The sequence below is a fragment of the Lycium barbarum genome, chromosome 8, assembly GCF_019175385.1.
Source record: "Lycium barbarum isolate Lr01 chromosome 8, ASM1917538v2, whole genome shotgun sequence".
Classification (NCBI taxonomy): Eukaryota; Viridiplantae; Streptophyta; class Magnoliopsida; order Solanales; family Solanaceae; genus Lycium; species Lycium barbarum.
The window spans coordinates 127790562-127862650 of NC_083344.1; the positions used below are offsets into that span (position 1 = coordinate 127790562).

The window sequence follows — 72089 nt, forward strand, 5'->3', positions numbered from 1 at the left end:
TGAAGATATTTGTGTGATTGATAGTGGAACAACACATGCCATATTCAAAGATGAGAAATACTTTTCTCACTTGCGTAGAAAAAGGGGAAATATTAATACAATTTCTGGCAATTCGAAATTGATTGAAGGCTCCCGAAGAGCTACTATATTTCTGACTAAGGGGACGAAACTTGTTATAGAAGATGCATTATTCTCTTCTAAATTCCCAAGAAACTTGTTAAGTTTCAAAGATATCCGCCGTAATGGATATCACGCTGAGACATTAAACGAAATAAATGATGAATATCTTGCCATTACAAAGAATGTCTCCGGCCAGAAATATGTTTTGGAGAAATTGCCAACTTTGTCTTCTGGTCTGTATTATGCAAAAATTAGTACAATTGAAGCACACTCGATCGTAAAGCAGAAGTTTAATGATTCAAGTACTTTTGTGCTTTGGCATGACCGAATAGGTCACCCTGGATCAATAATGATGAGACGAATTATTGAAAACTCAAATGGGCATCCACTTAAGAACCTGAAGATTCTTGAAAGTGGTGAATTTTCATGTGCTGCTTGTTATCAGGGTAAGTTGATAGCTAAGCCATCACCAATGAAAGTTGACATTGAATCCCCTGCTTTTCTAGAACGTATACATTGGGATATATGTGGACCTATTCATCCACCTTGTGGATCATTCAGATATTTTATGGTCCTAATAGACGCATCTTCAAGATGGTCTCATGTGTGCCTCCTATCGTCTCGAAACCTGACGTTTGCGAAATTATTGGCACAAATAATACGCTTAAGGGCACAGTGTCCAGATTATCCCATTAAGGCTATACGCCTCGATAATGCCGGAGAATTTACGTCTCAATCTTTTGATGATTATTGTTTATCAGTTGGGATAAAAGTTGAACATCCTGTAGCACATGTTCATACCCAAAATAGCCTTGCTGAGTCATTTATTAAACGACTACAATTGATAGCAAGACCACTACTTATGAAAACACGGTTGTCCACTACCGTCTGGGGACATGCTATCTTACATGCAGCATCTCTTATTCGACTCAGACCGACTCATTATAATAAATACTCCCCGTCACAATTAGTATTTGGTCATGAACCAAATATTGCTCATCTCCGAATCTTTGGTTGTGCTGTATATGTGCCTGTAGCACCACCACAGCGTTCTAAGATGGGCCCCCAAAGAAGGTTAGGTATATATGTTGGGTTTGAATCACCCTCTATTATTCGCTATCTTGAGCCATTGACGGGAGATTTATTCACTGCCCGATTTGCAGATTGTCGATTTGATGAAACAAATTTTCCACAATTAGGGGGAGAGAGAAAAGAAATCAAAAGAGAAATTGTGTGGAAAGTTTCATCACTATCTCATTTTGATCCACGTGCCCCCATATGTGAACAGGAGATCTAGAAGATCATTCACTTGCAAAAAATAGCAAATCAAATGCCAGACGTCTTTACTGATTTGAAAAGGATAACTAAGTCACATATCCCTGTAGAGAATGTGCCTATCCGATTTGATGTCCCAAAAGGAAAATCTACTAGTGTCATAGCCTCTGAATCTCATGCACGCCTGAAGCGTGGTAGGCCATTGGGTTCTAAGGATAAAAATCCTAGAAAAGGAAACACGAAAAATGATCAAAATGACACTATGGAAGAATATCATGAAGATATTCAAGATCTGACTAATCCCGATACTCCTGAAGATATTAGGGAACCCGAGACTCAAGTAAATAAAGAACTATCATTGAGTTCTTCTGGTGATGGGATAAATTTGAATCGATCGAAGATTATGGTAGATAATGTTTTTGCATATAATGTTGCACTAAATATTATGAAAGACATTGACGATCAGGAACCCCAATCTGTCGAAGAATGTCGACGAAGATATGATTGGCCAAAATGGCAAGAGGCAGTTCAATCAGAATTGAATTCACTTGCCAAACGTGAGGTTTTTGGACCTGTAGTCCAAACGCCTAATGGTGTAAAACCAATTGGCCATAAATGGGTTTTTGTGCGAAAAAGGAATGAGAGAAATGAAATTGTGAGATACAAGGCACGCCTTGTTGCACAAGGATTCTCTCAACGACCCGGTATCGACTATGAAGAAACATATTCACCCGTTATGGATGGCATAACATTTCGATATCTCATCAGTTTAGCTGTACATGAAAACCTTGAAATACATTTGATGGATGTGGTTACAGCTTACCTTTATGGCTCACTTGATCATGAAGTCTATATGAAAATTCCTGAAGGATTTAAAATGCCTGAAGCAATTAACTCAAAGTCTCGGGAGATGTATTCAATCAGATTACAAAGATCGTTGTATGGTCTAAAACAATCAGGGCGCATGTGGTACAATCGCCTCCGTGAATACTTGGTAAAAGAAGGTTATATAAATGATGTCATTTGTCCATGTGTTTTTATTAAGAAAACAAAATCAGAGTTCGTTATAATCGCTGTTTATGTTGATGACATAAACCTAATTGGAACTCCAGAAGAGCTCCAAAAGGCGATTGAATATTTAAAGAAAGAATTTGAGATGAAAGATCTGGGAAAAGCAAAAGTTTGTCTTGGTTTGCAGATTGAACATTTGACAGATGGGATCTTTGGTTTGCAGATTGAACATTTGACAGATGGGATCTTTATCCATCAATCTGCTTATACCGAAAAGGTTTTAAAACGATTTTACATGGACAATGCGCATCCTTTAAGTACTCTAATGATTGTTCGCTCACTTGAAGTGAGTAAAGATCCGTTCCGACCTCAAGAAGAAAATGAAGAGCTTCTTGGTCCTGAAGTACCACATCTTAGTGCAATTGGTGCACTTATGTATCTTGCTAACGCTACAAGACCTGACATAGCGTTCTCTGTTAATTTGCTAGCAAGATATAGCTCTTCTCCTACACGAAGACATTGGAACGGAGTTAAGCATATATTGTGATATCTGAAGGGAACTAGCGATATGGGTCTGTTTTATACTAACAAAGGTAGTACAGATCTTGTTGGTTATGCAGATGCAGGTTATTTATCTGATCCATGTAAAGCTCGATCTCAAACAGGCTATCTGTTTACATGCGGAGGTACTGCTATATCATGGCGATCCACAAAGCAGTCCATTGTTGCTACTTCTTCGAATCATGCTGAGATAATAGCTATTCATGAAGCAAGTAGAGAATGTGTGTGGTTGAGATCAGTGATACATTTCATCAGAGAAATATGTGGCTTGAAGTGTGATACAAAATTACCCACAGTATTATATGAAGATAATGCTGCATGCATAGCTCAATTAAAAGGAGGATTTATAAAAGGAGATAGAACGAAGCACATTTCACCAAAGTTATTTTTCACACATGATCTCCAGAAGAAAGGTGATATTGATGTGCAACAAATTCGTTCAAGTGACAATCCTGCAGATTTGTTCACCAAATCTTTGCCAACTTCAACTCTTGAGAAGATGATATTCAAGATTGGAATGCGAAGACTCCGACATCTGAATATTGGTCTTCGTCAGGGGGAGTGAAATACGCGTTGTACTGTTTTTTCCTTAACCAAGTGTTGTCCCATTGGGTTTTCTTGGTAAGGTTTTTAATGAGGCAACTCTCAAAGCGTATTACTAGATATGTGTACTCTTTTTCCTTCATTGAGGCTTTTTCCCACAGGGTTTTTCCTAATAAGGTTTTTAACGATACACATCATCTATGGACATCCAAGGGGGAGTGTTATGAAATATAGAATGGATGTCCACTACACAAATATAATGCCTCTTCCATTATCTTCCACCATATTAATGGTTCTTCCATTATCTTCCACCATATTAATGATTCTTCCATTATCTCATATATTGAATGCATATGTAGTACTATAAATAGAGGCATAAGTTTTCATATGTAATGTACTTGAAACACATTTTGGAAGAATAATAAAATCTCTCCTCTTTGTCACTCTATGTTTATAGTTTTCATCCTTTAATATTATTACTCTTTTAGCTTCATTTTATAACAAGAATGAAGTATTATGAAGTATTATTCTTAGCATGGCGTGGCAAAAATTTGGGTTCGTTTTCATGAAAGCTTCATCCTAAGATGACTGAAGAAGAGCAAGAACATCGGGCATTCGAGTAGTGCGGGATAGGCTAATCACCAGACTGCTCTGGAATTGGTTAATCGCTGGAGACAAGAACGAGTAAATCTAGTTTCGAGAGCATGCCTTACTCTAAGAGGGGGCCTAGAGTTTCTAAGTGAAGGCAAGCGCAACTGTATATGTAATATCCTAGCTGTCAGCAAAGCAGGTCCGCTATAAAGCCTACCGACCAAAAAGTCCTTAAGAACGAGAAAGCCGACTAAAAGGCTATTCCGTTCACGTCAGGAATAGAGGCCGTTAAGGATGTACCTGCTTTTCCCGAAATATTTTTAAAAGGCATCTCGGCGAAAGAGGACTGAGAACCATAAGGCATTCTTCTCATGACAATCACAAGTTAGTAAATACATATTTCTTTTCTCTAGATTCTAATTCTACATTATTATGTGTCAATATATATTGCTATAATACTATCCTTATGTTTCTCTGCATGTTCATTGAATGTTGAATTTTCACCTTATACTATTCAAAATTTAATTTTGATGGTGAACTATTTCAGTCAATGTGTCGATGAGGCAAGTGCTGGCGGCAAAAGATGATCTTGAGCTCTCGGGACTCGAGACAAGACTACTCCCACAAGTTAAGGATTTTATGACTTGTGATAGAAACTGTTGGTCCGACACTGATTGCAATGATGGCTGGATTTGCAGGCGTTGTATCACCGCTTATGCATGGTCTCTTATGGTTTGTAGGACATTACTAGGATAGCATGCAGATCAAGACCAATTCTATTATAAAGCTTTGTTATGCATTTGTGTTACTATGTGATTTGCAGTAGTATTTTGTTTAGTTGGTCTTTTCTTCTATTATGTCTTTCATAGTTTGTATCATTGTATGAATAATGAAGAAAATCAAGTGAATGTCATTTGTCTCATATCAATTGAGGACTGAATGTCAATTGTACCATCCTATACCTATGTCAATTTATTTAAAAGAATAACAAGAAGGCCAAATTAGAAATATTGTGGAGTCAGAATTTTCATTAAGGGGATTTAAAATATAAAAAAGTAAACACACTAAAAAGCTAAGGGAATTCAACATGTACTATATATACATAAGAAATAGTTTTGACCTTGTATATCCAGTATAATTACCTTCGTCCTTAAGTCCAATATAGAGTTGTCCTTTCTTTCCAGTATAATTTTTCTGTGAAGAGGATTCGGATAAACCCCTTGCGCCCCCAGCTTCGTCCATGAGTCCAATATAGAGTTGTCCTTTCTTCATAGAGTTGATTCAAATGTAGTTATTTCTTCCTCTGTTATGTTAAAGGGAATTCATGTTGTAAATTTTGAACTTCACAGCTTCAGAGGTAAGAATATAAGTTTTATTTAAATATTCAACATCAAAACTCCAATATGAAATCGAGTTGGCAGAAAGTACCGAAAGTCGGTTGCCCGCCCTATCATCATGTGTCTCCACCAACTTTTTTCTTGTCTCCATATCTTTCTTTTGGCTTTTGAAACTTCTATTCATGATAGCTACTCATACGTGCCACAGAGACTTCCTTTCCTTACCTATACATCAGGTGTCTACATTTGCCAGCTACTTCTATAAGACTGTGAATTTGTTGAAATCTTCTTCCTAATAAGGATTTTTCAGCCTATCATGTGAAGACCTCGTAGGCGAATAATTGAGATATCTTCCTTAAACGGAGGGGGAGGAAGGATATGACCATTACTTTAGCTGATCTCTTATCTATTTAAAAAATTGATATAAGGATGCCCATTGAATTCTTTATTCTAACATTGGATGCTAACAAGGTTATAGTGCACATTATGCAACTAAAGATAAAGTTAGTAAAGGAAATAGGGGACAGAAACTGGGGAAAAGAAAAGTTTAAGTTGGTCATTTATTGATCAAAGATCTGAGCACCAGACAGCAAGTAGAAAAAGCAAACTTACAAAACATTTATTGACAAACCAGAGGAAATTATTTCCACACAAACACAGAAAACAAACTTGAGCACAACAAAATAAGAAATAAGATAACATTTCTCAGAAAATGACTAAGCATATGCATCAGGATTCTGAAGGAGATAGGCTTCTACTGCTTTGTACATTCCCAATACTTTTTCCTTGCCTGCTTTGATTTCTTCTTCCTTCAGCTTGAAATCGCCCTCTGTATAGTACGTGCTCGTCACCTTAGAGATGGAACCACCATCAGGTGACTGCTCGAACTTCACCTCATAAGTTATTTTTTCTAGTTTTTCTACCAAGGCGTCGCCTTCAATCAACGCGTATTTGTAAATAAATTTCTCCTCATTAAGCTCATCAATCCTATACTTAATGGACTTAAAGTTGCCACCTGCAGAAAAGAAACGGTCAGAATATACAAGTGATTATAAAAAAGAAGAATTGACCTAAATAGCCGCCCACCCAACTTCTTAAACCAAAAATAGCAGGTGGATGTTTAATATATGTATAATCCATGTATAACATGTATAATTAGTGTATACTCGATCTATATCGGATAGAAAAAATAAACAGTGAATCTATCCGGCTATCAAAATTTGAAGAGAGTTAATTAGGATGAATTAACCTTCAGGAAAGTTGATTTGCTTAATGCTTCCAGCACCTCCATTTCCCTGGACAAATTCAATACTTTTTATAGCTTGTGGCATCAGCTTTGGCATCAAATTGTGAGAATCAACAATTGAGGCCTTAAAGATTCTTGATGGAGGAACAGGAGAAGTGTACTCATCAGTGAAGGATGTGATGGCCATGTTAACTGATCTGTAGAAGAAATTTAAAGAACTATCGGAAAGATAACTAGTGGATGAAGAACTGTTTTTTGATACAAAAAAGTTGGATGTCATAGGTATTTATAGGTCGCGACCATGATTTCTTTATTGGGAATTTTACACTATATGCCAATTATGGCAAAATATTTACCCGTTTTAGCCCATCTTTTTTTAATTACCCGCCATAGCCATTTTTTCCTCTTCAGTTTTTTACTAGTCTTATACATTATTATACAAGGTTTATACATTGTCTACAGTAGATGTATCAAGTTATATATTGTTGTATAATATTGTATACTAGTCTTATACATTATTATATACTTATATACAAGGTGTATACATTGTCTATAGTAGGTGTATAAAGTTGTATATTGTTGTATAAAGGTGAATATTCAAGTTGGGCCACGTAATGTTGGGCTGTAGGTTTGTACTTTAAAATATGGGCTATGAATATGTTATTTTGACCCATAAATTGTTTATAAGTGAAATTTTCCCTTTTTTATTCTTGAGATAGATAACTAATGTGAGACAAATATTCTATTTCTTGTCGAGAATGTAAAAACCAAATCAATGCAATAGTTTCCACTGTTTATAAAATTGCTCCTTTTAAAAGATCTTTTCAAGAGACGCACTTATACTTTAATGTGTCCTTGCATATCTGGAGTTTTCTTAGTAAAAGCTTTCATTTGGATAAAGGTATAAGGTATCTTATTAATCTATTGTGACAGTTCAAAATTTTGTTTGAGACTGTATAATACCTAGGAATATAGTTATCATCCTATTATATTGCAACTGTACCTTGGTAATTGAAGAACTAGTCATAATGAACACTACTTTACAAAGAGCCATAACATTGATATCTTTTATGTTCTGAGAATCCTAGAGAGACTAAAGACATGAAAACCAGACAACAGATGGAATAAATTTTGGTGAATTCTTCAACATTAATAACTACCAACACACATAATATCCGTCGGCATAAGATATGCTTAAGTTATTTTCTCTAGTTTGTCCACCAATATATCACCTCTTATCAACGTCTATTTTCTCTTCATTAAGCTCATGAACACGATCCTTAATGAACTTAAAATTGGTATCAGCATCATTTTGAAGAAAAACAATAAAAGCTGCTAAAGTTATCACTTCCATATTTTGAAAAATAATTGGAGGACTTAAAGATTCACTTATTGCTTCCAACACCTCCATTACCTTTGACAAATTCAGTCCTTTCGATAGCTTCTGGCATCAGCTTTGGTATCAATTTATGAGAATATACGATTGAGGCCTTAAAGATTCTTGAATAAGGAATTGGAAGAAGCATCCCGTATGCGAAAATGGTGACAACTGATGATTGCTTGGAGGAAAAAGTTAGTTACACAGTTAGATGAAAAAGTTTTGATGGGTGAGGATCTCTTCTCTGAAGCAAAAATTAAAATCCTAATGGCATAGTAGTTACAGCTTTACAGGTGATAGTCCGTGTTCATAATTTTCATAGTTCAAGGAATTTCTCCTTCCAAACGAATCTGTTTTTATTCACTACAGTGATGTATTTGGACTTGAAAATGTAGCTTTTCACTTTTCTATAAAAACCAAAATATGGTGTTAGTATTGTATGGTTACAGATACTCTAGTTTGATAGTTTTGGTATCGTTTCGCATCATGCATTACAGTCAAATCGTAGGAGCATCTTGATAACTGACGAACAAGGGCACGGTCTTAGAGTTGCTGTAACTTAGCCATTTTTCTTCAATCCAAGAATTCCAGACCAGCAATGACTAAAGCCAAGGGAAATCAGAAAAGTAATTTAACACATTTGCTGAATTGTATTAGCCATTAAGACATCTCAGCCAAATCATAAGCAGGCCTATCCTTGAGATTATCACCAAAAATTTGTAATTTTAGCTTCCATTGACGGAGATATTGACAGCCTATCTGAAATATGTATGCTAGCTGATAATACGACTCCTGAAGATCTGTTAAATAGAACTTGCAAAGTTGGAAAGAAACGCTGCAACTAACGAGACCTTACAGAATTCGTAAACATAGTCCAAAGGGATCACTCCAATTGCTCTTTCTTTTTAAAGTGAGGCTTTTCAATCAATGATTTAGTACATTGCAGTATAGTTTTTTTCACTCTGTCATGTTAAAAGTGCATCCACATTGAATTTGTACTCCGAGTAGAATTAAGCAACAACATAAGCTTTTATGTTATTGATTATTATGACTCCATCATGGTTAGTCCACATTGTGCAAGAGAGTAAAACCTAGTGTGATCACAAAGGAATAGGACACAGAAAAAGGATTTGAAAGATGCCGAATCAGATTCATCTTCAATTGTTAAATGCACTTCCCTAGAATAACGGATCTGAAATCAGGTCAATGCAGTATTTTAGTTGGGACGTAAGAACCTTAATATACTGTGTATTACCTCTTGGTCAACATTTTTTATTCAAAATATATAAATGCACTTTTTTTTAGTTGGAAGTTACTGCTAAGAAAGTGGCTTTAAATTATAGATTAAATAGATTTTCATAGTTTAGACACAGGGGCCTACAGGACGTGAACAAAAAAATAAGTTGACAATTAAGAAAGAAAAAGCTAAATGAAACAACCGTACCATAGATAACTAGTTCATAACAAGGGGGTCTATAAATTATGGCCTTTTGAGAGCAATAAAATGCGCACATAAAAACTTCATAAAGTGTGAAGTATTATTCTTAGCATGGCGGGGCTCAAATTTGGTTTCGTTTTCAGCATTCTTCTCATGGCAGCCACAAGTTAGTTTACATATTTCTTTTCTCTAGATTCTAATTCCACATTATTATGTGTCAATATATGTTTCTCCATATGTGACAACGTACATATTTCTTATGTATTCGTTGATATCGTGTGTTTCCATATGCGTATCTTTTGAATGTTCAGTTTTCACTATACCAGTCATAATTTAATTTTGATAATTCTGATGGTGAAATGTTTCAGTAAATATGTCGTCGTTCTCCAAGAGGCAAGTGTTGGCGGCACGAGATGTTGATTTTGAGCTTTCGGGACTCGAGAAGAGACTACTCCCACAAGTTGAGGATATTTTTACTTGTAATAGCCGTTGTGCTACCGACAGTGATTGCAGTGATGGCTGGATTTGCTGGAAATGTAAATTCTATAGTCCTACTATTAATCTTTGTAAGGGGCAATTATAGAACTTTGTTGGGCATTTGGGTTTTGTTTTCTTCTATTGTGTCTTTCTTTCATACATTGTACGAGTAGGGGTGACAAAACTAGCTCAAACCCATTTGATCCGCTCAAGCTTTAATGGGTTTGGGCTAGAGTAATTTTGAAAATGGGCTGATTTGCCCAAGTTATCCCATCGCAAATCATTAGCCCAAATTAACCCATCAAACGTCCTCCATTTATAAGATAAAAGCTACAAAACATGATTAACTTCTTTTTTAATTATTATTTAAATTTATTTTTGTAATTATTTTTATTTTAAATGTTTTTAGAATATTTTTTTATTTTTTATTTCCTTATTAAATTTTTTTTACTAGTAACTTTTTATTTTAAGTTTTTAATTTTTTTTCCTGAGGGTCTATGCTTATCCGTTTTTGTGTAACCTATTTTCGACCCACCCATATCGACATACGTTTGCCACTCTTAGTTATGCACAAGACAACCTTAAAAAATATATAAATAAGACAAAAGGGTAAAAGAGAGGAATCTGACAAAATAACTATTTATTACGTCAATTAACATTTAATTTTCTTTTGATTTATTTTTGGAATAATTTCGAATATAATTTATGTACTAGCTAGGATAACTTATGAGGAAATATTTACAGTGAATATCTTTATTATTTTGAGTAAAAGCATATGTTAGAGTTTTTTTCATGTCCAAAAAATATATTTAAATTTGATTTTCAAAACGCTGTTTATTTAGAAAAGCATGAGCGAGAGAATACAAAACATAGCAATAGATTTCTTACAAAATATATGCGAAATTTTCGCTCAAGTTTTTTTTAAAAAATAAAATGTTAAAAATATTATTTTTTAAAAAACATTTTTTATTTTTTAAAAAAAAAAAATTTTTTTTTTGCTCAAGGCTTAAAAAAATAGCTCAAAATTTCGTGTATGAAATGTGTATATCTCGCTCAAAGCTTAAAAAGTTCGCTCAGAAGTTAATGTATGTAAACTATATGAAATGTGTATATCTGGTTCAAGGCTTAAAGCTTTTGCTCCTTTTGTGTATAAAAACAGTATGAATTATGTATATCTCGCTCTAGGCTTAGAATTTCGCTCACATTTTTTGTATATAACATTCATGTTAGGTTTTCGAAAAATTAGTACAAATACAACAACATTCATACTGTCACGACCCAGCCCCGTGGGCCGCGACTGGTGCCCTACTTGGACACCCAAACAGACAAACATATCAAATCGTAACATACTTATCCAAATCTAATCACATACAGATAACGTATATAGGCACAAATATCACACGCTGCCTCAAATTATATCAAACTGTCTTAGACATATTTCAAACGCAACCATATGCATATACATATATCAAAAAGCCGGCAAGGCTATCGAATGGCACAACAGCCCAAAACACATATACGAATGCACGCCGACAAGGCTGCCATAACGAATAGAATCATATAAACACAACTGTACAGAAGTAGGCACACACACACCCACAAATACGTCTACAGACCTCTAAACAGACCAAACGGATCATATGGCGGAACAGGGCCCCGCCGTACCCCTGAACAAATATATACATATGCATCAAACAAGTATATATACCAAAATGTAGGCTCCGGAATAAGAGGAGCACTCCAAACAGCAGAAGAGGGTGTCCTAAACTGGTGGATCACCAAACTGTGCGTCTGTACCTACGGGCATGAAACGCAGCCCCCCGAAGAAAGGGGGTCAGTACGAAATATGTACTGAGTATGCAAAGCAGAAAATACAGAAACAAATCTGAGGCATAAACGAAATAGTAGTACAGAACATAAGTATAAATTCAACATATCAAAATGTTTATTTTAAAACATAAGTCATGCGTAGGGTACAGAAGAATATGGTCGCCCGCCCGTCGATGGCGCCATAACACAGCATAACACCAGAAAGTTTCAAATCTCCGTATCCCCGTCACATATCACATCACAACATAACGCCATACACAGCATAACACCAAATATATGTGGAACCCCCGACCCTCTTTTGCGAGTAGCTCGGTGAACCATAAACACAGCATAACTCCGGAGTATATCAAAGTGCGCACGATAACAGAACCGGCGAAAGATATAACAGAACGCACGAGTAGAGTCGTGAGTAGTCATATGCATAAAATCATTATCATGAACTCAAACATAAGTAAACTGATCATACTTGAAAAATCGAAATAATAGTCATAACGAATTCTTTCAAAAGTTCCCGAATTACATAAAGGAACGTCGCGGGACCCACGGACGGGTATTTATCCAAGTCAGGCCCGCTTATGGAAAACATACTCATTATACATAATGCAAACTCTTATGAAAATGCTGGAACAATCCGAGCCTTTATGCGAAAGATATGCATTCAAAAATTACGAAATTCATTAAAGTGAAACCTTTTTGTACAAAGTTTGGAAATCACTTCTTTCAAAAACATAATGGTTCATATTTCATCAAATCATACATAAGAGTGCCAAGGAATATATATATATATATATATATATCATATCATGCTCGGATTTCGGATTTGGAATTTCCTTAAGGCTCTAATTTAGCCTATGTAAAACTAAGACATGCCAAAAAGAAAGGAAGTTGCCTTACATACCGTTTGTCGTCTGTACCAATTCAATAATTTAAACTCGTCTCGATTGGCACTTCAACCTATAACAATGGTAGCATGTCCGTCAAATTGGTGGTTGCTAGTAAACGATAAGTCGTTCTTGTATAAAAACAAGTGGGCAGCACTTCCACTACTACTTCACACATCCACAACTCACATACGAGGTCAACAACATCAATAACAAGACACAACTCAAGGACATAACAAAATCAGCCCCATATGCACTACATACACCATTGCTATCATTCTTTCTCTTTACATCCATGGAGTACAACAACCACAACAACAAAGTGATTAATACACTAATTCCTTATGTTTATCCATCCCCTTTAACAATGTTAGACCAGCCATCAAGAACAACCCATACTCCAGCAAATATACTACATATATTGTACATAATCATAACTATAATCCCTGCATTTCGACTCAACAAGAGCAGCCACGAAAATTACAACAAACAGCCCCCAAAATGTCACCACAAAACAGCCACGAAATTTATAACAAGCAGCCCCAAAACAGCCCCAAAATTCATCACAAAACAGCCATGAAATTCATCACAAAACAGCCACGAAATTCATTACAAAACAGCCCCAAAACAGCCCTTAGTTACCACATAACAATGACCGATAATCTCATGAACATCTAAGAATATACCAAGCAGATCGCACACACTTCGCATACGATATTTTATACGCTTCTTTCCTCCAAGTTTGATGATTCACATCAGCAACAACATCAACCTTTATATGCAAGAAAACTATCGTAACACTACAACAAGTTCTAAAACAGCCCCATCCATTATAACGTCACAATACAATCTTAACTATCCTTAGTTCTCCAATTCCTCAAGAACAGCCCCTAACTACAATTTAACCATAACAATGACAACCTCAAATAGCCATATAATCACATGAGATTTTCCACCAAAAACCTTATCAAAACAGCCCACAACAACAACAACATCAACTATTATATGCAAGGAAACTGCTCTAATTTCACAACAAGTTCTAACATGATTTAAACTTTCCTTTCACCTTTTTCACATAATCCATAACATTAATAACAACAACCATCCATGTACAAGAATTACTTCAATTTTGTTCCAATAGGAAACCCAAAACAGTCCATCAACACTACAACATCGAAATACAATTTTCGACCTTTATTCCACAAAATCACAAACACATGGAATCAAGTATAATTTTTACCATTGACAACAGCCCCTATACATGTCAATAACCATATTTTCAGCCCTTCAACATAAACAATTATCTACAAATATCATACCATAATAGTGACAACACTAATCAAACTCAACCCAATTAAAACAACTCCAAATCTGCCCACTTTTAATGCCAACTTTAATCAAACAATTTTCTTACTTCCAACTTCACATAATACAACTTAATAGATCCATTACAACATCATTAACTCCAATCTTATAACGAAAAAAAAACGAAATCTTACCTTAACAAGTTGGCTTCTTAATTTGGCTAGAAGTTGTGAAATGAACTAATACTTGTTCTTGTTGCTCCAAATGACTAATCCACGTTATTATAGCCTTCCTAACTGGTTGGAATACTTTGAAAATCTGATCTTTTTGATCAAGGAATTCGAGCTCCAATTTTGCTAGCCATGGCCAAATGCCATGGCTTATGCTCTCTCTCTCTCTCTAGCTAGGTTTTCTTGTAATGTTGAAGGTGGAAAATGAGCTCTTGCTCATCAGATTTGTTTCCTTATATAGGCAACCCTTAAGAGTGACAAGTGTCCCACTCAAGGCTTGAACCAATTAAATTTGGCCACATGTCTTGGTGGGGCCCACTTAGTGCACTAATGACTTGTTTAGTGAAAATTAAATTTTTAACCCCCACTTAATAATCTAATCATGGTAAATTAATCCCAACTTTCCACTAATATTTTTTACACTAAGTAAAATTCATAAGACATTCATTTTCTAATAGAGACCGGAAATTAAAGATTTCTGTTTCGTGCCCGAAAATGATCCCGTCTTTAACTTGAGTCGATTCTCTTGCGAATAACTCGACGTATAAAATTACGGGATATAACATCCTCCTCCCCTTTAGAACATTCGTCCTCGAATGTTAAACTTGTCCCATAGGGTCTTACAAAAATTTCGGGGGAATCTCTTTTATTGCTATCACATGTAGTCTCTTTCTTAGCATACCAATATTGTTGTACAACTTGTATAAAATATATCCAATCTTAGTCGTAGTCTTTCCTTCTCTTGGTTCATTCTGCTTTTCATATCTCATCCTTCTTTTATTTCTAGGAAAATTTTGGCAAAGTTTCCTCTGTATTTTTTACTATCCCAAAACCTGCACGCAGGAAATATCAGCAATGCCTCACAGGGCCAACATATATATGTATACATTATATCGTATCATAGCCGCACAGGGCTCCCAATTTCAAGTAAAAGTATAAAGATGTCGAAACTTACCTCACATATCACACCCCGAGACGTACCTGATCCTTAACGAATACCTTCCTATCTACCTTTCCTTTAATTCCTCAACTTTACATTTCAATCATACTTCAATATTCTTACCTGACATACACCTTTCATACCATTGCTTACCTGTGTACTGTGTAGCTTCCAATATCATCAGTCACTATCTTACGTCGATACCGTTCTCCAGCTGAAATCAAGGGTTAGTAAAAAGGAATTTCATTTCTTATGGCTGGCTCTATCGCACGATCTAAGATCCAAAGAAAGGTAACATCCTAAATGCCCTGTAGCCTCCTGTTTATAGATGTGGTGCACAACACACCGATAAACAAGACTCTACTAGACACGGCCTGCAGACATTCCGAGGACAAACCGCTCTGATACCACTTCTGTCACGACCCAGCCCCGTGGGCCGCGACTGGTGCCCTACTTGGACACCCAAACAGACAAACATATCAAATCGTAACATACTTATCCAAATCTAATCACATACAGATAACGTATATAGGCACAAATATCACACGCTGCCTCAAATTATATCAAACTGTCTTAGACATATTTCAAACACAACCATATGCATATACATATATCAAAAAGCCGGCAAGGCTATCGAATGGCACAACAGCCCAAAACACATATACGAATGCACGCCGACAAGGCTGCCATAACGAATAGAATCATATAAACACAACTGTACAGAAGTAGGCACACACACCCACAAATACGTCTACAGACCTCTAAACAGACCAAACGGATCATATGGCGGAACAGGGCCCCGCCGTACCCCTGAACAAATATATACATATGCATCAAACAAGTATATATACCAAAATGTAGGCTCCGGAATAAGAGGAGCACTCCAAACAGCAGAAGAGGGTGTCCTAAACTGGTGGATCACCAAACTGTGCGTCTGTACCTACGGGCATGAAACGCAGCCCCCCGAAGAAAGGGGGTCAGTACGAAATATGTACTGAGTATGCAAAGCAGAAAATACAGAAACAAATCTGAGGCATAAACGAAATAGTAGTACAGAACATAAGTATAAATTCAACATATCAAAATGTTTATTTTAAAACATAAGTCATGCGTAGGGTACAGAAGAATATGGTCGCCCGCCCGTCGATGGCGCCATAACACAGCATAACACCAGAAAGTTTCAAATCTCCGTATCCCCGTCACATATCACATCACAACATAACGCCATACACAGCATAACACCAAATATATGTGGAACCCCCGACCCTCTTTTGCGAGTAGCTCGGTGAACCATAAACACAGCATAACTCCGGAGTATATCAAAGTGCGCACGATAACAGAACCGGCGAAAGATATAACAGAACGCACGAGTAGAGTCGTGAGTAGTCATATGCATAAAATCATTATCATGAACTCAAACATAAGTAAACTGATCATACTTGAAAAATCGAAATAATAGTCATAACGAATTCTTTCAAAAGTTCCCGAATTACATAAAGGAACGTCGCGGGACCCACGGACGGGTATTTATCCAAGTCAGGCCCGCTTATGGAAAACATACTCATTATACATAATGCAAACTCTTATGAAAATGCTGGAACAATCCGAGCCTTTATGCGAAAGATATGCATTCAAAAATTACGAAATTCATTAAAGTGAAACCTTTTTGTACAAAGTTTGGAAATCACTTCTTTCAAAAACATAATGGTTCATATTTCATCAAATCATACATAAGAGTGCCAAGGAATATATATATATATATATATATATCATATCATGCTCGGATTTCGGATTTGGAATTTCCTTAAGGCTCTAATTTAGCCTATGTAAAACTAAGACATGCCAAAAAGAAAGGAAGTTGCCTTACATACCGTTTGTCGTCTGTACCAATTCAATAATTTAAACTCGTCTCGATTGGCACTTCAACCTATAACAATGGTAGCATGTCCGTCAAATTGGTGGTTGCTAGTAAACGATAAGTCGTTCTTGTATAAAAACAAGTGGGCAGCACTTCCACTACTACTTCACACATCCACAACTCACATACGAGGTCAACAACATCAATAACAAGACACAACTCAAGGACATAACAAAATCAGCCCCATATGCACTACATACACCATTGCTATCATTCTTTCTCTTTACATCCATGGAGTACAACAACCACAACAACAAAGTGATTAATACACTAATTCCTTATGTTTATCCATCCCCTTTAACAATGTTAGACCAGCCATCAAGAACAACCCATACTCCAGCAAATATACTACATATATTGTACATAATCATAACTATAATCCCTGCATTTCGACTCAACAAGAGCAGCCACGAAAATTACAACAAACAGCCCCCAAAATGTCACCACAAAACAGCCACGAAATTTATAACAAGCAGCCCCAAAACAGCCCCAAAATTCATCACAAAACAGCCATGAAATTCATCACAAAACAGCCACGAAATTCATTACAAAACAGCCCCAAAACAGCCCTTAGTTACCACATAACAATGACCGATAATCTCATGAACATCTAAGAATATACCAAGCAGATCGCACACACTTCGCATACGATATTTTATACGCTTCTTTCCTCCAAGTTTGATGATTCACATCAGCAACAACATCAACCTTTATATGCAAGAAAACTATCGTAACACTACAACAAGTTCTAAAACAGCCCCATCCATTATAACGTCACAATACAATCTTAACTATCCTTAGTTCTCCAATTCCTCAAGAACAGCCCCTAACTACAATTTAACCATAACAATGACAACCTCAAATAGCCATATAATCACATGAGATTTTCCACCAAAAACCTTATCAAAACAGCCCACAACAACAACAACATCAACTATTATATGCAAGGAAACTGCTCTAATTTCACAACAAGTTCTAACATGATTTAAACTTTCCTTTCACCTTTTTCACATAATCCATAACATTAATAACAACAACCATCCATGTACAAGAATTACTTCAATTTTGTTCCAATAGGAAACCCAAAACAGTCCATCAACACTACAACATCGAAATACAATTTTCGACCTTTATTCCACAAAATCACAAACACATGGAATCAAGTATAATTTTTACCATTGACAACAGCCCCTATACATGTCAATAACCATATTTTCAGCCCTTCAACATAAACAATTATCTACAAATATCATACCATAATAGTGACAACACTAATCAAACTCAACCCAATTAAAACAACTCCAAATCTGCCCACTTTTAATGCCAACTTTAATCAAACAATTTTCTTACTTCCAACTTCACATAATACAACTTAATAGATCCATTACAACATCATTAACTCCAATCTTATAACGAAAAAAAAACGAAATCTTACCTTAACAAGTTGGCTTCTTAATTTGGCTAGAAGTTGTGAAATGAACTAATACTTGTTCTTGTTGCTCCAAATGACTAATCCACGTTATTATAGCCTTCCTAACTGGTTGGAATACTTTGAAAATCTGATCTTTTTGATCAAGGAATTCGAGCTCCAATTTTGCTAGCCATGGCCAAATGCCATGGCTTATGCTCTCTCTCTCTCTCTAGCTAGGTTTTCTTGTAATGTTGAAGGTGGAAAATGAGCTCTTGCTCATCAGATTTTTTTCCTTATATAGGCAGCCCTTAAGAGTGACAAGTGTCCCACTCAAGGCTTGAACCAATTAAATTTGGCCACATGTCTTGGTGGGGCCCACTTAGTGCACTAATGACTTGTTTAGTGAAAATTAAATTTTTAACCCCCACTTAATAATCTAATCATGGTAAATTAATCCCAACTTTCCATTAATATTTTTTACACTAAGTAAAATTCATAAGACATTCATTTTCTAATAGAGACCGGAAATTAAAGATTTCTGTTTCGTGCCCGAAAATGATCCCGTCTTTAACTTGAGTCGATTCTCTTGCGAAAAACTCGACGTATAAAATTACGGGATATAACACATACAATATTTAAGGCTTAAAAAAATCGTTCAAAATTTTGTGTATGAAAAATGTATAAAAAGTTTGCACACATATACCACATTTCATACATGTTTTATGCACAGAAAATTGACTGAATTTTTTAAGCATTGAGCGAATTTAAAAAAAATTTTTTTTTTTTTTTTTTTAAAAAGTATTAGAAATGAAGATCCTTAATATTTTGTAAATAAGGAAAAGCATAGTTATGTTTTGTAATAAAGAGTCTTTCAGTAGGTAGCCTATGTCATTTTTTCTTTCTCAAAATGTTGAAAAGGTGGGTTAAGTTGGGCGGGTTGAGTTATGATCCTTCATTTAGCCCATCTTAACCCAGCCCGTCTTAGCCCAAACAAGCTTTGGGCGGGATTGGGCTTTGGCTCATCTACAAGCTTAGCCCATCTTGACCCGCCCAACTTTAGCCTAAATGGCCCATTTGCCACTCCTATGTACGAGTAATGAAGAAAATCAAGTGAATGTTGTTTGTCTCATAAACAATAATTTGTACTCCAGCATTAAGCAAAGTGGAGCATTGAGTATTACTTATTAAGTAGCATTAAGTCGTGTTAAGTAAAATTACTCGTTATTGGAAATTTATGCCGCCCGCCTATCTCATTTCATGCTTCTTCTTTCTCTGAATCGATTTCTTGTGTCAATCAATCAAGATTCGCCAACAAAAAAGGGAAGAGCCTTAATTCTAGGTTAAGTTGATCTCATCATTCACGCAATTTCTCCCTCCATCAATTGATCACGCGAGTAAGCATTCAATCTAAGTAGCACTGAGTACCATTAAGTAAGAAGTAAAAGAAAATAATACTCCCTACATCCTAAAATAAGTGTCGTTTTAGCTCATTTCACGCTCATTAAGAATTTTTTAAAATATGAGGTATAAATTACTAAGTTACCCTTATTTATTACTCCCTCCGTTCCTTAATAAGGAAAAATAAATTATTTTTCTTTTGATATGCGAATGTGAATAAGTAAAAGTAAAAATTTATTTTTAAAATAGTGAATAAATAAAAGTGAAGGAGGGTGAGTAATTAATCATAATGGTAAAAAATGTATGAATGATAAATTATCTCATGGTTTACCAAATTTGATAAATAAAAATGAATAATTATTTTTAGTATACGGGCCGGAAAAAAAAAGGAAAAAAAGAGGCTATACATACCTAGAATTTGCTGAAAACACAGTTCACAAAACAAAACCCTAGGAGAAAGGAACCACAAGGGTTTATCACTTGTACTCAGCTAAGCACCAATTTTGCTTCAATGGGCACTAAGCGAAAATCATCATCATCATCATCATCTTCAACCCCAAAATTCCCACCTGAAGAACAAAAGCATAAACTTGAACTAAGCGAAGAAGAAGAAGAATTTGAAGAAGTAGAAGAAGTAATCGAAGTAATAGAAGTAGAAGAATCCGAACCCGAGCCCGAACCCGAACCCGACAGTGAAGACGAATCAACAAAGCGAGATAACATCCATAAACTTCTTTCACCATTCACTAAAGACCAAATAATCAATCTATTCAAAACCGGATCATCAAACGACCCGTCAATTCTTTCTCGGGTCAAAACCCTAGCTGATTCCGACCCGACCCACCGCAAAATCTTCGTACACGGGCTGGGCTACGACGCAACATCCGAACTGCTCCTAGACGCCTTTAAACCCTATGGAGAAATCGAAGAATGCAAAGTAATTACCGATAAAGTTACTGGAAGAGCTAAGGGTTACGGGTTTGTGTTGTTTAAAACTCGGGTCGGGTCAAAAAGAGCTTTAAAGGAGCCCCAGAAGAAGATTGGGAACCGAACTACCTCGTGCCAGCTGGCGGCTGCGGGGCCCGTTGGGACGGGGAATCAAGATTTTGGTGGTAGGAAAATTTATGTTGGGAATGTGGGGCCTGATGTAGATAGCGAAAAGTTACATGCTTTTTTCGCGAAATTTGGGGAGATTGAGGAAGGGCCATCGGGTATTGATGGTGTTAGTAGGAGATTTAAGGGGTTTGCGATATTCGTGTATAAGAATGTTGAAGGGGCGAATAAGGCGTTAGAGGAACCGTTGAAATCGTTCGATGGGTGTCAATTGTTTTGCAAGAAATTCGTTGAGAATTTGAATAATAATGCTAGTAAGAGTAATAATGAAAATCAAGGTGTGCAGCAAAATGAGATGAGTTATGGGTATGGGCCTGCGGGTATCAATGCGATGCCTATGCCTATGCCTCTTGTGATGGGGCAAAACATGGGATTTGGAGTGAATCCTTTGTTGGGATTTAATCCTTCGATTGGAGGGATCGGTGCTGGTTATGGTATAAATGGAATTAGTCCGGTTGTTGTAGGTAGTTATGGTGACCCGGCTTTGCAGGGATTAGGAACTTACCAGGGTGCACAAATATGGCAGCCTTCTTATGGAGGAACGGCAGCAATGGCAACAGTAACTACACCTGCAAAGGATACCTATCCCTCGTCTTTGGGCCGATAGGTAATCCATTTTGAGCTTTTACTTGGAGTTGAGCCCCTGTAACATGATTTATTTCCTGTTGTCTTAAATGTAATGCATTATGATATCGGAATCTTTTTTTATTTGACATGCCATGGTTGTCAAGTTTTATCTTTGAATACTATAGGTTTAGATGGTTGAGATACCTTAAATATTGACTTTTGTCATGCTTCAAATTATTTGTCAAGCTTGACTATGGTAAGAGTTTAGTTCGGGTATTTGATTAACTGAAGTTTGTTTGCCTATTCTATTCTTAGTTTACTTGTGGTCTGCAAAATGTAGCTGCAACAGAATGTGTCCTCTGGTTATATAGACTTTTTGTAGATGGTATATAGATTGACTGGTTGATTGCTTCTATTTTTTAATTCACTTTATTGAGGATTTATGCCTTGTTGCATTTTATGATTCTTGTTAAAGCATTCTCTTTTCTTGTTTTGTATGTTCTATTCAATCCCTAATAAAATGTTCCATCCCATCCTGTTTGGTTGACCTTGTAAGTACCAAAGGGATAGTCTATTATGTTAGAGCTGACTTGACTAATGTTTATAATGATATCGATAGAATGAATCAATGTTTTTTTTTTTTTTTTTGAAATTTACAAAAAAATTATGTAAATCATAGCAAAACATTGACTACTTCTTCCCCACTAAGTAGTATGGGTAAATCGGTTCCCTTTGCTTTATGTTGTAAATTTTTATAGGGCGGTATCCCAGTGGTGCCCGTATCAATGGAACTCCGTACCTCAATGCAAGAATTCTGTCCAAGGAAAAAAGTATGTTTACAGGGTGGCACCCTGATCCATGACGAGGAATCTTTCAATTTGTTTTTCAGTAAAAATGCATAATCATATTTGAAATCAGTTAGAGCATGATGAACAAGTTTTTTAAGTCAGTTTCCATTTGGTTCACTAGTTAATTAATCATCTGTGCTTTTAGTAGTGGGCTGGTCCTGGACAGTTGACAGCTGGAATAGGCAGGGGTGGCTCTGGCAAAAACCCTTTTTGTGTTAAAAATTCACTTAATATGTATAAATAATTTATCCGCGATCCAGTAAGCTACCTTTTCTACAATTTAGAGCTCATAAACTCAAAAATCTTAGCTTTGCCTCTAGGAACAAGAGTTTTGTGATGGTTATCAAACACATGTGCGCTTGTCTTGGCACCCTGTTATTCATGTTATTGAACGTAAAATTCTGTGATATATGGCTTAAATTCAAATGAAAGAAACTTTTTCTTAAAATAACTCATAATTGGAGCAGTTTGGTGGCCATTATAGGATTTTATGGGTCTTGATGCAAATCTTAGCCTAAATTTCCTTTCTGTCTGATTACTGGAGTAAGTGGATCTCAAGGTGTTGAGATCCTAATTATGGCATATCTCGGCGTATAATCTTAAATAATTGTCAGCTAATGGTTGGGGAAGTCATTGCCAAATCAGAATCTTAAATTTCAGACAGTATCATTCATCTGAGTGCCTTGCGATACTTTTAATCGTAAAACACCATAATCATCTGATGAGTTATCAATTCAGGCTTTACTGCTTCTGTTTCTTATTAGTAATCATCATGTTCAACTGGTCATCATGTGCTTCTCTTCTCCTGCACAGATTACCAATAGTGGTTGAGTGTGTGTGAGAGTTGGTGAAGTATGCATTCTGATTTGCATCATTCTAGACTGTTTCCACATCGAGACAATACATTCAGTAGGCGTTTGGCCATCAATTTTGAAACCATGGTTTCAAACCAGCGTTTGGCCATCAATTTTCAGTCGTGGTTTGAAACCTGGTTTGAAACCATGGTTGGAATCCAAATCATCCAAAAAAGCATGGTTTGGGTTTGAAACCATGGTTTCAACTTTTTTAAATACAAAATTTAACCCATAAGTTAATATTTTGTAAAAAAAAAAACCCCATAAGTTGGTAAATATTTTTAACAATTACCCCCATCAATCATTTACCAATCTCATTAACTTCCACCAACCTTTATTTATGTCTACCAACCTTTAATTTATGTGGGAAGATTATATTAAATAGTAGTTACATTACTATTCACGTTAAATTTTCGATTTTATTGAAGTAATGTTTGATTAATTGATGTTGTATTTTTTAGAAAAGCCTTCTAGTAGTGTACTAATTTTGTTATAAACTATGATTTGCTCATTTGGTAAGATTGTATAAGAATTGAGAATGTTTTGATAGTTTTCACAATTTGTGGGGTTTTTATGTCTATAAGAGAAAATACAACTTAAAATATTCAAATTGTATGTCCAAACATGGTTTGAAACCAGGTTTCAAACCATGTCCAAACAGGGCCTCAGTGTCTACATTGTCTTCTTGCAAGGCCAAAGTCGTGTATCCTGCCCAAAATGCTCATGTCTTAGCGTTTGGTTGAGTATTTCACCATTTGATTGTATAAGGTCCATTGCAGCTCACCGAACAGTTTAGCCTGTTTAAAGATGGTTTTGTTATGGTAATATACTTTTGTCGGAGTAGGCTTTTGTTCTATATTTCGTTCTAGTTTCTTCTGCTGTTGTATATCTTCCTATTATTGTCTGAGACATTTGTTGCTGATAATGCTTTTTAATTTCCCTTTTGAATTTGTGATTTGTGAATAGTCCAATGATTAAGAGTGGAATTTTGATAGATTCTTTCTTATGCAGGTGCTATCTCGACGGCCCCGACGTACTAATACTACGGCTGCCTCTAGCTGTTGAGCAGGTGGGAAACGGCCTGCCCTCACGGAGACGCCATCCAGGAATGACACGGTGTCCGAGGATTATTTCAATGATGAGCCTCGGTTTGGCATCGAGGTAGTAGAACAATATGGTCTAAATTGGTATCATAAGTTCCAACTGTCGGTAAACCCCACTCCGGAAGTGCCTATTGACCACCAGGTTCTGATGAACTAATCAATGACATTCAAGTGAGCATCCTTTCGATGGGGCTGCAATCGTTGACTAATGCACTAGGCTCTGCCAACCTCGACATGGTCAGAAAATTTTATGCAAATTGGATACCCAGACTTGACATGGATCAAGAGTATATTGTCCAGTGCGGGACAAGAGGGTTAAGTTCTAATACGAGTTAATCAACAAGTTGATGCGCTTCCCGGAGGTATCACCTGCCAGATTTGATGTTCTTTTGCAAAGGCCGAACATCCCCCTTGTTCATTGGCACCGAAACAGCACGCAACAGGTTGGAAATTATACTAGGGTAGAGCAATCTCCCCTTTCCCTCATTCCGAACCCGTGCTATCTCAGACAACATAATTTTCCCATATTCAATGGCATACGGGTTAATAGGGCATAAATCAGACAAACTTCGGGTTTCGACACTTCGGAGTCATTCTGAGTTGGCAAAATCTTGCAATTCACAAAACGCAGCATTACCTTAGCCTCAAGGTTGAAATTTACACGCTTCATGTGCTTGTGTCGCCCATCCGCATCACCGGACCAAGGCGACCGTGGAATTGTGCCCATAAAGTCTGTGACAAATGGCCATATAATTCGGCTTTCGCAAAAAAGCATCAAATCTAGCCGGTGACCCATCAGGAAATGTATAAACTGGTTGATTGCCTTGTGTAAGAACTTACCCTCTTGCCGGGGCGCTGGACAATATACTCTTGATCCATTACAAATCCGTGTATCCAATTCGCATAGAATTCTCTCACCATGTTGATGTTTGCCGAGCCTAGTGCATTAGTCAATGATTGCAGCCCCATCGAATGGATGCTCACATGAATGCTATTGATCGGACTTGGTAGTCAATAGACACTTCCGGAGTGTGGTGGTTTACTGATGGTTGGAACTTATCATACCATATTGTTCTATTTCGTTGATGCCAAGCCAAGGCTCATCATCGAAATAATCCTCAGACACCGTGTCATGCCTGGATGGTGCCTCCGTGAGGGCAGGCCGTTTCCCAGCTGCTCGACATCGGGGTTTTCGAGACATAGCACCACCTACATAAGAAAGAACTCACTGGCATGTCCACATTCAGACGACCCCTCATAACACACAATACATGCCATCACAGTATTATAACAATGCCTCCGCCCTTTATCATTTGCTGATAATGCTTTTCTTTCAATGCAGACGCGATATGTTGCTGATAATGCTTTTCTCCATGATAGTTTTCCTTCTGTTGCGCAGTGACTGGTTAATTTTTCTTGCGCTAGACTTACGAGTTGTCACATGGCTTTTGAAAATATAAGCTATTTTTGTTTTTCGTACAAATAGCATCCACTTTTCGGCTTTGTACTTGAAAAATAGCCAGGGTCTTGGGAGTTTCGTTTACGTGGGGCTGAAAAATGGCTATTTGTGCGTTTTACCTTTTCCCCCTCATTGTACACTTGCGATTTGGGTGTGTATTTAAAATGGTTCATCCCAAATTATTTGCAGCCTGGGCGGACTTATGCTGTCCGTTTTAATTCAAAATCATTTTGACCTTACCTCAATTCCAACAGAAACCGCCCAATTGCTATCTACAAGGTCAATTTGGTTAACTTAAGAATAGGTTTGATGTTTGCTTAGCATGTCCAAGTCGACTCATTTAAAAGCTATGCTGATTATGTAGCACGAACGGGTCGTAAGAATTTGTTGTTTTTGTTTTTATTGGTTATGCTAGATACAACCATAATAAAGTAAAGTAAAGAAACCTTTATTTGGTAATCAAACAATAAGAAAATAAACAAAGAAGTTAAAATTTGGGTATAATTGAGCCGGGTGGGCTAGATTGTTTTGTTCATCTTGGACTAACTTATTTCAACTCAAGTAATCTTTGGGTTAGATAATTATCTGTTTAAATTCAACTGAACTTGCTCTCTCAATTTATGTGGCAATTTTAGCTTTTCAAGAGTTAATTTGGTTAGCATTTAAAGCTAAATTGAATTAGATTAATTTAATATTTTAAAATTAAAATTTTGATATTCAAAGTCTATATAAAAAGTGTTTTAAATAGTAATTTTTTTCATATCAATATTATTTAAAATTTATACAGTTTAAATTTCAAAAAACAAAAAGTGTCACATAAATTATCATGAACGTCTCAAAAGTTGCATATGTTGGTAAGACTTCAACACCCATCAATTAAAAGGAAATTCCACTAGCTAGGTCAGCTAGTTTTGGTACTTCACGGATTCAACTGTTAGAACCTGTAGATATATCAGTGTGTTTGGTCAAATAGAGGTCATTTTGCATGAGAACTAAAATAAATTTCTGTATATGTTTCCGTGGTATATATGGCGTGTGAAAAATATGTTTCAAGAAAATACATATATTAACAATAATATACATTAGCTAGCAAATTAGAGAGTGTTCTGATAAAAACTTTTAAGTTTTGAAAATCAATAATAATGTGTAAGTATTAATTGAAACAAATAATATGAAATTTAAAATTAAGATCGTTATAAGAAAAATGACTTTATAACTAGCTAAGGGAAGATATTTCTCTCTTGATGAAAAATATTTCCCTAGAAAAATACCTTTTATCGTACCAAATATCAGAAAATGAGGAGCTTCCTGATGAAAACATTTTCCTGAAAATAATTTTAATCCAATCAAACACACCCTATAATCTTGGTCCTTGGATGAAGTTCTTCTTTCCTTGTGTGAAGACTGAAGACAATGATATGGGTAACACACCCTTGCAGTTTTTCCTTCAGCTAAGGAAGTGATTGGTGAAACATTCTCTAGAATCTTTGAACTTATCAATGCCTTATGGTTTCAGATATGAGTTCTTTCTACAGGATATTTATTTTATATTAACTGGATGTGAAAACTTTGCAGTGTTAGTAGTGTCAGCTCTCAGACACCTTATAGAATAGAATCACACCTTTTAATCTCTTCACGTACGTGTTTATAGAGGCGAAGCGAGGTGGATGACACCTTTTGGCCCCTATATTGCTCTAGCAAATTTAGAGCAACATTAAAGTTGTTTTTGTACGGGGCACGAGCTTAAGTCGTGAAATTTCTTACTAATATTTGTGTTAAAGATATATTGTTTTAAGCGCTAACTTATGTCTGCTGGGCGCGGGCGTATATAGCTGGACATTGGCCATGTGTCGCTGGCATTGATCTTTTCCCTCTTCGGCCTTCAAAATTTTTATTTGAATATTTGTTACTACCTCCAAGATCAGGATCGACGTCCGCTCCTCCTAAGCTCACTTTCCAAGACATGAAATAACCTTAAAGGACATAACTTAGTACACACTTGTACAAATAATGTAATGTAAAAAATATTTTTTTTTAAAAAAAAATACGTAAAATAAATTAAAATTTTTGAAAATATTACACTCACTTGAAATTTTATATTTCTTTTTTCCGAAATGACTCCTTGTGTGCATCTGACAAAAGGAGCAATAAATGCCATAAAGTAATACAATAATTGAAGTACAAGAACAATATATAGTAGCAGAAATCAATTGACAAGATAAATACTATACTACGACTACTAGTACAACAACCCAGTGAAATGCCACACCGTGGGGTCTGGGGAAGGTAGAGTGTACGCAGACCTGACTCCTATCAAGGTAGGACGGCTGTTTCCGAAAGACACTCGGCTCAATAGAAAGCATAAAAGAGGTCAGACAAGGCTAAGAAAATTCAAAGCGATATGGAAATGAAAATAACGAAAGCGACTAAGCCATGATGAAGCAGTTTGCAAAGGGGCAGTGGCTATCACAGATAAAATAAGATAATCAAAGTACAGAATTACAGATAGTAGCAGAAATCAAAACATAAGAACTTATTTCGCGATAATGTGACTACTAATATGAAAGGATAAACGATACTATCTACTAACTTTCTACCCTAATCTGAGTCCTTCATATCCTCCTATCTAAGGTCATGTCCTTGGTAAGCTGTAACTGCGCCATGTCCTGTCTAATCACCTCTCCCCAATACTTCTTCGGCCTACCCCTACCTCTTCTGAAACCATCTATGGCCAATCTCTCACACCTCCGCACTGGGGCATCCGTGTCTCTCCTCTTCACATATCCAAACTATCTCAGTCTCGCTTCCCGCATCTTGTCTTCTACCGAGATCACTCCCACCTTGTCCCGAAATACTATGACTACTAGTACGAAAGGATAAACTAGAAAACGCTTAACTACTTACTAACCTTCTAAATTCTTTATTTTATTATTAATCAAATAATTTATATTCACATAAATTTTTATAATTTATTTTAATCTAAATCTTTTAAATTTCATGCCAATTAAATACTTTACCTAAATTGTGATGGAGGGACACTATCCCATTTTAGCTTTCCTAGGGGGGTAGTACGTGTTATTTTTTTCTTCCTATAAGTGATTAGGTTCACTTAATGCAATCAGAATAGTAAGCTAGAGGAGTAATTATTTCATGCAAAATTAAAAGCATGTCAGAAATATTATATTTGTTGTGAACTTGTTGTTTGAGAATCCTATACTCATATGCTTGTTGTAGCATAATGTAAGTGTAGTTCCACCTAGTCTCAATTTCTACTTGAATTTTCCTAGGTCTAAGGTTATTTTCCACACAAGCATTCTTAAAATCTCTAATTCTTCCCCTATTAGCATTACAAAAAAGAAAACGCAACCGCATCTCTAACTTTTTGAACAAAATCTTCAAAATGCATAAAACCATCTTTAACAATTAAGTTTAAAATGTGACAATATATAATAGCAGAAATCAATTGACAAGAAATTACAAGAGTAATACTATATTACAACTACTAGTACGAAAGGATAAACAAGAAAACGCTCAATTACTTACTAACCTTCTAAATTCTTTATTTTATTATTAATTAAATAATTTACAATGACATAAATTTCTATAATTTATTTTAAATTTAAATTTTTTAAATTTCATGTCAATCAAATACTTTACCTAAATTGGGATGGGGGCCCATGTCCCATTTTAGCTTTCCTAGGGGGGTAGTACGTGTTATTTTTTTCTTCCTTTAAGTGATTAGGTTCACTTAATGCAATCAGAATAGTAAGCTAGAGGAGTAATTATTTCATGCACAATTAAAAGCATGTCAGAAAGATGCCATCATAAGCACACGTGTTAAAAGTAAGAAAACATGCAAAAAATTGTCATCCTCAAATCAAATCACTATCACACCGCAGTCAACAAAGGTATACCAAATACCAAATAAAAAAGTCAGAAAAGATAGGCAGACACTCATTGATTACATCAGTCGGTCTAGTAGTTAAAAACCCTTTTTCTTTTGTTTTCCTTGATAGGCCAAAACTGCAATTAGTGCTTGATCTAGCAGACAATATCATTCAAAATTTCAAACTAAAATAGACTTCCCTTTGAATTATTTTGACACCTGTATAAGGTTAAGAACTTCCCCTTAGTGAATCCCCACTCAAATATCGTATGTAATGTAAGGAAATTCTTTCTGTCAAAAGCGAATCTTTCTGAATGACTTTCTGAAACATAGACTAGAAATCGAAAGAGAGAGAGAAGACAGTCAGTCCAGCTAGCAACTGAATTTCATGCCTTCAAGCTTAATGCGTTCATTCCCTCTAGTATAGGATGATGCGTTCCAGTGATAAATTGGTTTAGAAAGATCGTATCGAGATCGCCTTTTCTAAATCTAATAAGAGGGGTTAGTTAAAAGAGATGGATTCCTTTCTTCAATGCATTCTACCGGGGCGACTAGGGTACCCTTTTTGTAAGATACGCTTAGTACTTCCTTATTAAAGTTTATAATCTATATATAATATAAAGTTAGGCATAGAAAAGGTGATGTGACACCTCTCTATGGCCTAGAAGCACAATTATCTTTTTTCTGCTTTTTTTGGATTTTTCTCTATATTTTTCACATTTATGTGCTGTGATTAAAAAAAGCTCAAAAATCACTCATTTAACTCTCTTAATTATATATATTTGTAAATTGTAAATATGCTATGTCAAAAAACTAAAGAAGCAACTCTTTAAACTTTTAATTACGGTGAAAAACTCAAATTAAACTCCCGCATCTAATTCTCCTTCCTATGATTAATGCCTATTATTATTTTGTGTAAATGTGCACGTACTATTACTCCTATTACGTTACTGGCAAGTCCAATAGCCACTTTTTTAATTATCCCCTTAATTACTCTTACACGATACACCCTTTTCCCACTCCACTTCTTATGTTGAGGTGAGTTCTTGTATATGATCACACCATTAAGAAGATTAATTAACTTTTGTTCTTAATTTTCAATGTGATGTTCCACGATCTTAAATATAATGCAAAAGTTAATTTTAGGGATTTTATGAATTTTTATTTCATCATTTGCATGCTGTCTTATACATTACCATTACATGTTGACTTTTTTTTTTCATTCATTCTTTTGATTTGTCAAGTTTTTGGACTAATGATGCCTCTTTTAACAGGGATCAATGACAAACTTCAAGACTCTGCGATTGAGAAGAGACGGCATTACATGCACTGCTACTTTTACTTAACAGTTAGCGGTAATGTATTCCATCATAGCAATTTTTGTCACCAAAAAATTGCACCACTTTAAATACTATTTCTCCAAGCTTAATTAAATGGAATATATAGCATAGACGCATATGAATGTTTGGAATATCTAACATTGGACTCCTAGTATTTGGTGACAACAATCCAAGAAAAGAGGTTTTGAAGTATAAAATTACATCATGGAATTCAATTTCTTCAATTTGCGTTCCCCTATGCAGGAATAAAACTATATGTTTTGATTATCTTCTAGCTTATTGTGATGCTCATGGAAGACGGGAAAAAGAGAAGGACTAGCAGACTTCTAGGCTGAAGCCTCTGAAGAAGAAGTGAACATTATTTACTCGCGCTTTTAGCTCGATGAAAACGTAGTCCAAGGGACAAATCCAAGATTTTGTGACGTCTGTTGGATCAAAGTGAACAGTACATGACACTTATCCACGTAAAGAAATATTAGGTAGTCATAGTATGGGCATTAGCAAAAGTAAATGTTAAAGATATTTCGGAATTTAGTCTAAATTAATTTCTATCCAAACAGATCTTAACTGTATAATTAAAAGAAGGTAAAATGAACTATATAATATGTTATATTCTAATATTTTCAACAAGTGCTTTCAATAATTGGTCGTGATATACGATGGAAGTTAGGCATAGGAGAGGTGATGTGACACCCCTAGATGATCAAGAAAGTTATTTATTTTTTTTCTCCTTTTTTTTTTGGACTTTTCTCTCATTTTCCACAATCTTTCTTGTAAAATACTTTGATGAACGTGAACAAGTCAAACTAATGAACGTGTGCTCGGTGGTTACAATGTTTAATTGACATTATGATGGGCCATTAAATTGCATAAATGCCTTTTCTATTGCATAAGTTCATTTTCCATTGTAGAATGGAGTCTTTTCATATTCCAATCTTAAGTTTTCTAAGTTTAACATTCCCAAAACTTCCTTTTAGTAACATATACGGTAAATTGATTGCAATTTTAGGAAATACGTTTGTGATAATTAATGCACCTAATACTCTTTCTGTTGTATTACCTCACACTTTACAAATTATATTGCCTACTATAAATAGTAGAGCACATTTTTTCATCGCATACAAAGTTACTTTTCCTCTTTCTCATTTTAAAATCTTTGCACAGAAAGATTTTTCTTCTTATTGTGTCTGCCCTTTTCCCCGTTATTGGATTTTTTGCCATAGTACGCCTTCTTCTTTTTTGTAGATCTATCTTCAATTCTTCTAAACCGATTATAGTTAGATTTTCCATGTACTAATTGATTTCGTTTTTGAAAATCCCAAATTTATGTACTTTTTTATGTGAATGAAAATGATTGTAGGTTGAGCCGGAGGGTAAATCACACGAGATAGTAAAAAATTGCAAAAAGGAAATAAGAATCTCTCGGTATTTTGTTTGAGGCATATTGTGGTAGAGTTTCTTTTATTTCCTTATTGTGTTTTTTATTTTAAAATAACTATGAGTTTCTGATAGGTGGTGGCAATATCCGGAAAGGAATTAACTTAGAAAGAGCTCGAAAATAAAAAAAGTTATATGTATTTTTTCATTAGTCGATAGATGTATATATTTTTATTCTTTTAATTTGTTGTAGGCTTGTAATTACAATGCTAATTTAAATATAATACTTTGCCTTTTGTTAGGCGTCAAATGCCTATCTTGAATTGTAGGAGTAATTATACTAAATTTACATTAGATTTTAGTTATTCATTGTTTTTACATTAAAAAGAGTGAGAGAATTGAGAAAGGATAATTATGTCTACATGCTCTCAAACAAAACAATTGACATTGCTTCAACTTTTCCTATCCCTTAGTATAACCCCATTATTATCGTTACTAAATTTCTTTAATGATACTTATCTGCATCATTATATTTTTACATCAAACATATGTATACATAGGAAACTAAAGTTATAAATTTGTTGTTCAAGTATATCATGTGTTAAGAAGGTATTGTACTAATGTTTCTACAATATACGAGAGCTACTAAAACACTTTCAAAATTTAAAGGCTACTAAATTTTTATTTTTAGATATGCCTATACTTTATTGAAATTTAATAAGATAATGTTAGAAAATTCATATATAAAGTGATGTTTTACAACTGCGCGCGAAGAGCAGGTAAGTTTTTTAGTGAACTATAACCTGTTATATTCTAATTTTTTCAACAAGTGCTTTCAATAATTGGTCGTGATATACGATGGATTAACAAAACTATATGAGAAACCCAAAGCAACAACGAAATTATTGCAGTTAACAAAGGTTTAAAAAAATTCTTCAATGTTCAGTTGTATTCTAATAATAATTCATCTATGTTCTAATTCTAATTAAAGTATTTATATACGTGTATATTATCAAGTTTATATATATATATATATAATATTTTATAGTTATATACTTAGTAAAATTTCATCTCGTTTTATCTTGACTAAAGTTATAAGAATAATATTTCTAAATTCACTTTATATATTATTTATTATAAACGCGCGAAGCGCGGACAAATTAACTAATATATATATTAAAGCTGGGAATAACACGATGACATGGCACCTCTCATTAATCAGAAATTGTATTTATCTTTTTTGTGTTTTTTTTTTTTTTGCCTTTTTCTCCTAAAATTTCTGTTCTACAACATATTCTTAAAAAAATGTAAAAGTGGCTAAATAACGAGTAGAATTAGTAACGTTAAAAGATGACTACAATGAGTGTTAAAAGCATTAGTATTGAAGATGACTATAATGAGTTTTAAAAAGTGAGTAACGCTTTTGAGGCATTTTAGTGATAAATGTCCCTAATCACAATTAATCATTTTTAACGTAAATTGCTAAAACGTGGTGTAGCACAAGCATATATATATATATATATATATTTGATTGACTACCCCATCTTCTTATTTTGGTGATAAATTTCCGATTACTAAGCTATCTGTTGGTGAGTACTTTCTTTTGTTTTTATTTGTATCATTATATATATATATATATATATATATTTTAATTTATTATTACTATTTTGTTTATTATATATATATATATATATTATTTTGTTTATTTCTCTTTCATTTCCTCTAAACAAGCATGAATTAAAGTTATTAGTTCATTGAATTTTATAGAGGGACACGTGACAATTTTCTTATGGGATCATATAAAATGATAATCTGGAGGAGATTCAGATGATTTTTTAATTTGATGAAGTGTTTCCTCTTATTCATGTCCTTGAGATTTTTTTATTATTTTACTGAATTTGTAATAGGCTTTCTGTCTAAGTGATTATCATCAGAAGGTTTTATCTATTATTTGATGTCCTTGATGTTAATTAGAAATAATTTGCGTCATACCTATGTAGCATAATACCGAAAATTATTAATATTGTGTTTTCTTTCATATACTGATTGAGTCCAGTAGATTACAGGGACTATGAAGAAAGATTATGATTGAACTGAAGAGTTGAGGGGAAGTAGAGTGGAAGATGATGATCTAAAAGGGTAAAAAGAGTAGACACAGAAGGGTTTTATCCATGGTTCAGTTGAGCATTTTGTATGGAGCTCTCTTAATTGACATGCTAAGTATGTGACATAAATAAAGTAGAAAAACAATATAGCTGATGTTGAGGCCAACAATGATCTATTTTTGCACAAATTTTTATCTTGCACTCTTTATTGAAATCTATAAGTAATATGGTCAACACCTATTCATCTCTTCCCCCCTCATTTTTTATATTTAATATGAAGAATATTTAAATATCCTTGTATTTCTACGTTTACTATTGGGAATTGGTGGAAGAAAAGGGAAATTTTATTTTTGGAAAATGAAAAGGCAGGGAAGTAAGAAAGTTTTTTAAAAAAAAAAAAAAACAAAGAAGAAAGAAAAGTCAAAGACATGGAGTAAAGGAAAAAGTTAAGACATAAATTACGGAAGAAATTTTTGCAGTTTTATTTTATGGATTCGATTTCGCTTCCCCCCCCCCCCCCACCCTCTTTTCATGTTTCTTAATTTTTTTTCTTATTTTTTAAATTCAATCTGCGCAAAGCGCGAATGCGTACACTAATTTTTTTATAAAGATCTCAAAATTAGGAGTATATAATAATAATAATAATAATAGTTCACTATTAAATTTTTTGTTATGGGCTAAACGATTAATACAGAAATTAAGAAGATTTGTGGGATAATTTTCTGGTATATATATGAACTCAACGAAAATCAATCATATACCATATAAAAGCAGGTCAAAGGCGGCACAACTAAATTTCAGTATGGGTATTTATCTATTTTTACTATTAATCCCAATTTAAATTGCCAAATTAACAATAAAAAACGACGCTTGGCTTCTGGCGCAGCAGGTTGGACTATAAACGACGATCTCCCTCCCTCTTCTTCCCAACATCAACATCTCCTTGTTTGCAAGAGAAATTTGAACTTCTTCTTCGCGTCCCCCAAAATTACTCCGAACGGCCAGGTATGATGAGGCTTTCCCTTTCTTAACCTAGTTCTTTCACTTCCTTATGTTTTATATGAGAATGGTTTTTGGATTATCCATCTCAACAATAATTTTTTTTTTTTAAATTCAGTTAACTAGATATCCTAACTCCATATAAAGCAGCTTGAATATTAGTGCAGAAATGGTGGCTTTGCCATAAGTTGATATAAAAAGGTGCTATTTAGTCTTTATATTTATATAATTCTGGTCTTAGGAGAGTGATATGGCACTCTCTAAGACCAGAAAACATAGTCATCTATATTTTGGTCGTATTTTTGCTTTTTTCTCTTATTACATGAGCTATTGGAGCAGTGTCTACTTCTACAGATCCTTCATAGAAAGAGGCACATACATGGGCTAAGGAGAGTACAGAAGGCAAAGGGAGTAGTGTAGACAAGGGAAAGGTGCTTAAGGTATCTTGGGAGAAGATTATACGGCCCAAAGACCGAAAGTTATTTAGCGAGTTTGGTGAGGTTGAAGATGTAGTAATCAAGAGTTCTAAGAAGAACGACTTTGCTCTTACTGTCATGCATCCAAGGGCGCTACTGTCAGTACTTTAATTTATAAGGTAACAATTTTTTTGTCTTTTCAGAAAGCCTCCTGTGGAAATATCTTGGGGGATCTATAAAATCCTCTCTTAATTGTGCCTCTTCAGTGAGTCCAACCTCCGATGCCATTTCCATTTTTTAATGCTATAAAAAGGGACAACCTGAGGGCCTAATTTTGAGTAATCTTGTATGTGCTGGATATCAGAAATTCGAAGACCCGAAAAAATAAGAAAGTTATGAACTGCTTTAAAATGTTATTTTACAATCTGATATGTCCTTTAATATAGTGCCAAAATTTGTAATGAATTAGCAAATAGGAATATTCTATCTGACTTTGTTATCTTAAATTAATATCCTTCTGAATATGCATGCATCTTAGGCTGAAAAATTACCCAGTCATTTTAATTAACAGTGGTAATTGCATATGTAACTATAAGGGATACCTTTTTATGGCTTTCAATTTGTATAATATTTTCGAAGATTATGCGTTTGAGCTTCGAGCAAAAGTAGTTTTCCCAGACTGTTGCTTGAAATTTTAGGGAAGTTTTCTGGCTCAGTTAGGTATCTAAGTAAAAAAGTATTCGGTCAAGTTTTTCTTACATTGAACCGTTCCTATATTATATATATATGTGTGTAAAGACAGGTACCATATATATATATATATATATATATATATATATATATATATATATATATATATATATATATATTGTATATCTATATATGGATTCATTTGGTTCTTTTTAATCTTGCTCGAGCTGGATGATTAAAAATTGTTCTGTTAGAAACTTAGTATGAAATGAATGTTTTCTGCTGAGGAAATCTAATAGGGCTCGACTTTGCTGAGTGACGGAAGGAAGTATTTATTCCAGTAGGTTTGTTTTAGTTGTTCAGTAACTGCATAAATGCCAGTTTAGACTGATCTGCTACTCTGTTACACCTATCTCTTCCCTGCCCCATCACTTAACCATTACTATTAATATGTACTAATGCTGCACCGTTTGGATTCAGTTCCCGAGTCCAAGAAGGGGACTGGATAAAAGAGTATCTTCACAGACACCACTGAGTTCTTTCTTTGAAGTATTTGTTTCTGAGATTGTTCATTTTTTTCTATTCCTAATTTTGTTTGGATTTTTAACTTATGTACTTAACCATGGATGCTTTAAACGCTTCTTTTTAGTGGTACATAATTCCAAAGGCTCCAAGGTAGAGAAGAGATCAACAGAGGTGAAAGTCCGGAAATTAACGTATGGAAAGATAACTTCCGGTTCTTAACACTCGTACGCATGTTGCCTTTCATTGTCATATCAATTGTTGAGATAGGTGATTGAGATTTAGAAGCATCTTCGGTATTCCATTATTTCTAACTTTTTCTTTCTTTTCTTTTTGTAGTATTTTGTTTAATATAAGATCTTTTTGAAGTTTTGAGAAACTGACGGATTCTAATGTATACAACATGCCTTTTCATTTAATACTCTGCGTTTAGTATTCCTTTAAGCTTTCAGAAATATGAATATGCTTTTCATATGATATGATTGAATTAGTCTTTTTCTTCCTTTAAAGACGGGTAGCCATGTGTTGAGAAGATGTACATATAAATAACGGGGATGTAATATTAAACCAAGTTACTTATTATATTGCTTTTAAGTTATGTAAATATTCACCATGATGATCAGCAAAGTGAAACTGTCATTTTGAGTGTTTTTACTGATTTGGTCTCTTCCCATCGCCAATTTTATAGAGTAACTTTCAATATGGAACTTGGAGTAGTAGGGCAGAGGCCTCAGTGCACTGGGAAGAAGGTTGATGTCTCCGTCTCATCTTCTAGCCATTTGCATAGCTACTTCATGAAGTAGCTCTAGCAATCTTGCAGTTATGTACTTATGTTTCCTAACATATATATCTAAATTGGTTCATATAGTTTGGTTACTGCCTAAATTTTTTAGTCTCTTTTTTTAACCCCTCTCCCAGGAGCTCCCTTTTGCTCCCTTGGTGACTCGAACTCGCAACCTTCGGGTTGAAAGTTGAGGGCGCTTATCATCTGAGCAACCCCATCTCTCCAAGGAAACTGGACCTGTGGCGCCATGACCTTCACGATCTACATGTATAGTCGTTCATTAAAGGCTTCATATAAGAGTTAAGTAGAATTAGTGTGGCTTCCATCTTGAAGGTTTTCGAGCCAGAGAGAGGGCGCTTATGCCTGAGAGAGACATGATTTATGTTGAACGAGTTCAATTATAATACTAATCAATTGCAATAGTTCATGGTAGAAAAATGAAGAAATTTATAATTGGTAAAGAATAGTTTTCTTTTATCAAGTGATAATATAAATTATTTTTCTTTTTCTAAATCGCGCGAAGCGCGGGCTAATTTACTAGTATATATTATAAAGCTAGGTATAAATAAGGTGATGTGGCACCTCTCTATGGCCTCCATTCACATTTATCTTTTTTCTCCTTTTTTTTCTTTTTAAAATCATTTTTCAGTCACAATAGAATTTTAAGACAAATAAATACCACTCTTAATAAAACTTTAAGACAAATAAATAGCACTCTTAATTAATAGAACTTTAAGACCAATGCACGACTACAATTTTCAATGCTGAATGGACACGCAGAGTTGATAGGAATGAATGCAAATAGTGCGTTTCAAAACAAAACCCCCCAAAAAAAAAAAGTATGTAACTTAAAGCAGAAAATTTCAATAGAAAAGTATAAAATATGTGATGTGACATATCTCTATGTCCAAGAAGCACAATTATCCTTTTTCTCTATATTTTTTTAGCATTTTCCCTACTATTTCCCATTTATGGATGTGTTAATTCAAAAGATATTTTTAAAATTAATTTACTTAACTTTTCCTCTTCCTCTCTAATTACTTATCTGTTAATGTGAAATAGTGGATAGAAAAAGCTTGAAACGGTAGAACATGATCTTGCACATTTATAATCTCTCTTAATTCTCATTAAAAATATTAGTCTACCTTCCCTATAAATTTATGCACACATAGCCAAACATCTTTAAGCTTTGTTGATATATCCCTTCGTTTTTCTATTGGTTTTAATTTTTTTTGCACATTTTTGTTTATTGCTTTTGCTTCAAACTTGTATATTTCCCTTTACACATGTAATTTTGCTTTGGATATTTTGTAAAGATTCTTACATGTACTCAAATTCTTCTTTGACTTTTCTTTATTTTAATATTCAAAAGAATGACAGTTCGGTTCAGCTTGATTTGATAAGGAAGTTCATCTCTTAACTTGATGATGATATCCGGCAAACATGTTGAGTACAGATTCTGCACTGTTTTTTTTTTTTTAATCATAATTGGGTGTTGAATTTGAGTATTTTTCGTAGATATTAAATTTATTAGGCAAGATTTTCTCTTCATACAGTGATTGTTAGTTTTGCTTGTGGTCTCAGAACATGTATTAACTAACAAGTGACAAAATAAAACAATATCTTCAAATGTTGAAAGTGTACATAAAATATTTTTGAACATTTTATTACGATTTTTGGGAAAAAGTTTGTACCATAAGTTTATTTTCTTCTGTTATTGTTTGGCCATCCATGATACCAGATAGTTTTTGCTAATTTCATGCGTGCTTGAGGCTTATGTATCTTTAATTTAAAGTGAAAGCTTTATTTGAATTTTTTTTTCCTCTCTCCGTATGACTTTAAGCTACTTGCTTAGACAAAAAACATATGTTAATACATCTGCAAGATGTTGGAAATTAAGTTAACTTTAGTTTTGATAGAATATATTTTATATTTTGTTAATATTAGAGTATCAAGAAACTATTAAATATAGATTTGAAGATTTTTATAACCGCGCTAAGCGCAGATAAATTCACTAGTTACAAATAAGAAATGAAAGAGAAACGAACAAGATAATAAGATAGCCAAGCTCCAAGCTCGATAGTTCACTTGTAATGAAAGAAGAATTTGAATTAAGGGAGAGAAGAGAAGAGAAAGAAATAATATGAAATTTAAAGTTAAGATGGTTACAAGGAAAATGACTATTTGGTATAACTAAGGGAAGATATTCTCTCTTGATGAAAAATATTTCCCTGAAAAAATATCTTTTATCGTACCAAACGTGAGAAAATGAGGAGCTTCCTAGTGAAAACATTTTTCTGAAAAATAATTTTAGTCCAATCAAACACGCCCTATAATCTTGGTCCTTGGATGTTCTTTCCTTGTGTGAAGACTGAAGACAATGGTAAGGGTAACACAGCCTTGCAGTTTTTCCTGCAGCTAAGGAAGTGATTGGTGAAACATTCTCTTGAATGTTTGAACTTATCAATGCCTTATGGTTTCAGATATGAATTCTTTATACAGGAAACTCACTTTATGTTAACTGGATGTGAAAACTTTTCATTGTTGGTGTCAGCTGTCAACTTTGCAGTGTTAGTGTCAGCTGTCAGACACCTTATAGAATAGAAGAATCACCATACCTTTTAATCTCTTCACGTACGTGTTTATAGAGGCCAAGGGAGGTGGATGACACCTTTTGCCTCCTATATTGCTCTTGCAAATTTAGAACAACATTAACGTTGTTTTTGTGCAGGGCATGAGCTCGTGCCCTGAAATTTTTTACTAATATTTGTGTTAAGTATGCCCGTTAACCGGTTTAACCGGAACCGGATCGGTAACCGATTAGAAAACCGGCCAGTTTCCAGTTAAAAAACCGGAACCGTTTAATCGGTTCCGGTTTACCGATTTGAAACCTCAAATCGGAACCGGTCCCGTTTAAAGTCTCCAAAACCTTTTTATTTTTTGTATTATATATATATATATATATATATATATATATATATATATATATATATATATATATATATATTATTGTATTTATTAGTATATTGTAGGTATATTTACATATGTTATACAAGTTTATAAGTAAAGTTTAAATATTTACTGACTAACAGGCTAACAGCAAGTCAGTAATACAGAATATACGTGTATACATATATATATTAAGTTATATGCTTAAGTTATAGTGTTATACTATATATACCTAAAATATAATAAGAATATACGTATATATATCAATATACTTAGGTTATATAACTTATATATATATATATATATATATATATATATATATATATATATATATATGTTTAAGTATACTATATATACTTATAACTTATATATTATAACTTATGTTATTTATAGCTTAATTTTTTTCTAAGTTTATAAATTCGTATATACGTATACATATATATACCTAAAATAGTAAGAATATACTTATATATATATCAATATATGTATCAATATACTTAGGTTATATAACTTAATATATATATATATATGTGTGTGTGTGTGTGTGTGTGTGTGTTTAAGTTATATATAACATTATAACTTATATATATGTATAACTTACATATATATATGTATATATATATAACTAAAATAACTAAAATATATTAAGAATATACTTATAATGTATTGTATACTATAAGTATAACTTAAACATATATATATATATATATATATATATATATATATATATATATTCTTAATATATTTTAGTTATTTTTCAAGTATATAACTTTCTAGTTTTTATTTTTAATATGAACACGAGTAAATAGAAGAAAGCTTAATGAGCCATATATTTTATTCATTCTTGGATAACATTTATTTGCAAGTTGTAGTTTTTTTTAACTTGCAAATAATACATGAGTTGTACAGAAATAGTAGAATAATAAAATCACCAATTTTGAATCATTTCGTTAATTTCCCCCATATCATATTCGGTCATGGAAATATCTTCAAAGTCTTCCATTTGGTCCGGTCCACTAGCTATCAAATCTTCAGTTTCTTCCTCTTCGCCTTCCTCCGCTTCTAAGTTTTGGTTGCGTCGCTCCGATCTTATCCAATCGCGAATGCACACTAGTACTTGCAACCTAAAGCCGGATAATGAATGTCTATGGTCTCCAATTTGTTGTCTTCCTTGGCTAAATGCGCTCTCCGAAGCCACGGTTGATACTTGAACCGTAAGGATATCTCGAGCCATTCTTGAAAGTATCGGATAACTTGCCTTGTACTTCTTCCACCATGCTAAGACGTCCAAGTCATCCAGTTTCTTGATATCCACATTTTGCTGCATCAAATAAAAGTTATATTCATCAAAGTTTGCAGTACAAGAAGAAGTTGACTGTGAATGTAAAACTCTTAAACCCGACAAACCCTTTTTGCTACTCTGAGAAGTAGTAGGCGTGCAGCAACGGGTGTAACACGTTCTTCCAAACTAGAATAATGAGTAAAAACTTTTCTAAACTCATCATCAATAGCGAGTTCGGCTTCAGCTAAAGATGGTTGAATTCCCTCTTCAATTTCTAAAAATGTATAAATTTGACTAACCAAATTTTTAGTATAAGACACTTTTAAACGAGGATTTAAAAGAGAACCCAATATAAATAAAGTTGGGATGGGAAAAAAATACTTCTTAAATTTGATTATCATTTCAAAAATAGCCACTTGATAACCGGGTTTATATTTATACTCTTGTAAAACTCTAGCTATTTCCGCTAAGTAGGCTAAAATTCCGGTTACCGTGGGATAGAATTATCTAGGAAAAGCAAGAGTTGCATTATAAAAAAATTTTAAGAGTTCAACACATTCTTTAACATCTTCCCAATGTGAAAAATTTAACCAATCATCACTATCAATATTATATTTGTTGTGAACTTGTTGTATGAGAATCCTATACTCATATGCTTGTTGTAGCATAATGTAAGTGTAGTTCCACCTAGTCTCAATTTCTACTTGAATTTTCCTAGGTCTAAGGTTATTTTCCACACAAGCATTCTTAAAATCTCTAATTCTTCCCCTATTAGCATTACAAAAAAGAAAACGCAACCGCATCTCTAACTTTTTGAACAAAATCTTCAAAATGCATAAAACCATCTTTAACAATTAAGTTTAAAATGTGACAATATATAATAGCAGAAATCAATTGACAAGAAATTACAAGAGTAATACTATATTACAACTACTAGTACGAAAGGATAAACAAGAAAACGCTCAATTACTTACTAACCTTCTAAATTCTTTATTTTATTATTAATTAAATAATTTACAATGACATAAATTTCTATAATTTATTTTAAATTTAAATTTTTTAAATTTCATGTCAATCAAATACTTTACCTAAATTGGGATGGGGGCCCATGTCCCATTTTAGCTTTCCTAGGGGGGTAGTACGTGTTATTTTTTTCTTCCTTTAAGTGATTAGGTTCACTTAATGCAATCAGAATAGTAAGCTAGAGGAGTAATTATTTCATGCACAATTAAAAGCATGTCAGAAAGATGCCATCATAAGCACACGTGTTAAAAGTAAAAGAAAACATGCAAAAAATTGTCATCCTCAAATCAAATCACTATCACACTGCAGTCAACAAAAGTATACCAAACACCAAACAAAAAAGTCATAAAAGATAGGCAGACGCTCATTGATTACATCAGTCGGTCTATTAGTTAAAACCCTTTTTCTTTTGTTTTGCTTGATAGGACAAAACTGCAATCAGTACTTAATTTATAGCAGACAATATCATTCAAAATTTCAAACTAAAACAGACTTCCCTTTGAATTATTTTGACACCCGTATAGTACTTCCTTATTAAAGTTCATAAATTTTTACAAAGATCTCAAAATTAGGAGTATATAATAATAATAGTTCACTATCAAATTTTAGAAATACTTTTTTACGAAAAAAAAAAAAGATTTATAAATATTTAATAGATCTATATAAGGATCTGAACAAAAGGCTTCAAAATTCATGTGAATCCATAACTAGATTTTCCATTGCCTCTTTAACCTATTCCATTCCTAGCAAGTAGTATATGAATCAGCTTGTAGTTAACTATTTTATCACTATTCGTTGCTTTTCACCGATACAAATAACCAAGTAACTGTGCCTAGCATCTGGGGCGTAGCTAAGGGTGCAAGTGGATTTATCTGAAACCTCTTTATATATATATATATATATATGGTAGATTCTAAATTTTAATGATCTTTTTTTTTTGTATGTTTACTTCTTTATATTTTAAATTAGTGAAATTTTCAATTCCGCCATTCCGTACCATAATATTTTTAAAAAATAGAAAAAAATTTATGACGTTACCGTCTGTATTAGCATGTGTGTACTTCAGTTACTTCATCCGATATATGTTGCTTCTCTTCAGTACATGTAATCAAGTAACTATATCTACTACTAACACTTAATAATCACCTGTTCTTCATAATCTTCTTTTTTCTTTTTTGTGTCTTTTTTTCCCATTCATATATAGAAAGGACTGTACAAACTGCCAAGAACTAAAAATGCTGCTCCCGGCAACAAGAAGAGAACCCACTTTTCCTTTTGCAGTATTTAATAACTCGAAGAGGCAATTATAAGCAGTCACCCAAGTTTCTTCAGTAGTCTTACAAACTATTCCTACTCAGTTGACAAAACAGGAAACAAACTCTTAATTAGCTTCTTTTGTTACTTCCCCATATGTAATAAACTTATAAAATCCCCCCCCCCCCCCCGCCCCCCCCCCCCCCAAAACCCACTGTTTTTTCAAGTGGCTCCAACTCCAAGAAAATCAATGAAGGGCGCAGGTTTTACATCTTCATTTTGATGACCATAAATCTTGACATTGGTCATGTCGTTGGCTACTGACTCAGATGCTGAAATTTCTGAATTTGTATCTGACACATTACCACAACATCCATAACATTGATGATGGTAACCTTCATCTACTGTATTTGTAATTGGCTGCTCCTTCCCATACAAGAATTTTGGGTCCATTTTCATCTCTTGTTCTTCTCTTGAGAAGCCTATATAATTACATCCCAAAAAAAAGAAGAAAAAGAACTTATTATCAGGCTTGTTGGAAATAATGGGTTGAAATTGAAAAGAAAAAAGTATTTGAGTCAGAAATTTAAGAAGTGCAATTGAAAGTTGAAAGTGGTGTTTGAACATGAATTCCAGTAAGAAAAAAGTTGTGAAATCATTAGTATTTAGTATTTCACTAATACTTAAAATATTAACGATTAGTATTTGCATATACTAATGGTCAAATCAGTATTTACATGTACTGATGGTAATCTAGCAGAAATGATAATTAACTTGCTACTGAAGATGATATTGCTCAGATTCCTCAGATTCCTCATAAATATTGTTGCACTCGTACTGGATCCTCCAAAAATGCGTATGCTTTTGGAGGAGCCCGATGCACACCTAACAATATTTTAAAAAAGTCCGAGCAATATAACTTACACGTTAAACTAAAATTTTATAGTGTCAGTATGACAATATAAATAAACGTAAATTCATTTAAAATCAAGTTGAAAGATAAACAAAGAGGGAGAAAAAGATTAGACCTTTATTAGACTCAATGATTTCTTGGTGGTGTTGATGCTCCACATAATGAGTAAATCTTGTCATGAGAAAAGGTGGAAGCACTTTAGAAGGAGGAGTGAGTGAAAGTTCAGTGCAAGTTGAAGCTGATTGATGATCATCTATGTTGTTGTTGGTGCTAGAAATTGTTGAATCACTATTCAAATTATTGCTCCTATGGATGATAGCATTATTATTAGGAGCTATAATTTGTTGCAAATTTGAAGTAGTTTTTCTTCTTCTATAGACACTGTTTTGTTCTCTGTCTTTTCTTGCCATTATGACATGCCAATGGTTCTTGACTGCATTGTCTGTCCTGCCAGGAAATAGCCTAGCCATCATTGACCATTTGTTGCCATACATTTTGTGTGCTGTTAATAGTCTTTCCTCTTCTTCCTCTGTGAATGCTCTTCTGTTTATCCTTGGATCTAGTTGATTAAACCACCTCAATCTGCAGCTTTTTCCTGGAAAGAAAAATAAAATTAGACGTTGCAAGTTCTGAGTTTAAAAGGTGAGTTCAATGACAGGATTCAGAGTTTAAAAGTATCGAGTTTTGAGTAGGGTAAAAAAAGTGAGTTCAGTGACAAGAATCCAGAATATAGACTTGTGGTTTCTGGTTGAGAGAGTGAGTTTTGAAATGTATATCTTTCGAACTTGAAGATCAATGACTTGCTTGGCTAGCAACTCGTCGAGAATCATGGGGAACGTTAGAATTGGGGAAAAAGTATGCCTTCGCTTCTAATTCATTCAAGGTTGGCTGATTTTTTTTCTCCTCTCGGTCGCGAATTTGGAGCTTTTTCTTTTAACAAAGAGATGGAACTAACCAAACTAAAAGCTAACCCCTTTTGTAGATGGTTTGGAACCGGCCTTCTATACCGTGAATAATGTTTCACTGATTAGTTAAGGAAAACGATTCAACTTTCTGTTATAGTACTTGCGAATGAGCAAGTAGGGGGCAACAACTAAACAGACAGCGATTTCAGAACTCATTGTTAGATCCACCGCTATGAAAAAAAGATTTTGAATGCCTCAAAACTATTTTGGCTACTAAATACCTTTATACCATATGGACACTTCATTTAATCTATCCTAAAAAATACCCAAGAAATCAAAACAGAAACAAAAAAAAATCCAAAAATAGTTGAAACTTACCTGATCTTCCTTCAAGTTTTTCAGCAATGAGATTCCAGTTCTGTGGACCATATTGAGCAACAAGTTCTTTAAGCTTTGAATCTTCATGAGGTCTCCAATGGCCTCTAGCACATGACTTTGTTCCACCATTATTATTATTATTATTCCTCATACTCAATAAATCTACTTCCTCTGTTTCATCCTTCAACTTATTTAAATTTGTTATTCCCTTCTCATCTTCTTCCATTTGATGGAATCTCCAAGGACTTTCTTCAACACAAGGGACTAAAAAGTTCATTTCTTCAACACCACAAGAACCAGAATCACTCTCTTTTTTATACTAAGAAAAAGTTAATTAACAAGGCCAAAATTAAAGATTCAAGATGATTTTTTTCAGTTTTAGAAAAGTAAAAAAAAGGGTAATATTTTTTTTTTTTTAAAGTTTTTTCTTCTTGCACTTAGAAACCAAGAAAAGATCAAGTTTTGATCAAAAAATCAGACCCAAAAAATTAAGTAATTTCATTGTTGATCTGAGAGAGAAGGCAACAGAGAAATGAGAACGAACAAAAAGAAAAGAGTGTAACGTTTAAAAGGACCAAGTGACGAGGAGCATGAAACAGAATCGTCTTTTCACCGAGTATATAAGAAAAAAATAACAAAACCAAACAAGAAATATTAAAAAAGTGAGCTTACACGAATCTCTCATTTTTTAGGAATCAAAATTCTCTCATTTTTTCCTCACTTTTTGATTTAACCTCCACTATATTTGCTAAAAATAACCAATATTTTCAGCACTTCCAAGATCAGTTCTTCTAATATAGCATAACTGTCAGACACACCAAAATAATATTTATATCAAATGAATAGATGAATTTATGTGTTTGTGTATACATTTTTATCACTTAATTATAGTTAATTAAATTTATATTTTCACTATAATACGTAAGCCAATCGTTATAAGTTGTGTTGGTGATGAAAACACCAAATGCGAGTAAGTATTTATCACTAAGAAATAGATGGTTGATGAATATAATTTTTTTATTTTTAACTAGAAGTTTCAACTTTAGATACGAATATAAAATTTTATTTTAATTTATTGGAAAAGCTTCTTTTTTAATGAATCCTACGACTTAAACTTGCATTGGTCATGCCAATTACTGTCAAATGCTAATGTAATTAAATAAAATACGCAGTTTTTAAAGGAAAAAAATATGGCTGAACCGTTCTCTTAACCAAACGTCATCGAAGTAATACAACAGTAATATAAAAATTACATGAAGGTAACTTTGCTTTAATTTCTTAATAATTTATTACTTTCGGTTGTAACAATAATTATTCCTCAAAATAAAGCAATAGTATAATAAGAAAATGACTAAAAAGTGTTGAAGTAAGTGTGGTCGTGTGTAAGTGGAAATCGAGAACCGCTCGTGTGGTTGGCGAGAGTTCCATTAACACACTGTTGGACTTGGGTGTCGTGCTTTTTTTTCTGTAACTGCTCCTCTCTCGAATTTTGATGGAAACAGAATCTCTTTGTCTCTTTCTCTATTCTCTCTCACCTTTTCTTGTTTTGCCTTTTCTTTAAAAACAAAATCATGTGATACTTGAAACTAACTAAAAGGCAACTCGCATTCACGTAGCCAGTTAATGATATATGTAGTTTACCTTAATGCTTACACTAATTGTCACTTTCACGACTCGAACACATGATCTATAAATCACCCGAGAATAATTTTATCGTTATTCTAAGATTCTCCTTCAATATTAGAAACTGACTGATTCGATTAATTCAAATTTGTATTAAGATGAGCTCATTAAGGATGAAACGGTTCCATCAGTGATTTTTTTGTTCTCATGATTGTTAAAGAGTAGAAAAATCTCATGCATCTCATCCACAACTAATCTAGATTCGTTACACATAGAACTCATTAAGAAGGAAACATTCTTGATCAAGGGTTCCTTATTTTTTATACAATCGAACTATTTGATAATAGTGGGGATAATCTCATCCGTTCCTGTTGGTGATCTTGCAGTGAAATTACAATTACAATTGAAAAATCACAATGAAGCAATAAAAATTTTTATGGCTGAGGCGCGGATATCTCGCTCTCTTTAAGGAGATTCAAGCCCACTGCAGCAAATTTACCGGTCCCGCAGTAATCTTTCTGACTTGTCCCCTCCAGGATACAACAGCCCGAACACGTCGTATAACTCAACGAACTCTGGACAAGATGTTGAGTCCAAAGCTCCACCAAAAGAACATCTTCCTTCAACTAATAAACTCTTTTATTTTTACTTTCCTCACTTTTATGAATTCTCCAAAGGATATATATTTTTCCTTTCTACTCTCACGAGTTAAGGATTTTTTCTATGTATTTGAATGTATGTTATGGAGAATAATAATTCATCCTTTTATAATGGATGAAAATGTGAAAAACTTGTTCAACAAAAAATGTGAAAAACATTGTCACATTTTTTTACTACAAAGCAATGTGAAACTAAGACCAAATATGTTCATATGGTGGCTAGCATGGTCTTCACATTTTTTTTCACAAAAAATGTGAAAGATATGGTCAACTTTTGTGGCTACCCAAATGAAAATAAAATTACATGGCAAGGCACAAAACATGTGAGGAATTTGGACAAAAATGTGAAAGATATTTGCAATATTAAAATGCTCAAAAACCTAACAGTTCCAATTATAGGCGAAGCTAGAATACCGCAAGGGGGTTAATTCAAACCCTATTCGTCAAAAGATTAATTGTATTTTAAATATAAGGTTAAATTGTTTTTTTTTTTAATGTATGTGTGTGTATATATAGTTCATCCCAGTAGTTTCTTCATGCGTTTACTTATTTATAGTTTGAATTCGTTTAGTGAAAACATGATTCTGCCACTGATTCCGACAATAATTAATCCAGATTCGCAGCATGTAAGGCTCATTAAGGAGGAAACACTCCCTATGTGGGTTTTTTCATTCTCCTAACTCGAATCAAGAACTGTTTATTAGGAGTGAAATGATTTCATTCATCTCAACCCACGACTTATCCAGAAACGCTACGCCTAAAATTCATTAGAGAGGAAACACACTCTATCGAGGATTTCTATATTCTTAGGACTTCAATTCGGGAACTGCAATTAAGAGCGGAAGAATTTCGTCTATCCCAAGCCACGACTGTACCCCTAGTGATTCTAATTTTGCTTTCTCTACGAGTAAAAATCACAAATTGTGCACACATCCAAAAAATTATCCCACATAGTACACAAATTCTCGCAAATTTAATTATCGCCAGCCAAACACTTCATTAGTTTTGTGTTAATGTTTTTTATGCGTCTATTCAATTATTATATTATTGTATATAAAATTTTATGGGGAGTTATTTATTTCTGTGCCATCAACCAAACGATCCCTTACAGTAAACTTGCAAGATTGCAACAAAACAAATACAGTAACTTTTACGAGAACAAATAGAAAAACGCAAACTAATTAGAACTATTTTCTCACTTAAACACTAGTACACTACCATTATTATAACAAGTAAATTCTACATAACCTAACAAATTTTGCACCAAAAAAAAAAAAAAAAAAAAAAAACAAGTACAATACTTTAGATTAAAGGCATCGATCCTAAAAACAATTGTTTGTCGGTGTATCCTATGTCAATTCGACTGAAAAGTCCAACATAGAGGCGGAATATTTAGTTATATTTAATTTGTACTAACTACGAGGGCTCAGTAAAAGAATATCTCTGTAAAATCGTTCAGAAATAATTATAACAAATTCAAAAAAGAACTAAAAATATGTAAACAAAAAGGAAGAAAAAGCAAAAGGTAGACAAACGAATGGGCAGAAATATTGCAGAAAAGGACAGTGGGCTATATGATAAATTACGTGTGATTCGACCAAACGTGGAATAGGAAAAACCTATGGCTTAAAGAACGGTTTCTTTTCAGCCTTTTCTGTGATTCCTGTTATGCTATTCTTGTAACGCATTGTTTGTCCTAAAAAGCCTTAGGGTTCGTTTGGTTCGTACACTAAATTATTTTAAAATTATAATTCTGGGACTAATTTATCCCACTAAAGAGGTGAGAGAAAATAATTTTAAATTTGATTAAATCTAAAATTATATTAATACTGTGTTTGTTTGACAATATAAATTATTCTGGAATAAATATATACATTCAGTCAAACACGATATAAATATAATTTTACCTCATCTTGAAATATCTTACCTTATCTTGCGTACAAATGACGCCTTATTATATTAAGCATTTTGAGGGGGTTTGATTAAGTATGTAAGGTGATCAAATTAATATTTGACTGATTCATAAATCAAAAATGTTTTTTGTTGTTTAATTCATATATAGTAAACTTTATGAAACAAACTCAAAGGCTTCTTAAATAGGATTAGTTTTAGTTGATAAATTTTATTGCCACACCTATTTAGGGGAAAGGTGCATGTATACTTGATTTTGATGTTGTCCTTTAACTTGTGTTTGCTTCTAAATTTTTTCTTTGCACGTGTATTCATTTTGAACAACTTCAAATATGCAGTGTTTGAAATTAATCTTGATAATGTCTGAAGTTTCATATGGTTTAAGTTCAATTATTTTTTTTGACTTTAACTATTTTTATCTGAAGTTCATGCACATATAGCTAAAGTTAGACAAAAATGACTTGAACTTCAGTCATATATGGTTGCATATTTAGATAAAATAACTGAAGTGCAACTATTTTATCCTGAACTTTAGACAAAAATGCATGAAATTTACTCTTATATAACTTCAAAAATTGTACTTAAAGTTCAATTTTGTCAAATCTAACTGCACACATTGTGATAAAGTGGAGTACATGTACAATTTTTTTAAATATATGAGGACAAATTAAGTGATGCATCAAAAGAGACTGCCTTGTGAACTTCTTACCCTATTCAAAGTGCACGATTATGAGAAAAAACGTGAAGGGGGTAGGGTGGGTTGGGTGAACAAAGAGATCTGTTTTTTGTTTTGATACCGTTTTGTTTTGGATACCGTTTTGTTTTTATGGAAAAGTGGGACTCATTTGGCATGGTTTTTTGTTATTTTGCAGTAAAAGAAAAAGAAACGGTCGTCACTTTTTCGCATGACGATGTTTTCCGTTATGCACACGTGCAACTCAACCTCGTCCTTGCACGTGTGCCCATGTATGGACAAATTTGTGTCAGTTTGTTACTTTATTGGGCTTTGGCACATTAGCTTAAACACCTTTTGGAAAAGAAATTGAGAAGTTCTTTTTGTTTAGTTTTTGTGTTTGTTTCAAAAATAAATTTTTGACAAAATACCAACTACCAAATACATTTCTTTTCTAAAAAATCTTATGCTCCCTCATTCTCAAATTATCAGTCTCAAATTATTATCGTTTTAGAAATTTAAGTTAGAAGTTATTTTTATTTTTTATTTTACCTTTAGTAGTTATTATTTTTTAAGATTACAAACACCTCAATTATAAGATAATTTTATGATTGTTTAAATACTACTGAAAGGTAAAATAGTTAAAAATCTCTCACAATTAATATTTCTTAAAAGGCTTATAAAAAGAATCACTACAAATAATTTTAAACGGAGGTTTTTATAATTTTGCTTCTTCTTTTCAGAAATAATATGGCTCTTAATAGTCAAAAAAACTTCTCCATTTCTAATCCTTGGCTAACGAAATTACACCTATCCAATTTCTCAAAACATTGCAAATTTCATCGCATCGTCAGACGTCAATCATCCCACAACAAAATGCTTCACCTTGAAGGATTAAAATCACGACGTTGATATGAAAAAATCAATCTCAAATAAATTTGGGTCGATTATATAATATTTACTTATTATACCACTCTATTTAAGTTTATACTATCAACAAAATATCTACAATCTTTAACTTTCTTTAAGGTCATTGTTAAAGCACACATAATTATCATCTCTACTAGTTACCTACTAAACATTAACACTTTATAACCAGTAAGCCACGTTTGCTTGATTCCCCCAATAATTAATGTCACAATCCTTTTATTGAAATCTTAATCATAGCCTCCTACTATAACAGTGAGCCAAATTCTTTAATGTCAAAATTAACGATAAAACTTAGATTTAGGAAATTGGAAAATGATTGATTCCCACCATAATTATCGTTCATGCATGCTTCAAAGATGTGCATATGTCTTTTTCTTTTCCTTAAAAAAAGAAAAAATAAATAAGAAGCAATGATTCAAAAGAGATCGACATTAAAGAGCATCCAATTCAACAATGGAAGTTCTAAAATAAATTAAGGAGAAACAAGTTTTTTGTAAAATTCGACAGAAAAAATTGGAGTTTGCAATGTTTTTTTTTCCTTTCTATAAATGAACGGGGGAAAAAACTCCTTATATAAAGTAGTCTCCCAACTCTTAATTACCAAAATTTTCAAGAAACACATGAGATTAACATTTCTTATCGTGCAAAACACACACACACACACAAAAAAAAAAAAAACTTGGAACAAAAAATGACCTTTGGAGAGTGGATTTAAGTTATGCACACTTGAAACATAATGAATGTTTATGCTATTAATGTAATTTAATTAGCTATAATAACATGTTATTATTTTATACTCTGGGTTATTTTAAAGAGTTACAATCTCATATTGTAGGTTAATTAATCTAACATGTTGGTGTAATTTTTTTTTTTTAATCGATGCCAATGTACACAAATCTTAAACTCTTGAAAGTCGGGACGGTCCTAGGGCATGCGGCAACATTACCAACTCAATGAAATAAGAAGCAAATCATTTTGTTGGTTTTCTTGATTCATTCATGAATAATAAAGAGCGTGAAGTGAGTACTTTTATATGCTCGCATGCTTCATAATTATAATGAAGGCTATATTTTCGTGGCAAAAATTAGCTAAAAATGAGATCCAGAACATACTATTTAAGGGTGTGATGAAGAGAGTATTTCTAACTGCTTCACCCACTTCAAATTTTGATGGATGCTGTATTTTCATGGCAAAAATGAACGAACTATGAGATAAGTTTTTTTTCCCCCATAAATATGAGATAAGTTTACTATGTTCAAATCAATTACTAGACCGTCCGAAAGAGAAAGGAAATTTCTCCAAAAATTAATTTGTTCCTACTCTTTTACCCCTTAAAAGAGGCTTGGAATGGGGTTGTTGGGATGTCCCTCTTGAAACAAAAGGACACCAAAAGCAGTCTTTGTTGAAAAGTGATCAAGGGAAAATCAAGGCATATCACTGATTTCACTTACTTTTTTTGATAGATGGATTAATCTCTTATGTGACTACTGACATCCTTTAGACTTTCTCTCCCTAGAGCCATAAGGATACAAACATGTCATTGTAAAAGATAATATCATAACTTAGAAGAAGCAAGACTAGATAGTAGTATCAGAGAGCCCTGGTTTAATGTTTTTCGTAGGGCATACCACCCACTAACAAGAGGAAAACTAAAAGCCACCAAAAAAAAAAATGGTTTACCTATTCGGTGCATAGTATCCGTTTTAAGACCCGATTAATTTAGATTCGCACTAGAAAGTTTAACTTAATGGGTAAACCATTTTCTACCATAGGCGAATTCATTCTTAGAGCTCAAACCTGTTGAGTCTCACATCGATGGAGATGGGATTATGTGCCTCTTTATATTTAGTTTTGGCAATAAGCTTATAACTTTTAGAGATGATTTATGCTCAATTAATGTCCATTTCTTTATCATGGTATCAGCGTCAAGACCATCCTAATTTATTTTTTTACTGGATGGTAGGCCCTATCTAATATTGTTCGCGTTCTAGCTGTTTAGTCCTAAACGTATAGCGGGTGTTTGAGTCTCACATCAGTGGGGATCAGAATTATGTGCCTCTTTATATGTATTTGACCATTCTCACCTCACAAGCTAATTTTTGAGATTGAATTAGACATATGGTCCATTTCTTTATTAAAATTCAAGATTTATGATTGAGAACAGTGTTTTCAGAGGCGTTTTCGGGGCGAGTCCCAGGGCGGGGCGTATCAAAAACGTTCCGGGGCGCAAATGAAAGGCATAGATTCATAGTGCGCACGCCTTAGAATTTTGGGCGTAAGTCCTAGGCGCAAAAGCGTAAGCCCCGGGCATTATTTTTTTTAATTATTGTTTCAAAAATATTTTTGCTATAGATTATGATTTTTATTATCGGTGTAATGATATTTATACTTTATGTTATCATGTAGTGGTGATTTTTCTTAAAATTTTTAAATAAAGAAAGCAACTCTCATAGAAAATAACACTGGTATAAATAGTTTTTTTAGATGATTATGTTTGAAATTTATATGATAGAGATTTCATAGCACTGTGTTCCTGAAGCAACTTCATCCATATTTTGTCATTGCTCTTACACTAATTGCCCTTTTCCTTCTTTAAATATAAATAAAAGTCAGTGCAAATATTAGTTGAGGGTGAGACCTAAGAAGGACTAATAGTTCTGGAGATTGATGATGAAGTGAATGAAGATTTCATTTTAACTATTATCTAAGCTATTATCATTTTTTGTGGGTTACCTTCTCAAACAATAATTATAATAATTCTTTTTAGGGGGAATGACATATATATCCATAAGAATATGGTATATTTTCAAATTATGACGATACTTTACAGTTTACAAAACATAACAATAGATTTCTTACAAAATATATACGAAAAGTTTCTCAAGGCTTAAAAATTTCACTCAAAATTTTGTGTATGAAAACTGTATGAAGTATGTATATCTCGCTCGAGGCTTAAAAAATCCGCTCAAAATTTTATGTATGAAAACTGTATGAAATGTGTTTATCTCGCTCAAGGCCTAGGTTTCTCACATTTTACGTGTATGAAAACTGTATAAAAACAGTATGAAATATGTATTTAACTATATAAAATTTGTATAAAGTTTAGGATAAGTTTTTGGAAATTTAATACAACTACAACAACATGATATATAACTTTCATACAATTTAGAATCTCACTTTGAAATTCGAATGAAATTAATACAATTGAAACAACATTCTATACAACTTTCATATAATACGGTAACAAACAAGGTGGAGTCAATCGATGTTTGGTGACAGAATTCGTCATAATCAACCGTTACTGTCTTCAGATCTACGCACATTCTCGAATTACCATAATTTTACAAAAAGATGGATGTCTTCCCCATAGCTGGGAAGGTACGAAAGTAGCAAGAAACTATTTTTTCTAAATCAGTATTCTGATGCTAAGAGACATAACCAAAGCTTAGCATCAATTAGTAACAACACACATGCCAGAAAATCTAATGGATGGTGGTGGCCATAGAATTCATTATCCCTCCCGTCGTTCCTGAATTCACCCATTAAACCCACTTCCAAAAGTCGGATCTGACTCCTGCAAGTGGGTGTTGCAATGCTCAATTAGTGTGATGGAAGGAGGAAGAGAAGTGATAAATGGGTCAGATTGGGGAAGGGAATGGTGGGGCGGCTATGTTATTAGAGGAAAGAGATCGGGGAGAAGGGGAAGGGAGGGTGGGGCGGCTCTGCTCTGGAGGAAGAAGAGAACAATGAGAAGGGGAAGGGAAGAGTGGGTTTTAATTTTTTCAGATCTGGTATGTTTTGTAATTAAGTTATTATGTTCTGTAAATAAGGAAAAATATTCTTATATTTTGTAATATAGAGTCTTAAGTAGTATTATTAGGTTATTTTCCCTTCTTTTTATATTATTGTGTTTTATTTGAATTTATTAGCATAATTTTTATAAAAACTTTACATTTGCATATTTTTTAGTAATAAAATTATAAAATTGAAGATAAATGAGATATATATCCCGTAGATCCATGGGACTTACACCCTGTGTCCCGGGATTTACTTCTCGTTCCGTGCTGTGTAAAACGTCTCACCTCGCACTCCCGCCTCCTAAAACAAGAATTCTAATTGCCGTTCATGATAATCTTTGGTGATTTAAAAAAAAAAAAAAAAAAGAATTCTTGCAGATGGCGAGTTTGACTCATTGGAGTGAAGACGTAGTATTGGGACTGGTGAGTTTACTAGATACTCTCCTGCTTGACCATTGAATCAACTCTTTGACGTTAAGTTGTTAAGATAAAGATAGTCAAGTTGTACATTTAATTAGTGTCTGGATATTTAATGAAGGAGGTATTTTAAAGTTAGGTACAAACATTTCTTTCAATTTGTGGCCTACCATACTTTATTTAATTTATATAAAGAAAAACAAAATTAGACTTGAAAGTGCCTATGATCTTAATAACTTTAGGGGGGTTGAGGTTCACATACATACACCATTAAGCCATATGACGATCGGATTCTCAAAAATGACTGTTGTATCGTGTCAGATTCTTTAAAAATGAATTACTTTTATTAAAAACCGATATAAATCCATCGACATTTTGAAGAAATGTTTACTTGCTTATTTCTTCTGTTGCACTTTTATTTTTATTTTTATATCATATATTTAAACATTTAATAAGTTTAAAATTATCAAAGTAAATGCAGTTTCATATAGTAACTTTACCTTATAAAAAAAGTTTCATATAGTAATTATTAATATCGGGTTAAGTTTAAATCAGAGATTAACTACATCTTCAAGATGCACAAATGTGTCCAAACAAAAGTTGGAACCTTGAAGAAGGCACAAAACCTAGGTTAATTACTTTAGGGAATCTATACATTAAGAAAACAGAGTTGTAAGTGGTAAGTATAATAAAGAAATTAAAAGAAAAGGACAAATGACTATGTATATTATAATTTAAAAATCTTACTCAAAGAATTTTCCTAACTGTTTCACTCCAACATTTTACTGTTGTTCTTGGTATTGTTGCTGTGGTTATAGGAATCATCCGCTGAAGTATTAGAATATAGTGTACGAATAATTAAATTGGAGTCCAAGCAAGTAGTAGTAATTAGTCGAATCCAATTGATCATTAATATTCTTTTTTGTAATATTTAATTATTGTCACAATCTAAATCTCGTCCACTTAACGAAAAAACAAAGATGTCAGTTTTGATTCTTTTCTTGTTCTCCTCAGATCCTAATCATATTTCCAAGAAATAGTATTACAAATATTGAAATATACTAGAAAGAATCGATAAACCCTAAAACCATCCAAAATTAGGTTCATGTTCTTGATAATAGCAAATGTTCCACTTCTTAAAATACCACCAAAAATAGAAATAAAAAAATGGACAGCATAGTTATCCACAAGTTGGTTACCTAATTATATTCTTCCGAGGAGTACCGTCCTATGTTGTAAAAAAAAAAAAAAAAACTGACATTTTGAACTACCCTCCGTCCCAAATTATTTGTCCCATTTGCCTTCTCGAAATCCATATTATGTAAATTTTGATCAATATATTAAAATGTATTTTTCATCATATTGATATGAAAAGAATTGCAATTTATAGTACTTTCGCATAGTTTATGAACATCTAAATTTTCTTTTAAAATACTTAATTATTCCTAATTATTCCTCGATATGACTCATCTAGTCGGAGTAACTAAGAACTTCAGATTGAAGTAATAAGATTATTGAAATTCAAACTATGTGTATTTAATCAATATTTTAAAATATATATTTTTTATTATATTGACATGAGAAAAATTATAATTTTATAATAATTTTGTATAGTTTTTTAATATCTATTTTTTTTAAAATATTGCGTTTATTGAATCTAAATTAAATTGGAAGATGGTCAAACAGACGGTCGAAAAGTGAAAACAATGCTTATTGTGTGCCGAGGGAGTATAAACTAATTCACTATGCAGGGGTGGCTCGACTATAAGACCAATAAAACAATCGTTTGAGGCCCCTTTTTTTCTTAAAAATGTATTTACTATAAAAATTATTGCCTCAACCGGAAGAAGTTTTTCAAAATTAATATTAATAAAATCTTATATAAGATCAGTAATGTCTCAAGAGAGATTGAATGGATTAGATATATTATCAATTGAAAAGGAATTGTTGGAACAAATCGATTATAAAACAGTAATTAATGATTTCGCATCTGAAAAAGCTAGAAAAGTAGATGTTAAATAAAAATATATATGACTATCTTGCCTATAAAAAAAAAATAGGACATCTGTTTAAAGTTTGGCTCTAGGCCCTCAATGTTGTTGAGACAGCCCTGTCAGTATGTGCTTACCCGACCTCAAAAAATTAATAATTAATTAAGAAACTGTAAACGTAATACTTTTGGCTAATTGTTCCTCTAAAAACATCATGATAACCTCTTAAATCACTAGTGTCGGTTAATTATTCCACTAAAAGTATTATACTAATGTTTTGGTGAATTTAATAAATAAGCATGATATTAACTAAGTTCTTGCTAATCAAACTGTTGTCACTGTCATGGTTGTTATTTAAAATTTGGATTATTATTCTTGATTCAAACTCCTAGATTTGGAATAATAATATCTGTCTTTATTCTAATAATTTTCTAGCAATATGGTTGTTATTAGATTAGACTACTTGAAAGGGACTCGTAGAATCAACATTTGACATTAGTGTATTGCCAAAATGATTAGTGTATTTGTGGGGTTTTAAAGAATAAATGATGGCTATTTTTGTCGGTGGAAAATAATAAATTGACAAATATTAGTTTCAATAAAAAGGGATGATGAAATGGGCTGTTCTTTGTCTGCTAGTGATAGTTTACCTAATTCTTGTTTGTTTTTTTTTTTTTTTTTCCTCCCATTTTAGGAGGATTTATAGTGTTTCCACACTTCCCCTCCAGTGTGACTCGAACCCAGGACCTACCGGTCGTGGGTGGAGGTGCTTAACCACTAAGCCATCCCTCACTTGTTTGTTTTATTATGTGATCGTACACAAGTTTTTTTTTCTCTCCATATATAAATAAATAAATATTAAAGGTTTACGATTGTTGTCTTGAGAGTAATGATGTGAAAATGTTTGACAAAGTTTGGAATCAACTCTCACAATCTAAGTTGAACGGCAACCAGCGGAAGGTAAAACTCTACTATTTGTTATTTAGTTTAAGTTATATACGTTATTAGTGTATGAAGTACTTGTACGCTATCAAATCACAACAACAACATAACATTTCTACTATAACAAGTAACTTATCTTATTTTTAAAATTACAAAATTGGCACTCAATAATCACGTACTTTGCTTTTATACTCATTTGTCATGCTCAAAAAGGATGTTTTTCAACCTTTTTACACTCTCAATTCATTCCAACTACTCATATATATATCCCAGCACAACCATCTTTTTCATGTGAATGTGGTAGCACAATCCATTTAATTCATAAGCATAATTTGCTCGGGGTTATAACTAATTTGTTACTAGTATATTTTGCAATACTAATACAATATTGGTAGTCTATATAGAAAATTCGCATTATAAAACTTATCATAAAATCTATATTTTTTTTTGTAGATCGTAAAATGTGGAAGTAAGAAATGAAAGAACACTTATTAATCCTTTGAAATGACGTGATAGTGTAACTTTTTTATACGATGATGTATATAACTTAAACTTGCTATCGGATAAAATGCTGAAACTCATGAGGTGCAAGAGAAAACAAGATTATTTTCACACGGGCCTCGTCAGTTTAGGAAGTCCATTTCAAGAATTCATCTCAACGTCCAAGCCCAAGCCCAACGGTAAAGCAAGTATATCCATGTGAAGATTATGCTGAAGAATAAAATTAAGAAGTGGAAATTGTTTCTCCTTTCCCGACCCCTATATATATATATTTTTTTTTATTTTTTTTTAAAAACAAGTGGAAATTGGATGAATGGATGAAGAGTATCAAACTGTTCAAGTTCATATTCATGATTCTTATTACCACCTTTGTTTCCTAGCCGTGCAATTTCTTAGCTAACCTTTCATTATTCTGATTGATTTTGTGATTGTTATAATTCAACGCCACTTTGAAAATGCAGTTTCAGAGTTCAACTTTTATTGAGGAATTAAAGTTAATGAAAAAGTCTTGGTTAGTATAAGAATCTGGACTCGGCACACAATATAATTGAAATACAAAGTTTTATTTCTCAAGTTATCACTCCTTTTGATCTATGAAACTTATCTTTTTTTCCGCGAACCATTTTATTCTATTATAATTCATAATGGATCCCAAATGTCCAAAGAATGCTATTGTAGCATTTACAACCCAACTTGAGACTTGAGAAAACAGACTGCCAAATGACACAATGTAAAAAGAGATTGAAAACTTAGATAAACTATGAGGCATAAGCTACTGGATTCCAAGTCTAGAAATATATAAATATATACAACATCAAACAAACTCATCAGTTTCCAAATATCTTCACATGTTGCAATTATTTTTGTCCACCTCTTTGAATCATTTGTACAACATATTTTTGCGTCCGGTAATATGTGAACATTTTCCCACCTAATATGGAGTGCTTGCTCTAAACCCTTTCCGTATCGCCAACGGTTCGATCTTATTCTCAAACCACATGCTCAAAATATGTCATTTTTAGTTAATGAAGTGTATTTTTTTATTTTTCACTCGGTGTGTGATACTTATATTGCGACCCGACTAAATTTGAATTTGTTTCGGAAAGTCTCATATTAGGGCTAAAGCGTACTCAACAGCGCTTGAACTCGAGATTTCTAGTCAAAGATGAACGAGTACTTGTCATTCCACCACAATCATTATTAATTGCCGATGAAGTGTTGGCCTAATGGTTAGTTGATTAGTGAGTCAAGATGTGATTAACGCCTAGAGTTTTGGTATTTTAGGAAACGGCTGCTGAACATTTTCTAGATTCTTCGAACCCCTTAGTATTTATATTATTATAGAAATGACAGTTGGTGTACGAACACAGCAATGAAAATTGTACGAGAAGCAACAGTAGTTGTACTATAAATTTGGACTCATTTATTTATTGGTGATTAAATTTCTGCTCTGTACACTTTGTACACTTGGCACATGACAGACACGTGTATTAAAATTCTCTGTTAACAAAACTGTTCACATCACTATTTGGGTTTATAGCCTTTATACTTTATTGCTAGCTTCAACTACCCTTCGCATTTTCACCACCATTTTGAGCGTTAACTTTATGTGATTTCCTTAATTTTTTTGAGCTTTCCTTTTTCCGTAACTCTTTTAATATCTCTTTATTTGCTGAGTAACTTCTCTCTGATTCATTTTTTATCAAATGACAGAGTTCTCCGAAAGAGCCCGGTGTTCATCATTCATCAATGCCGCCTCTTTACTACTGATTCCCAGAGAAGGTGTGTACAGTGACAGATCTAAAATTTTCACTCAGAGGTTTGAAAAAAACAAAAAAAAAAACTAAATATAAAAAATAATATTGTCAATTGGAATTGAACCTAGGACAAATGAAAATTTTGAAAGCCCTGGACCGCTTGAGCTAACCTTTTGCATTTATTTAGGGTGTTTAAAAGTTAATAAATGTACATAAACACATAAAATTTACCCTATATATACACTAATGACAGAGTTCTCCGAAAGAGCCCGGTGTTCATCATCCATCAATGTCGCCTATTTAATAGGTGTGTTAACAGTGGCAGATCCAGAATTTTCACTCATGGAGGTAAAAAACAACAACAAAAGCTAAATATAAAAAATAATGTTGTCAATTGGAATTGAACCTAGGACACATGAAAATTTTGAACACCCTGGACCGCTTGAGCTAACCTTTGCATTTATTCAGGGTGTTCAAAAGTTAATATATGTACATAAACACAGAAAATTTACCCTATATATACACTGTAATTTTTTGCCGAAGTTGTCTGAGTTGTACACTAAATTTGGACTTATTCCAAGTGTACTTGATTTCTTTCCTTTTTTTCCTGTTGTGGGTCCACTTCCTTTAACAAGTACTACTACTTGGTTTGCCACCTATTCTCTGTACATGTGTATTCCACTTCTACGTGATCATATTTCTTTACTTTTACACTTCATTTTATTACTATATTATAGAAAGCACATGAAATTGTACTCTAAGCAGGGATTAACATGTGTATATTTCAGAAGTTTAACATTAATTCTACCTCTTGTGTATTTACTTTTTAAGTCCCCACGAGTCCGCAGTGTCTCAATTATCCTTTTATTTCCTCCATTTGGCATATAGTCCCTCTGTCTCAATTTAAGTGTCTAAGTTTGACTAGGCACAGAATTTAAAAAATAACGATAGACTTTTGAATCTTGTGGTTCTAAATTAAAAATGTGTATAATATAATAAAATATCCTTTGAATCTTGTGATTATAAACTTGACATGTAGGATATTTGAATTGTCAACTTACTACATATAAAAAGAGGCGGACATAACCAAAATAAAATAAATTTTAACAATAATTGAGAAATTAAGAGGGAAAATAAGAGGAAAAGAAACAAAATATAGAGACTCACTAAGGAGAATCGCGATAGCCTTTGCAAAATATACAAATCATAAAGACTAACTAAAGTGAGTAATGCCTTTCTTATTCACTATTCTGTTGGTCTCTTAGCCTTTTTTCTACATCTCCGGTCTTCACTCGCTCGATCCGATTTTTCTCTGGGCTGCTTGGTGGTTCATATAGTTGATACTCTGAATTTGAGATTTTCTTTTAATTTTTTCTGTTTAAATTAGAGTTTTGCTATTAATTTTGGTGAGTTTATTTTCCAAATTTATTTGTTTATCCTTTGAATCTTGTGATTATAAACTTGACATGTAGGATATTTGAATTGTCAGCTTATTAAATATAAAAAAAATAAAAAAGCGGACATAATCAAAATAAGACAAATTTTAACAATAATTGAGAAATTAAGAGGAAAAGAAACAAATATGGAGACTCACTAAAGAGAATCACGGAATCCTTTTCAAAATATACAAACCATAAAGACTAACTAAAATGAGTAATTAAATTATTCACGTTGAGCCCCGTGCATCGCACGAGCATAGTTTGCTTCTACCAATGGTGTTGATAAGTATCTCTACCTTGGTTGTTTCTAAGAAGTAATAGACTGTTTTATGTAGTGTAAAGGACACTAATGGAGGATCATGGGTAGGGGTGTACATGAACCGGGTTGGTTCGGATTTTTCAAATTCCAAATCAAACTACATGCGTCGGTTTTTTAAATTTATAAACCAAACCAAGCCAATAAAATTCGAGTTTTTCAACTTCGGATTTTCTCGGATTATTCGGTTTATTCGGATTTTTAGGGTTTTTTCCGAAAAAGTCTTCATACAAAGCATATGACTTTTACTTCAAATATTTCTTTAGTCCTAGTAAGATACAACTATATAACTAAGGTGTTTCTTAAGAAAATAACACAAAATGTGAGATGGGTGATGACATCGTATTAAAATATTCAACAAAAAAGATAATAAAATCGGTTAAAATAAGTATTGCTAATTAATAAGCCATAAAGAAAATGACTTTAATCTAAATACTAAGTTATGCTAAAATAAGTACGACTAATAATTATTAATTACATGACAAAGAAAAAAAATTAAGCTATGTATTTTTACGCTCTAAACCAATTATGCAAAACTAAAGAATAGATATCCAACATTACTGTCATTTCTAGTATTAGAATTAAATTTTTTTTGTTAGCAGTAGTGTTGAGTTGGTTTTGATTTGGACTTTATTTGAGTTACTAATGTCCATGGGATATAAAACTTATTGACATTCAAAATTTTAAGTTCAAGCTTAAAATAATATGACAAAAGACAAAAACGTATGAAAACATTTAGGAAATATTTACAAATTACATTACAAATAAATATTTTTATGTATAAAATATTTTAAAAATCGAATATACGTAATGTCGGATCGGTTTGGTTCGGTTTGAATTTTTTTAGCTAAAACCAAACCAAACAATTATGGTCGGGTTTTTTTTTCCAATACCAAACCAAGTCAAACCAAACCACTAGTCGGGTTTTTTTCTCGATTTGACTCGGTTTATCGATTTGATGCGGTTTGTCAGTTTGCTTTGTACACCCCTAATCATGGGTATGCTTTAAGATTAGTTGTTGTAATGTTGGAACTAATTTGAAGTTTTGTACTATTCCACACCTTGCGATTATGTCCCGATGTCGTGTTAGTGGTATTGGTAAAATACATGAAAATTTATTTGTGTGAACTGTTATACGAATTGTTTGTTTAGGAATATTTCTTCTGCATTTTATGATGCTGATTTGTGAGCCTGTATTAATTTATCTTGATGATTGAATTGTCGTGAACATGCCTACAAGACTTCAAAAGGTCATGCACGATGTATTCTATTTAAATTACTAACGTGTCCTAATTTTCTACTTCAAAATCATGAACAATAAAACAACTCAAAAAAAAAAAAAAAAAAAAAATCAACTGTGCAAATACACAAATATTCCAAAACCAATCTCAACATGGATTTATTTTTTCATATTATTATTATTATTATTATTATTATTATTATTATTATTATTATTTTATTCTTCAAAGCATTTTTGAAATATAACAGACCAATTAAATTTATAAATTATTTGTGGAAAAAAGTGTTCAATTAGGACATGACTTAGTTCAAGTGTCTAAATGAAATATCCGGACAAGTTTTAGAGGTTGGGTATGTATTGATGCTTTCTACAATAACTTTCAAACATGCATTAAAATCTCACAACCTAACGTCTTCTTCCCTCCCGATTCTGTACCTTTGTCCACCATTTACAGGAGCATGGAGTTTGAGAGCCCCCGAAAGGAGCTAAACAGCTCCCATGGCTTAAAAGGCCTACTATATTCCATTATTCTTTGCACATTTCGCTATTTGTATGTATTTGTTTTGTGTGTATATTGTTAATTTTATATTTCTAGTTCAAAACAAGTACTGCTTTTTTTGTTCAAAGATCTTTTTTTTTTCTCGTTTCTCAAAGAAAGAAAAAACTACAACTTTTTTTGGAAAAAAAATTCTTCCTCTCCCATTTGTTCAAAACTCGTACCTTAAATTTTTGTTGTTAATGTGTGTTGTGAAATAATTCATCTCTCGTCTTTCTTACATAGTAACACAGATAATCAAGTCACCGACTATGCCAGTTGATGAGGTCTCGTAATCCTCTTCCGTTTTTGTTATGTAGTACTTGCTTATAATATTGACGTTAACATTAATTGTGTTATAAATTAAGAAATAATAGTTTACTTTGGAAAACGATAAAACATGCTTCTCCCATTCACTCGAGATCAGAGGCCAATGAGTAAGTACATAAAGAAAACATTATAACCATGCGATAGTAATCTATATTGGCTGCTTCTATTTCGATTCTTATAACCACGCAATATTTCGATTCTTGCTACTCGTATTAATGTGGTGAAGCCGTTAAAACATTACATGCTTCCAAAGGCGTCTCAATGAAATTAGTGGCCTATAATCAAATTTAAATATGAGGTCTTAAATATACACAAAAAAAAAAAAAAAAAAGAGAGACAAGGCATCATTTAACCCCTGAACTTGGCACGAAAACTCACTTTAGCAACTAAACTTAAATTGTATTTATATACCCCCCTTAACAATTTTCATTTCAATTATTTTTCACCCCAAATGCTGACGTGGCAAAAAAAAAACAAAAAAAATAATAATTAAGAGAGTGAAAAACAAAAAAAGTGGACCCGCTCATATATATATATATATATATATATATATATATATATATTATAAATTAAAAAATAAAATACAGGTTATACAATTAAAAAATAAAATAAACATTATACAATTAAAAAATAAAATAAACATTATACAATTAAAAAAACAACAACATTATACAATTAAAAAAAAAAACCATCTTCTTCACAATCCCCCTCCCACTCCACAGCCCCACCCACCATCTTCTTCCCACTCCACAGCCCCGCTCCCCCCCGCCACAGCCCCTCCCCAGCTGCTTCTTCTTCTTCACCCCACAGCCCCGCCCCCACCACCTTCTTCTTCTTCTTCACCCCACAGCCCCGCTCCCACCACCTTCTTCTTCTTCACAACCCCGCACCCCACCCTGCCCCCACCACCTTCCTCCTCCTTCTTCTTCACAAATCCCTCTTTCTCTCTATATTCTCATCATTCTTTTCTTTTCATTTTCACCATTTTTTGGTTTCTTGATTTTGATTTTGATTTTCTTTCAAAAATAAAGTTATGGAATAATGGTTATGGAAGAAATGAGTTTGCTAATAATAATACTAATAATGGCCAATAATAACAACCAAAACAACCAATTTGGACGAATTTAAGTGTAAGTGGGACTAATTTGAGAAGGAGTTGGATGAAATTTGTTGGGGGAGATGATGGTGGTGGTTGTGGATGTGGGTTAAAGATGGTGGTGGTGATTTTTTTTTCTTTTAAAGGCATTTCGTCCAAACTAATGATGGCCAACAATAACAATCAAAACAATCAATTTGGATGAATTTGAGTGTAAGTGGGACTAATTTGAGAAGGAATTTGATGAAATTTGGTGGGGAGATGATGGTGGTGGTGGTGGCCGGCCCCCACCCGGGGGCTCCTTCCAATAACAGCTCCCTCCGCTAACCGTCATTTAACTCCTATAATGTCACGCCCCGAACCATGGCCTGGGCGTAACACGACACTCGGGCCTTGCTTGTATGTGTCCGAGCGAACCTCATGGCTTGCTTGTCAACATGGGCATCAAAACAATATAATCTATATGATGTAATTTAAATAAATCATGAAAATGTAAATTTGCGGAATAAAGTCTTGAATTTATCTCATAGCATAAAATATCATGAAAACATAATAGTCTGCAAACAGGAAAAACACCACTGACTCTATGAACTAATATTTGTCTATGAAACCTCTAAAACATGTCTGAATACTAACTACCAGGACATGGCCCTGGACTACCATAAACTGAATACTAATGCAGACTCCATGTTGAACCCCGAGAGGAGTGGGGCTCACCAATAAGCTGATAACTGAAGTGATCCTACTGCGCAGGTGTATGCTCCTGAAAACCGGTATCTGCACCGTGAAGTGCAGGCCCCGGGCAAAGGGACGTTAGTACATGGTGAATAGTACTAGTATGTAAAACCTGCTGAAACGAAGAACATGGCACAACATAGATATAGGACATGAACTGAAACTGAATGTAACTTGAACATGAGCATGAAACGTGAGTAAAACTTTAAAATAGTAAATGAATAGAAATACTTGTATGTAAAACTACTTGTAACGTGGGGAATGCTATAGTATAACCGACAACATGGTCTGGTACTTGCGTCCTACCAGCAGAACACTCACAACCTTGCCAGGGATATGAGATTTAAGTAATAATAAGCATGTAAGGATCCAAACTGCATAATGAAGGTGTTGCCTCCTTGCTGACAACCCTTATCCTACGGTGGCAACGTAGTTTCAGGCTATCTGAGCCTTCTCGGTTAACTAAGCAATTCCCAAAAACATGAACTTGATATAGTTGGCTAAGAAGCCCATGATTTTCGTGAAATAACTTGTAATCATGATTTCACGAAATAACTTGTAACATGGTTCCATGAAATAGCTTGTAAACATGGTTTCGTGAAATAACTTGTAAACATGGTTTCATGAAATAGCTTGTAAATATGGTTTCATGAAATAAGTTGTCAAAGTCTTGCAAACATGTTCTTGATTCATGAGTAATAACAATAGTTCATAATTATGTATATAATTGACTTGAAAACATGCTTGTAACTTGCTATATAAAATCATAAAGTTTCATATAAACATAATGAGAACACATGAGGAAGAATTCATGATTCATGGATTAAGCTAGGGTTACTAATAACCGTAATGGAAGATTAGGAATACAACAACGAATATAGATACAAAATTCATGTACATAAATACATAAATACGGGCTACCAATATGTTGGGTTTAATGCCCTAAGATTTGAACTTCATGGATATCAAGAAACGGAGCATGGGGAAGAACGTAGAGATTCCCACATGTGGATGGAAGTTCTACATACCTTAATTGCTCAAAAACTTGAATTAAAGACTTGAGCTTTGAAGAAGATTTCCAAAATCTTGAATTCTTGAACCTTGAGATAGGTTGTCTTGAAAACCCTAGTCTTGGAATGATGATTTCTTGTTTAGATTACAAGGATAGGTATTAGAATTGATTTGGAATAATTAGAGTAGGCTTACCTTGGTGTTCTTGATGATGGGAGAGGGTAGGAAGTCGTTCTAGGGCTTGAAGGAATGAAAAATAATGATTTGAACTGATATGGATGAATATATACTGTTCTGGAAAAATTAGATTTTCGGCCCAGTTAAATACTGGCCGTATTTTGAAATACGGGTCGTATTTTGACATATAGACTGCACTGCGTCTCTTTAGTAAAATAGTCATAACTCTTTGCACAGATGTCCGTTTGACCCCCATAATATACCGTTGGAAAGGTATTTCAAAGCTCTACAACTTTCATGAAGGAATGTTTCCCAAATTCCAAATAAGTTGTGAAATACGGTCCGTATTTTGAAATACGGTCCGTATTTAACCATTTGACATCAAATTGCCAAATTCCAGAATGCTCAGAAATCCTTGGTTCAGTTTACGATTTGAAATACGGGCCCGTATTGTGAAATACGGTCCGTATTTAACCATATGACATTCAACTACCAGTTTACGATTTGATTTACGGCCCGTAAACTGAAATACGGTCACTGTTCATGGGCGTAAACCACCATCTTACAGCTGAAGAGGAAATTTCTAATTCCCACATTCTTTATCTGGTTTTCTAAGTCTAGGATCATGGTCAAAGCTTAGGTTAAAAGTACGGGGTGTTACATATAAATACTAATATCCCGTATGTAAGTTTAACTCTTTTCATCAAATAAATCTCTGAACTCTTTGTTACTATTTCTCTGTATTACCTAGTGTTTCTACCATGGTAGATTTCGGTTGGGACTTACATGATGCAATTGATTTGTGCAGTACTGCATTTGAAGTTGCTGAAGTCTCAAGGAGACTTAATCACGTAATCGATGAAGTACAACGACGTATTAGTGAAGATTTGATGTTTTTTTTCGAAGGGCAGTTCGTCCAATTTGGACTGATAATAATAATGTTTTTTTTGCGGTGGTGGCGGCGGCGGTGGCGGTGGCGGCGGTGGCGGTAGCAACGGCGTAGTGGTTGATAAAAGTAGGGTGAGGATGAGGAGAAAGAAGAAGAAAGAGAAAGAGAAAAAATAATAAAAGAAAAATAAAAAATGAAGTGTTGGTAATTTTGACATGGCAATGATTTGGCAATGACGTGACAATGATGTGGCATTGACGTGGCAATAACGTGGCGCGAGTGTAATACACCTCACATTGTGAGAGTGGTATTATTTTTTTAGGGTGGAAAATAATTGAAATGAAAGTTGTTAAGGGGGGTATATAAATACAACTTAAGTTTAGTTGCTAAAGTGAGTTTTCGTACCAAGTTCAAGGGTTAAATGATGTCTTTTCCCAAAAAAAATAAAAAATGAGTTGCCTTTTCTATTCTTACATGCTATTTGTTTTTAGTATAGTGTTCTTAAGACATAAAACCTTTTAACTTCACATAGGTTTTATACCCAATTTAAACCGGGTCCAAATTAGGAGTACAACATATTGAAGATTCCTATTTGCTTATTTTTAAGGAGTCGCCACCTAATTAGTTTAACGGTGAATTAGGACACCTAATTTATTAACTAAGGTAAAGCCTAAACTAAACCTCTGTTAATGGTCTGCTTAATTTTCAATTCTAGGTAAGGGTTCTAGTTATCCTAAAGGGAAGGGGTTAGGCATCCTCTAGGATCCGTTAACTACGGTTTACCGGCCAAACTTAGGTTAATTAATTGAGGTTAAATATAATGCTCAAATTTTAAGAAAACAGCTTGTACATATTACTAAGGTTTTAAAGGAAATGTAATAATGCCAGTTAAACTAACTTGTAGAAAAAAATATAGTAATTTGCATAGAAGAAATGCCTTTTTATTTAAAAAAAAATGAGACTTATAAATGTTGTTAAAACCTTGAATGAGAATAGTAATGCCATTCAAAAATAAGACTTGTAGAAGAATATAATAATTTGTATAAAAGAAGATTTTATATGCTATTTATAACAAGACTTATAAAACACTTCAAATAATAATGAGACTAATAATTTGCATAAAAGGAGATTTTAGAATGCTATTTGAAATAAAGTTTATAAATGTTGCTAATACTTTAAATGGAAGTGGAATAATGCTATTCAAAAATAGGATTTACAAAATATGATAATTTGCATATAAGTAGAAAGAAAATGCGAATTTGTGCAGTGTTTTAATAAATATTTGAAACAAACTAAAACGATGAGATATTAGTTGACTTTGCGTTTTAGAAGTATAAATGAACTACAAAATAGCTAATGAGTTTTCTTTATCCCTTTTATTATCTTTTGTTGACTATGCTTAATTAGGATGATGTGTAATTAAGTCAACTTACGATACCTAAATTCATATATTTCATGTCCATGGTACGTTAAATCTCTAAGGAGATAAAGAAACGGAAAGTAATTCTCTAGTTCAAGGCACATGTTCTCATTATCAGAAATTTATGATTCTAATAATAGTAAATATTATGAATGATGTAAATAATTTTAAGATAAATATTAAAGATAATGTAAATAATTTAGGTTAGATATTATAGATAACGTAAATAAAACAAATGAAGCCGTTAACTACTAGTTTCCCCTTTTAATCAACTACCCATTATACTAAACTAACCCACTAATTTACTAAAATTCATCTAAGTTGAGAAAGCAAAAAAAACAAAGTGATGGGTTAGTCAAACAATACTAGTTAAATGCATAAAACAAAATAGAGGCTGAAATGGAATTAAATGAGCTCTGCCCATTTTAAGGTTGCTAACGATCTGCTTTGCTGTTGTTGGGCCTCGGCCCAGCAGAAATTTTGTGCTCTGCTGTGGATGGGCTGGACACGGAGAAGATTTCGTTGGGCTTTTATCCCAACACCGGATATGGAAGAAGAACGAGTCTCTCGGACTCGTATGCGGTAGTCATGCAAAAATGAAAGGAAAAGGATTAGAGCATGATCGAATAAACAAGGTCGAACACGTAAAATATACACTCAAAACAGATCAGTGGATTGTGTATATTCTGTATATATTTAAGTATACTGAGGTATACAATTCTACTGTTTCAACAACATTAAAGTACTTACAACATGTTAAGGCATGCAATTTGCACAATAATGGCAGTGGACATCGCAAAAGAAATTACATGACATCATAAAGCAAACAGATCTTCCTAGCAATGGCAATGTACTCTACAAAAACTAACTAATTGCAACATGTACTAAGGCATAGGAATCGGCATAGAAGTAGCAGTGAACAACGCAAGAAGAACTACACAATGTGCCACGACAAACAACACTACACAATATGCCACGGCAAACAGCATCTGCCCAGCAAGGGCAGTGCACAACCTTAACCACAAACATGCTTAGGCGACAGC

The 72089-nt window shown here is 33.4% G+C and overlaps 3 protein-coding genes and 2 long non-coding RNA genes across 9 annotated transcripts; 1 reads left to right on the forward strand and 4 right to left on the reverse strand.

The window, feature by feature from the left end:
- Positions 1–5976: 5976 nt before the first annotated feature.
- Positions 5977–6927, reverse strand: LOC132605469 (major strawberry allergen Fra a 1-2-like). The gene is made up of 2 exons (XM_060318611.1): positions 6688–6927; positions 5977–6453 (listed from the first exon to the last, which is right to left on the reverse strand). The coding sequence occupies exons 1-2, from the start codon at positions 6869–6871 to the stop codon at positions 6155–6157; spliced, it is 483 nt and encodes a 160-aa protein (XP_060174594.1). The 5' UTR covers positions 6872–6927; the 3' UTR covers positions 5977–6154.
- A 4645-nt stretch (positions 6928–11572) lies between these two features.
- On the reverse strand, positions 11573–14411 carry LOC132605470 (uncharacterized). Its single transcript, XR_009569194.1, has 3 exons — positions 14188–14411; positions 12706–12761; positions 11573–11774 (listed from the first exon to the last, which is right to left on the reverse strand). It is a non-coding gene; the product is annotated as an uncharacterized LOC132605470 (long non-coding RNA).
- A 1473-nt stretch (positions 14412–15884) lies between these two features.
- Positions 15885–18891, reverse strand: LOC132605471 (uncharacterized). The gene is made up of 3 exons (XR_009569195.1): positions 18517–18891; positions 17035–17090; positions 15885–16103 (listed from the first exon to the last, which is right to left on the reverse strand). It is a non-coding gene; the product is annotated as an uncharacterized LOC132605471 (long non-coding RNA).
- A 1419-nt stretch (positions 18892–20310) lies between these two features.
- LOC132607291 (UBP1-associated protein 2A-like) lies at positions 20311–25858 on the forward strand. Of its 5 annotated transcripts, none has more exons than XR_009570232.1 (3): positions 20311–21610; positions 24284–24341; positions 25537–25858. XR_009570232.1 is itself a non-coding variant. In XM_060321201.1 (3 exons), the coding sequence occupies exon 1, from the start codon at positions 20402–20404 to the stop codon at positions 21608–21610; it is 1209 nt and encodes a 402-aa protein (XP_060177184.1). In that variant the 5' UTR covers positions 20311–20401; the 3' UTR covers positions 24284–24329; positions 25537–25858. The 5 variants fall into 5 exon arrangements, 4 of the variants coding, with proteins under 4 accessions (XP_060177184.1, XP_060177182.1, XP_060177183.1 ...); XM_060321201.1 differs by having other exon boundaries at positions 24284–24329; XM_060321199.1 differs by having other exon boundaries at positions 24284–25858.
- An 18498-nt stretch (positions 25859–44356) lies between these two features.
- Positions 44357–47427, reverse strand: LOC132607292 (transcription factor MYB54-like). The gene is made up of 3 exons (XM_060321203.1): positions 46658–47427; positions 45490–45969; positions 44357–44943 (listed from the first exon to the last, which is right to left on the reverse strand). Exons 1-3 carry the CDS (start codon positions 46932–46934, stop codon positions 44684–44686), a joined length of 1017 nt encoding a protein of 338 aa, XP_060177186.1. The 5' UTR covers positions 46935–47427; the 3' UTR covers positions 44357–44683.
- Positions 47428–72089: the final 24662 nt, after the last annotated feature.

Excerpts from the sequence above, each read along its gene's own strand:
- LOC132607291 (XM_060321199.1), top strand. The coding sequence starts at position 20,402 with ATGGGCACTAAGCGAAAATCATCATCATCATCATCATCTTCAACCCCA.
- LOC132607292 (XM_060321203.1), bottom strand. The coding sequence starts at position 46,934 with ATGAACTTTTTAGTCCCTTGTGTTGAAGAAAGTCCTTGGAGATTCCAT. Across the intron at positions 45,970-46,657 it reads AAAACTTGAAGGAAGATCAG|GAAAAAGCTGCAGATTGAGG; the intron begins GTAAGTTTCAAC and ends TTTTCTTTCCAG. Across the intron at positions 44,944-45,489 it reads AATCATTGAGTCTAATAAAG|GCTTCTCAAGAGAAGAACAA; the intron begins GTCTAATCTTTT and ends GTAATTATATAG.
- LOC132605469 (XM_060318611.1), bottom strand. The coding sequence starts at position 6,871 with ATGGCCATCACATCCTTCACTGATGAGTACACTTCTCCTGTTCCTCCA. Across the intron at positions 6,454-6,687 it reads GCAAATCAACTTTCCTGAAG|GTGGCAACTTTAAGTCCATT; the intron begins GTTAATTCATCC and ends TCTTTTCTGCAG.